General features: G+C 45.2%; 2 protein-coding genes across 4 annotated transcripts; one reads left to right on the top strand and one right to left on the bottom strand.

Annotated features, from left to right (window-relative positions):
- Window positions 1–12,723: 12,723 nt before the first annotated feature.
- DIPK2B (divergent protein kinase domain 2B) lies at window positions 12,724–40,498 on the bottom strand. Of its 3 annotated transcripts, none has more exons than XM_065578437.1 (5): window positions 40,107–40,476; window positions 30,670–30,934; window positions 22,113–22,286; window positions 15,047–15,335; window positions 12,724–13,665 (listed from the first exon to the last, which is right to left on the bottom strand). In XM_065578437.1, exons 1-5 carry the CDS (start codon window positions 40,331–40,333, stop codon window positions 13,325–13,327), a joined length of 1,296 nt encoding a protein of 431 aa, XP_065434509.1. In that variant the 5' UTR covers window positions 40,334–40,476; the 3' UTR covers window positions 12,724–13,324. The 3 variants fall into 3 exon arrangements, with proteins under 3 accessions (XP_065434509.1, XP_065434513.1, XP_065434510.1); XM_065578441.1 differs by lacking the exon at window positions 40,107–40,476 and adding an exon at window positions 39,888–40,036; XM_065578438.1 differs by lacking the exon at window positions 22,113–22,286 and having other exon boundaries at window positions 40,107–40,498.
- Window positions 40,499–43,625: 3,127 nt separating this feature from the next.
- LOC103307240 (histone H4-like) lies at window positions 43,626–52,442 on the top strand. The gene is made up of 2 exons (XM_065578376.1): window positions 43,626–43,677; window positions 52,108–52,442. Exons 1-2 carry the CDS (start codon window positions 43,626–43,628, stop codon window positions 52,440–52,442), a joined length of 387 nt encoding a protein of 128 aa, XP_065434448.1.
- Window positions 52,443–71,373: the final 18,931 nt, after the last annotated feature.

The raw sequence follows: 71,373 nt of genomic DNA, 5'->3' as shown, positions 1-71,373 counted from the left end.
TATTCTTCTGCTTCTGGAATTTACAATTACTGCTTTCTTATGAAGTTATATCTGTCCCCTGCTTTGCAGGGGCACCTGGGTGGAGTGGCTCTTATTAAAATTTTGTCGTTTTGCTGCTTATGAAACTGCCTCGATGGGAGTTTCTGTGAGACTGTGCCTCGGAGGAGGAGGAATGTATTCACAGGGCACCAGTAAGTGTAATTTGGCTTCTTGACCTTGTCTGCCTACTTGGAAGCTGGGTCTTATTAAATATTTGACACCCAATCCTATTTGTTGCTGGAATTTGTAGTAGATAGTATTGCAGACATATGCACATGTGGTTTTGGAAAGTATGAATGTAAAATTAAAATTAACCATTTATGTGGCTTTTCACTGGGACTAGATCTATGAATGTTCCTTTCTGTTGGGATTTTTTCCTTGATTCTTTTTTGTTTTGTTGTTGCTTTAAGTGAGATGTGTAATGTATTTGTGACAGGGATTTACCACCAGATACGCCCAACACAGTCTTGGTGTGTGCTACTCAGGCCCTTGAATCTGTCTAGATTTCCCAGAACTTTAAATGTTATATTTCTGGGTACCGAAAGGTTAATACAGTGGCATTTCTCTGAGTGAGAATTTGAACTAGTAAATAATTAGTCGTTTGGGGTTTGGGCAACTGTTCTAATTCCTTGCCCACCTGCTCAGGAATTTTCAATTTAACCCATTAGAAAGTATGCAGTTTGCTGCATTAAGTGGACATTTTGCTCTCTTTAAATCACTGCTTAAATACTGGTAATAGTTAACACATTATAACTAGGACAGTATGTTTGATACAACAGCTATACCTGATGGCACAGTTCTTCCAGTGGGCAATAGCTGCTTCCTCTCTTCTCCTGTCCCTAAGAAATCATCTCTTTGCTTTATTTTTTAGCAGATATAGTTCCATACATTCCATGTTATTTTCTTTTAAATGTATCCAGCTTGTAGAAACTTGAGGGAGGAGGAAGAATAATCCTTAAATCTGTGGAAGAATGTTTTATCCAGAGCAGAGTGAATGCCCACAGGTGAATTTGCCTCTTGTTCTTCATATATACAAGTGTACACAAATAATAGCAGTGTGGGAGGCTCCAATCCTGTAAGAGAAGCTCTGGTCATTCCTACTGATCTGATTATTTTTCATAGAATTTAAAAAGCAGGTAAAGTGCAATTTTAAGGTGTTGCTAGAGAAATTAAATTGACGTGCCTTTATCGGATTGAATGTTTAAGTCTGAAACTAAAAATAAAAAGGTTGGCATGACCTTTTAAAACACACATTGCACTGAGTTTTATATGACATGTCTGTGGGGGTTAGTCATAGAAGCTATCTTTATATGTAAGGTAACAAATGAACAATGTGAGGCAAAGGTTGTAGTTATGTACATTGTTGCTCAGTAGTATAGGATTGTAAAACCTGCCTCACGTGTTCCCCTAAAAGCTGTGTTGCCCCTGGGAATATAGTGATGTATTCATTTTCTCTTTTAAACAACTGCAAAAGTCTTTGCCCTTTCTAAAAATCACAGTTGCAGTTTATACTTTTAAGTCACAAAAAGAAGACGTTAATTCTTGTGACTCTGGTTAATCCTGAGGAGTTTTAACTTTAGAACTGACCAGTTTCTAAGGTTCAGTGAGGCCTGTGCAGGGCGTTATCAAGGAGGGTTTGTGACTGGAGGAGGTGGAGTCAGGTCAGTTCTCTTGAGCAAAGCTAAGCTTATGTCATCTCTCCATGATAAGGAAAACTTTTCTTTCCTAGTTCCCACGGTTACACTGGTCCTGCTGATTACTTCTGGGGCCAATGTGAACAATCAAAAAAACCCCAACCTTGCTGCTAGAGTGGTAATTAAAAAACAACCCACTGTATTTCAGCATTTCTCTGGTGGCAAGTGTGGCCCCCAGAAGTAAAGAGTATAATTGGTAGAGGTTAAATTCTCTGGGAATAAACATTTCCTCAGCACAAAGTAAAGCCCTGTGAAGAAAGAAAAAAACTTCCTCGAACTCTACTCCAGAAGTGGAGGAACAAAAAGACAGCAAGAAAAATCAAACTATAGGAACAGATATTCTTTTCTAGGCCAAAAATGTGCTTATTCACACTGTCCCTTTTCCTCTTACAGCTTTTCTGTGGGCATATATATTCAATATTTTCCCCTCATTCATCCACCAGAGAGCACTCTTCCATCCCCTTGCATTCTCTTTTAGGAGGCTGTCTCTTTTTTCATTATGAAAGGTGTGGTCTGGTTTGGTGGTTGGATTGAATGTCACCCACTCAAGCCATGGCTAAGAGCCAACCCTTCTGGGCAGTTCTGTAGTTGTCTTTTCCCATTTTCTAAAACATGATAGACTGGACATTGAGTTCTCAATGGAAGCAGTCATTGGGTGTGGTTGTTTTCGTCTAACTCTCCTGCTCCCTGAAATTCATTTTAGTTAGTTTTTTTACTTGCTACAGAAATCCCATCAGTTCTGAACTAGTCACTGAGGGGATAAAAATAGCAAAAATTACAAGTTAATCGAATTCATGCATCTAAGTGAACAAGTTCAAAATCATGCAGTGTTGCCAACTCTCCTGATTTTATCATAAATGTTATGTTAGTCTTAAGGCCATAGTTTCCAGATTCATATGATTAAGAGAATCTCAGCACTCTCTGTCTCTCTCTTTCTAGAACTCCTGGTTACGGGCAATAGCTTGCAAACATGATCCAAGTGCATCCAGAATGCAAATAAAAAGCATCTACAGTTGTTTATTCATAAAAATGTCATGATATTTTGGGTCTGACCTAGGATTTTATAACTCCTGGGGGTTGAGGATTCCAAGAATATCCCATTCTGCAGAGAACTAATTAAAGATGCAGATATTTTGAAAGAAGTGGTTTTGATGTATGTGTTAGGTTTTCCTTAAATTTAAATGGCTCTTTTTGTTTCCCATGATATTTGTGACCTTGAGGGGAAAGGCTTATAGCCTGTATGACTATTATTGCTTCCATTATGGGGGAAAAATAGAATTACTTTTGACAGATGTACTAGTTGCGCAAGTATGGAAGGTTAAACTGGTGACAAGAGCAGGATATGGTGAAAGGAAACTTTAGAAGGCTGTCAAACGTTTATTCTTGCTTGTCCAACTAGAGAAGGAAGAACAATTGATCATTTCTGAATTAGTCATTCAGTGGGAGATACAGAAATAGGGTGACCAGATGCCAAAGATGAAATATCGGGACACCGGGGGGGGAGGGGGCGGAGCAAAAAAAAAAAAAGCCGCCAGAGCTTGCCCCCGCCCCGCCGCAACCCTCTGCAGGCGCTGGCTGGGCCCCCGGCTCTGCAATCAGAGATGCAGTAAAGTTCATATGAGATGTCTTGCATCTGAAGAAGTGAGGTTCTTACCCACAAAAGCTTATGCTCCAATACATCTGTTAGTCTTAAAGGTGCCACAGGACCCTCTGTTGCTTTTTACAGATTCAGACTAACACGGCTACCCCTCTGATACTTAATTAAATTTAACATCCTTGTAGGGAGGATCTCTCTCTCTCTCTCTCTCTCTCTCTCTCTCTCTCTCACACACACACACACACACACACACACACACACACACACACACACACACACACAATTTAAAAAGGGGAACTTCCCAAAACTGAGGACACTTGTTAGATGCAAATTAAAAGGGGCTGTCACAAGGGTTAAATGCCTGCAAGCAATATGGAGACTATTTAAAAACAGCATAATGGAGGCTAAGACTAAGTATATACCCCTGTGATGCTCTGTACCTCGGGGGGGAGGGGGGACACCCTTCACCCCCATGTTCATCCTTATAATATAATTGTGTGGTATCCAATGCAAAGTTTATCATGTTGGATGTCTTCAGAAGGCTCATGATGCACTGAGCATTGTTGTTATAGTAATGTTACAGTAATTGGTGTTATAGTGATGTTATAGGTTGTAATTTCATGTATATAGTTATGAAGCTGAAAATGAGTCCTCATAGCTTAAAATAAGCCCAGGCAAAAACTCTGCAAGAGCAGAGGGGCAGTTCACATCTCATCAAGGCAGGTATGGGACAAACCCAGCCCAGCCTCACAGGAACAAAGGACGCTGGCCTAGGCAGCAACAAAGGATCCCTTGGACTCTTGAGTGAGTCACACCCCCTGGTCCCCATCCTTTGGTCAGTTTGGTACTGCAATGAGGTAATGCTCACCTGACTTTGAAGGGGGGAAGGGGAGTAAAGCCAAGAGAGAAGAAAGAACATGATAAAAGGGAGAGACATTTGCCATGCTCTCCCTCTCTTTCACCTCCATCTACAGAAACAGTGCATTTGGTTTGAAGCATGTCAGAGACTCCCCTTGGGATAACAAGCCTGGTACATATCAATTTCTTTGTTACATTGATGAACTCATATAAGCTTGCAGCGTTTAGCGGGCATAACTGGACACTTCTAGACAGAGGTTCCTAGGGTTGTGTCTGGGATCAGAGATATTGGCTAGTGTCATTCGGTTGCACAATCCAAGCAGTTTACAGGCCAGAGGCTGTGCATGGACAGCCCAGGAGTGGAGGTTCTCACAGCAGAGCAGGGTAAGCCTGGCTCCTAGAGTCGAGGATTGCAGTGACTAGCAGATCACTGGTCCAGATAACACCAGGGGAACGTCACACCCCCAAAGTAAGAGGACCAGAAGAATTTCACCATGACTAAACAGCAGAGTAATGGAGGCCATTGGGGGCAAAAAGGCATCTTTTCAAAATTTGGAAGTCAAATCCTCGTGAGAATAATAGGAAGGTATGCAGACCTTTTACACTTCACCTGTAAAAAAACAAAAAGCAGGCCAAGAAAGAATTTGAGAAGGCACTAGCTAAAGACAACAAAAAATATCAGTAAGAATTTTCTTAAAGTACATCAGAAGCAGCAAGCCTGCCAAACAGGTAGTGGGGCCGGCCGCTAGATGACTATGGTGTTAAAGAAACACTCAAGGAAGACAAGGCTATTGCAGAAAAGCTAAATGAATTCTTTGCATTGGTCTTTACTACAGAGGATGTGGGGGAGATCCCCTCATCTGAACCATACTTTTTAGGTGAAAAATCTGAGGAACTGTCCAAAATTGAGGTGTCAATAGAGGTGGTTTTGGAAAAAAAATGATAAATAGTGACCAGGACCAGCTGGTATTCACCCAAGAGTTGTGAAGGAACTCAAATATGAAACTGCAGAATTACTAACTGTGTGGTATGTAACCTATTACTGAAACAAGCCACTCTAGCAGATGACTGGAAGGGAGCTAATGTAACAACAATTTTTAAAAAGGGCACCAGATGAGATCACAGCAGTTACAGACTGGTGAGCCTACCTTCTGTACCTGGCAAATTGGTAGAAACTATAGCAAAGAGCAGAATTATCAGAGACACAGATAAACATGATTTGTTGGGAAGAGTCAACAAGGGTTTTGTAAAGGGAAGTCATGCCTTGTCAGTCTATTGGAATTCTCTGTGGATGTCAACAAGCATGTGGATAAGGGTGATTCAGTCAATATAGTGTACTTGGATTTTTGAAAAGCTTTTGACAAAGTCCTTCACCAAAGGCTCTTAAGGAAACTAAGTAGTAATGGGGTAACAGAGAAGGTTCTCTCCCGAATCAGTAACTGGTTAAAAGACAGGAAACAAAAGGTTGGAATAAATGGTCAGTTTTCACAATGGAGAAAAGAAAACAGGATATATACTGGGACCTGTAAACAGGATACATACTGGGACCTGTACCGTTCAATGATCTGGAAAACGACATAAGTAGTGAAGTGGCAAAGTTTGCAGATGATACAAAATTATTCAAGATAGTTAAGTCTAAATCTGACTGCGAAGAGTTAAGAGATCTCATAAAACTGGGTGACTGGACAACAAAATAGCAATTGGAATTGAACATTGATAAGTGCAAAGTAATGCACATTGGAAGAAATAATCACACACATTGATGGGTTCTAAATTAGCTGTTCCACTCAAGAAAGAGATCTTGGAATCACTGTGTATAGTTCTTTGAAAACTTCGGCTCAATGCTCAGCAGCAATGAAAAATGCTAACAGAATGTTATGAACTATTCGGAAAGGGATAGAAAATAAGACAAAATATTATAATGCCACTGTATAAATCTGGGGTGCAGCCACACCTTGAATATTATGTCCAGTTCTGATCACCCCATCTCAAAAAGAATATGGTGGGACTGGAAAAGTTTCAGAGAAGGGCAACAAAGATTATCAAGGGTATGGAACAGCTTTCATAAAGGAGAAACTAAAAAGATCAGAGCTGTTCAGTTTACAAAAAGAGACAACTAAGGGTGCATATGATAGAGGTCTATAAAATCATGAATAGTGTGGAAGAAATGCATACAGAAGTGTTTTTACCCTTTCCCACAATATGAAATTCAGGGGTCATCTGATGAAATTAAGAGGCAAACAGTTTAATACGAAAAATAAAAGGAAGTACTTTTTCACACAGTGCATGATTAACCTGTGGAACTCATTGTCATGGGATGTCCAAAAGTGCAACTGGGTTCAAAAAAGAACTACATATGGTCATGGAGGATAGATCCATCAATGGCTATTAGCCAAGATGATCAGGGATGCAACTCCATGCTCAGGGTGATCCTAAATGTCTGAGTGCCAGAAGTTGGGGGCGGGGGAGTTGTGTGGATCACTCTAACTGTATGCTCCCCCGAAAGCTCTGGTAGTGGCCACTGTCAGAGAAAGGCTAGTGGGCTTAGCTGGACCATTGGTCTGACCCAGTATGGCTGATCTTATGTAACCGATCGAGTGAAATTTGGAAGAACAAGAAGGATTTAGGAGACAAGTGAAGGAAAACAGTCAGCTAGGGTGGATGAAAAAAGGGGAATAACACTTGCTAAAGGCTCGTATATCCAAGTGCTGTCCCAGGGAGACACGAGCTTATTGGAATATGCCATTAAAGAAGCTATTCCAGGAAAGCTATATTTGTATAGGTAGGCTCTGTTGCCACAAAGCCCGCTTTTAAACAAAAAACTGGGACACAGGACAGTGAGGAAGTCTCCAACGAGAAACTGCTGAGCTGGAATTGATATGCAAATTAGATACAATCAACTTAGGTTTAAACTAGGGTGAGCAGACGTCCTGATTTTATCGGGACTGTCCCGATATTTACTTGTTTGTCCCGCATCCCGACCGATGTTTGGTCGGGACACTGGACAAAGAAGCAATTTTTGCCCTCCGCTCTGGCTTGCACCCCCCCCGCCGCCCCGACTCCGCCCCTTCCTTCCCCATTGGATAGCTCCCCAAATCCCCACCCTGGCTCTGCCCCTTCCCCACGCATGTCGCTTGTGCACTGATCAGCTGTATGGCGGCAGCGCAAGTGCTGGAGGGAGGCTGGACATCAGCGTGTGTGACGCGGCCGCCATGAAGATTAAGAAGGTGGTGCGGTGCAGCAGCTGCGCCTGGAGGCCAGCGGAGGAGGGATGTGCGGAGGGGGGATGGAGGGAGGAAGGTCGGGCAGTTGCTCCGAGTCCGCGCCTCTCTCTTAGCGGGGGGCTGTGGGGGGCCTGGGGTGCGGGCGCTGTAACCCAAAACCTCCCGCCCGTGAGTGGAGCGGAGGCGGCGGGGGAAGAAGGAAGCGGCTCGGCTCTGCAGTCCCACACACACCAAGGCGGGAGTGCTCTGGTTTGTTCACTGGAGCTTATGGCAGCTACAGGGTGGGGAAGGGGGTTCTGTGCCTCCTTTGCAGGGCTCTCCTGGCCCCGGGTGGGTTCTCGCTGTCCCCGGCTCCTGTGACCTTCCCGGCCCCATCCCCCGGGACTTTGCCTCCTGCACCAGGCTTTGTGTGCGGAGGCGGGACAAGCCCGTGCCGGGAGGGAGGCTGGCTTTTAGGGCAGAGGAGCAGCCGAGCACTGCATCTCTGATTGCAGAGCCGGGGGCCCAGCCAGTGCCTGCAGAGGGTTGCGGCGGGGCGGGGGCACGCTCTGGCAGCTTTTTTTTTTTTCTCCGCCCCCCACCGCCCGGCGTCCTGATATTTCATCTTTGGCATCTGGTCTCCCTAGTTTAAACAGAGACTGGGAATGGCTGAGCCATTACAAACATTGAATCTATCTCCCCTTGTAAGTATTCTCACACTTCTTATCAAACTGTCTGTACTGGGCTAGCTTGATTATCACTTCAAAAGTTTTTATTCTCTTACTTAATTGGCCTCTCAGAGTTGGTAAGACAACTCCCACCTGTTCATGCTCTCTGTATGTGTGTATATATATCTCCTTAATATTTGTTCCATTCTGTGCATCCGATGAAGTGGGCTGTAGCCTACGAAAGCTTATGCTCTAATAAATTTGTTAGTCTCTAAGGTGCTACAAGTACTCCTGTTCTTTTTCCAGTAGAGCTAAAACTCAGGATTTCTGCTTCGTGGGAAATCTCAATATTTCACAATTTGGCTCCATTCTGAGTCAGAACTAAATCCCATTTTTCAAAATTTCTCACAAACTGGAAATCCTGGAAAAAAAATAATAATTTCAGAGACACTGACACATGCTGCAGCTCCTGGAAGCTGTCCCAGGCCCTTCTGGCAGGGAGCCTGGAAGCCCTGAGAGCACTTCCCTTCTGCTGAGCCTGAGCTCCAACGGCTTTTGGACTCCCAGCTCTGCAGCAGACTTCTTCAGAGTCTCAGATCCTGGAAGTCCAGGGTCCTCTGCCTGGGGGCAGTCCACAGAGGATTGCAAAATGTAGGCGCCCGTGTATAAAGGAAGCATTCTGAAGGAATGCTAAGTTACCACAAAAGTTGTTGCATTTATTAGCCCGTTCTGGAGACAACAGCTGCTGCTTATAGGACAAAGCACATTTAAAGTAATGTCAGGAACAGTATGTAAGACTAGCACAAACTCACTGTCAGAAATAACTCCGCTTTGAGGAAAAAGTCACTTGAGAGAGAACTTTTAGGTGGGGTTAGGTTTTTAAATAATTGCCATTTATAAATGAATCTCACAACCTTTTGGAGCCTGGCTTACTAACACTTCAAGGCCCGATTGAATCGGTTTCTAAAGGGTGGGCAGTGATTCCCTGGTCTGACTGCCAAAAAAAATTGGCAGTGTCAAAAGAACAAAGACACACTCTTTAGAGATTCAATTTAGGACAGTGATTGCTCTGAAAACCATAAACTAATTTGGTGGCTGGCACATCACAACCCTACTCTTATGAGAGTCCAATCTTCCTAAGTCACCACACTTGAAGAAAAACTTATTGGGAACAAAGCTCGAATTCCTTTTTTTTTTTTTTTTTAGATCAACTGCTTTGTTACATTTCTCATTTATATTGAGGAGAATCAAAGGAAGCTTTTATGAGCCTGAACCAAAACCCACTGAAGTCAATGGAAAGACTCCTATTTACTTTAATGGACTTGGATCAGGCCCTGTAAGAACAGATGCTGTATGTCTAAAAGCTTCTCTTAGCTTAAAGTTTTTCTTGTGCATCTGGCAATGCAGGACTATTGCAGTTTTCATTTTTGTGTATCATATTTTAGGATACTGTGTTAGCTGGGCTGGTGTCTGGGGACCTGATCCTCCTCCCACTGAGGCAAATGGAAAAGCTCCCAACTGTGTCGGTGGATGCAGGATTTGGACCTGAAATAAGTAGATTCCTCTTTGCGACTTATTGTGCTATTAAATTTCAATATGACTTCTTTGATGTCTGTGAGGTATGCTCCTGATCACAAAACTTCTGAAAGAAACTCTCAGATCAACATAGAAAATTGAATGTCAAATATTTTTGAAAGGAAAATCTGTCGAGAAAAAAACAAGGGTACACGAGGGTGGGTGAAGCCAGTGTTTTGGCACTCCCAGCTGCTGCTCCTGGTTTGAAAGTAGGTCAAGGAATTGCCAAGGAAGAAAGAGGTTTTGCAAGTGTTATGGTGCTGCTGGCAACAGGCTAAGGCTGTGTTATACCATGGCACCAAGTGATTTCTCAAAGAACTTGCCACAGTTCTATGGCTTGGAAATTCTCTGGCTGAGCTCACATGACGTAGCCAAGATCTTTCGCCCACCTCTTCCTTGACATTTTGTAGCCTGACTTACGCTATTGAATTGCATTAAACTCTTACTTCCATTGCTAATTGGAAATCAGTTTACTACTGATCCTAGAGTTACCTTCACTGGTAACAATTAATTTTTTTCTGATAAAACTACATACAAGATTTTGTTCCTCTTTTTAAATGCATTGTTCCCTGAATACAGGATGGCAAGGCAGTTCTCCCTTCACTAGAGAAATTCTTGCTGCTGATGGTGGGGGGCAAACACATTTAATTTGTTGTCTAATTGTCAAGTAAAGTCACAGACTGAAATTTTTTAGATAGAAAGGAGTTAAAGAAAAATTGTTGGAAACAGATTGCTAATCAGCCTTATGGGTCTAGGCGAACAGTACTTTCTCCTTACTGGAACACAGCCATAGTGTAGAAATAGACTGAAGTCATAGAAGAGGGCTGCAATAATTGCTTTTACTTTATATTAAAACATTTTTGCTGTGATAACATCTGGGCCTACAGCTAAATTTGCCTTCAGATTATTTAAAAATGTTTCCACTTCTTAAGAGTGAAAGGTGCACTTACTATTTTGTGTCAGGAGTGATAATGGGAAAGAGAATTCAATGTCATGGGTCTGATTTTCACAAGATCAGGCATGTAACTGAACATGCAAAAATGGGAGTATATTTGCATGTCTAATTTATGCCTATATTACCCTATTTTAATCTACAGTCATAGTAATCTGCACACACAATTGATGCTTGGAGCAGTTTACAAACTGGGGCGTGGCAGCAATGCTTAGACAGCTTTGCAAATGCCAGCTGGTGAAAACGTAGGCACATACGGGCTTAGGTGGCAGCTGAGTTTTGAGACCAACAGTGGTGCCTAAATCAGGTGGATGTCGACACTTACTTATCTGTGGCCCTAACTCTATATGTGCTTCATTTCCCCTTCGGTAGAATTGAGATGATAATACTTCCTCACCGCGCAGGGGTGTTATAAGGGCAAGTTAATCATCTATCAACACAACTCTGAAGGTACAAATGCCTTGAGTTTGTAAGCAGAGTCAAGATGAGCTCTACCTGACATTTGGTGGTGAATTATGGTGAGTGTGGAAAAGAACTCCCGGGGCTGATCTTGTTTGCATAGGCACACCCACCTCGCCTAGCATGAAACAACAGCAACTGAAAGTGGTTACTTTGGCTGGTGTGGGATCCCCAGTTTCTCTGTTATTGGGGCAGGAAGAATAAAGTTTTGTTACCCTGATTCTGTGAATCAAGGCCAATGGAACTCTTGTATGACAGAAGGACTCACCATTACTTAAGTAGCACTTGCTTGACAAGGGGCATGGGTTACAAAACCCAGTGAATTAAGAGAGGATGGGGACAGGTATTTGTACCTGATGGTATGGGCCCCCTCTGAGGGCTTGAAACACCAATTGCACTACCTCCTCTCTCCACTGTTGAATGTCAGAGCTAACTTTGATTCCATTAGGAGTCTAGCTACAGGCTGCTGAGCTGAATTCACTTTGGGCCAATGGTGGAAGCTATATTGCTAAGCAGCTGGTGGAGCAATTTGCGGGGACAACTGGAAGAGCAGCAAGTGGCTGGAGTGGCTCACAGGTCGGTGAGCGGAGCAGCTCGTAGAGCAGAGCAGTTCGTGGGACGGCAGGAAGTGGACTGGCTCGTGGTGAAGGCTGCGGCGGAACCCCACAGAGAGATGGCCGGCCGGCCTCGGATCACGTAAGGTGCCCCTTAACACCCTGCGTGCCCCCCTTTTATTCTGGGGCTGCACTGACCAGGGACAGAGACTTTGGGGGTTGTTGGACTTTTGGGACTTTGGGTGGTTGCTGGACCCAAGAGACTTTGGGGGTGTTGGACTTTGGGGACTCTGGGTGATTTTTGGGCTGCTGGATTCAAGAACCAAAGGGAAAGGACACGGCCCAATTTGCTGGGGTGGGTCTTTAGCTCATGGTTTGTGTTATGAATCCTATTTGTGGTGTTTTTCCAATTTAATGCTGATGTCGTTTACCTCATGTTATTATATTAAACATTTTCTGCTACAGTCAGACTCCGTGCTTGCGAGAGAGGAAGTATTGCCTCTTAGAGGCGCCCAGGGGGTGGTATGTAATTGTCCCAGGTCACTGGGTGGGGGCTTGAGCTGGTTTTGTATTGCGTTATTGAAATGGAACCCCTAGATACAGAACCCGGCCCTTGTTGCTGCCAACTTAGATGGGCAGACGGGTTACAAGTTAAACCATAATTTCTAAGGAAAAGAGATTTTTCAATGCAAACATGAGGATTTAACTAAATGGAGATTTACTTGAAACCAGATGGTGTCTGTCTTCAACAGAGTTGCAAGTGAAATACAAGTATTTTGACTGTTTGGAAAATTGTACTGGGATTGTATTGGGGGGAAAAGTGAAAAATACACATTAGTTGAATCAGATCTGAGGGCTTTTCTGTCTTTAAAAAAAAGTATTTGTTAGAAAGAGGACTATGTTAATGCAAACATAGGTGCCTTTTAGTTTGCGCTAGCAGTGTACCCACAGGGCAGTTAGACGGCAAGTCTTCGGTGTGCTCTGCAATTCACACCTGTGTAGTCTGCACTATGGTGCAGTGTAGACACTGCTTTACATGCCAATTACCATCTCTCAAACCAGCAAAGATTAAAAATTGTGCTATGCAATTGGGAGTTAGAGAAATGAAGACATAAAAGAAATGGGAGCTTTCAGCTCTTTAATGCTATCTATTGCTTCTTTCCAACCCATATAACATCAAATTAATTGGCAATCATAATAGTAACATAATGGTAGCAAACTGATCAGATAATTCAATTCAGAGAAGATAAATTTTATGACACTAATATAGCCCCACAAGGACAGTCTTAAATGTTTCCATCCATCTCATATAATTTGTATAGTCTTTATCAGCAGGATCTGTGTTATCTGCCAGTATACGACTCCACCTAGTTGTGACCAAGGTGGCTTAGTATTTAATTTTTCTTTATGGCTGCCATGCAAAATTCCTCTAAGACCAAAATGCATTAATAAGATTTATTCATCTCTTAATTCAGGTCATTCATGAAATGTTATAACACTTAAGTGAAGACTTCACATCATACCAAACACACCAATGTGATAAGTGTGTCTGAGTCAGATGGAAGCCCTAGGTGTGTTATGCTGCTTCTCTCTGGTATCATGCTAGGAAGCCAGGGCTTCTATGAATCCTCCTTTCATCTCCATCCTGAAGCCTCTTCACTTTCTGTGAGAGCTGAGCTGTGTGCACACCACTCCACTCTTTCAAGAAGAGCTTTCTCTCAGCCGTTAGTATTTGTCACTGTATTTGCAGTCAGGGTAGCGGTAGGCAAAATGGGAATCGCAAGATTGCAAAGATTTCAAGAGCTCTGTCAACTTTCCAGCGGCATCACTGACTTCCTGGTCTGCTCTGAAGCTGTCTGCACAGAGCCTTAGGAACCTGTCTATTTTCTCCTGAACAGGTTGGAGGAATTTTCCCTTTAGGAGCTTAGGTAGAAGCTCTTGACACACCATGACGAGGCTCTGCTTCTCTTTGACTGAATTACAGGAGGGAAATGCAGACTGGCAGTCCGAAGCCAAACAGCTAAATATGTCTTTATACTCCTGTTGCTCATCAGTCATCTGGAGACCTAATAAAGGCAATAAAAACATTAGTTAGAAATGTATAAATCTTTTATAATCATACATGTTTGTAATTTTGGTAAGAAAATGTCATTTAAAATAGTGTATACCCATGTTAATAATAACCTAGGTTAATTTAGCACCTTTTGTCCCAAAGCACTTTGTAGGCTGTATGTATAGGGTCATTTTCCACACTTCTGAAATGTATAGATGTCTCTGAAAGGTTGATGTGAAAAGAACTCATTGCTACCCCGCAGTGTTTTATAGATGGGGGAGAAGAATAATGCATTCCATTAAAATAGCAGAGGAACTCGAGTACAACGTAAATACTGAGCTGAAACTTGACGTTCCTATAGAAATTGCCACAATACTTAAGGCCTCAATTTTCCATTTCATCCAAAACCAGTAAGACTCAACAAGAGGTGATCTGATTGGAGCTGGACCAATAATGCAAAAGATATATAACTGAATGTTTCACTAGAAGATTTTCACAAAATCAGTATAAATTTGTGACTACACCTCTACCTCGATATAACGCTGTCCTTGGGAGCCAAAAAATCTTACCGCGTTATAGGTGAAACCACGTTATATCGAACTTGCTTTGAGCCACCGGAGTGCGCAGCCCCGCCCCCCCAGAGCACTGCTTTACCGCGTTATATCCGAATTCGTGTTATATCGGGTCGTGTTTTATCGGGGTAGAGGTGTACTTGAGAATTATGCAGATGACTGCATAAGCTGAATGCATTTTTTTAAGTGTGGGGAAAAAAAGAAAAAAGTGAAATGTGTTAAGTTTATTAGACGAATGCTATTTGCTCAGCTCTAGTTTTGGTGGTGTATTATTTCACAGTTTGCCTGGTGAAAGGCAGAGCTTGAATTGAAGACAAACTGGCAAAAAGGGGTTGTCCTTTGTTAATAATTCTAAAGTCAATGGGATAAAATGGCCTGGAAGAATCTAAAGGATTTGGCCAAATATTTAAAACTGAGATAGGCCTGTAAAGTTTCTGTCTGCAAATTAATTTTTTGTGACACCAATTTTTAAAGAAAGAAGTGGAAGCTGTTGAATATTAGCATTCAAATATTGCCGTGTCGTCCACTGTCGCTAGTCACAGATATTACCAGTGTGTAGCTGTGTAGTGCTACAAACACTGTTCCAATGCTCTTTAATGTAGTGTTAGTCACAGCACCATTTACAGTACCACTGAAAGGTCTGTAACATTCTGAATACAGAGCTCAGCACTGCAGGAGCTGGTTCTGTTTTTATTGGCAGTAAATTTCTCCTCTTGAACTTTTAATTATCCAATTTACTGAGCAATTTTTGATGTTTTAAATAAAACTAGCATAGCTAAATCCTCCTATGACAGATGCTTATTTAGAGATCATACTGAGTACCTTCCTGCTTGTCAATGATTCCCAGTGTGCTGGCATCCCGGATGAACAGAAGCCCATTGTTAAAAATGCCAAATGTGCCAGCATCAACATGGACGAAATAAAAGAAATAGTTCATGTCATTGTTCCTCATGGAATTGACAAGAGAGAGGAGCTGGAGAGCCAGATCTGCCGCCACCTCAGGAGGAGAGCTGTAGAACTCCTTTAAAGGCCTGGTGCTGGCAGTGACAATCAGCCGGCCACAGGACCCCAAATACTTTGGAAATGGCCATCCCTCCGCTTCTGGGAAAATCTGTGGGAAGAGAAGGAAAATAATGGATCTAGTCACTGTAAATACTGAGGTGTGTATGTGGTGATGCACACATACAGAGTCTCCAGGAATATGCAGTAAAGTGTGTGTGTGTAGTGGGGTGGTCACCCTGCTCTGGTTAGGAATGGGTTAAAAGCAGCCAAGGGAGGCTGGTTGGGGAGTCAATCATAGGTGTGGTTGCACCAAATTAGGACACAGCTGGCCCTGATAAAAGGGCAGGCTGAGAGAATGGGAGAAGAGACTCTTGCTCCAGCTGGGGAGGAGGGAGGACCAGGCTGCCTGGGAGAGCAAGCAGAGTACCTGAGGCAGAGCAGAGCTGAGGAGCTCTGGCCTGGTGAGTCCCCAGGCTGAGGCCTTGCTAAAGGCCAGGGGAGGTACTAGAGCTGCAGCAGGGCTGGCCTTACCATGAGGCGAACTGAGGCGGCCACCTCAGATGCCAGACTGGGGGTGGGGGGCGCCACTAGGACCCAGAGTGTAGAAAATTGTGTCTGCTGCTGGTGCATATGTATTCTCTCTGCTCTAGCTGCACAGAGATGGTGGAGTGCTGTGCTGGAGGAAGGAGGGCACAAGAGACATAACAGGCAGGCAGGAGAAAAGGTGAGAGGGAATAACAGAAAGCAGCAGGAGCTGCAGGGAGAGAGAGGAGGAGGAGCCTCTTCTGTACCTGAAGAAAAGTGTAGATCAGAGAAGAGTGTGGTGGAGGCGCAAGAAACAGCTGCCGCTGAGTTTAGTTCCTTAAGTCTAGATGATCCAGGACTGGGGACCTACTTGAGCAGTAGCCTGATGGACTTCCTTGTAATACATGGGCCACAGCAAGTGAAAAACTTCATGTCCCCCAAAGACAATGAAAATAGAAGTTTCCATCCAACACATTACTGGCGTGAAATCCCCAGTGGTGATAAAGTGGAGAGGCCATGGGTTATGTACTCAAAAACCCAGAATGCTGCATACTGTTTTTGTTGCAAACTCTTCCTAATGTTCCAGCCACATTGGGTTCTACAGGAACAGAGGACAGGAAGAATCTTGCTAGAAATCTGACATGCCATGAGAAGGCAGCAAATCACCAGAGAGCATTCCATAGGTGGAAAGAGCTTGAGATGAGACTAAGGTTAAAGGCCACCATAGATGATCAGCATCAAGAGAAGATTGCATCAGAGTCTCTTTACTGACAAAATGTTCTGAAAAGGCTCATTGCCATTGTGAGAATGCTTGCTACCCAAAACCTAGCACTGCATGACACTTCAGATCAGCTATATGTGCCAAACAATGGAAAGTTCCTTAAAAGTTGAGCTGATGGCTGAGTTTGATGCTGTACTCCAGGAACATCTAAGAAGAGTCACCTCCCAAGAAATGTACACACACCACTACCTTGGAAAAACAATTCAAAATGAGATCATACAGTTACAGGCAACAAAAGTCAAACAGAAGATTGTGGCAGATCTGAAGTCAGCAAGTTATTCTGGACTGCACACCTGACATCAGCCATACGGAACAAATGACTTTAATGGTGTGTTTTGTAACAACAACAGAACCTAGTGAAAATGTCCCTGCAATGGTGACTGTCAGAGAGCATTTTCTAAAATTTATTGACATTGATGATACTACAGGAGCTGGTATGACAAATGTGCTTCTTAAAAAGCTGGAAGATACAGGAATTGCGATAGCTGACATGAGAGGTCAGGGCTACGATAATGGTGCCAACATGAGAGGAAAGAACAGAGGAGTGCAGACACGGATGCGAGAGTTAAACCCTCGAGCTTTTTTTGTCCCATGCAGTTCTCATTCATTGAACTTGGTGGTCACTGATGCAGCATCAGCTTCTAGTGAGGCTGCTGATTTTTTTAATGTAATTCAAAGCATCTCTGTATTTTTCTCTGCATCAACTCATCGATGGCAAATTTTGAAGCAACATCTGGGAACATCCTCTCTGACACTGAAACCACTGAGTGCCACATGATGGGAAAGTTGAATGGAGGCGATAAAGCCTATCAAACACCAAATTGGGAAGATAGATGATGCCATAGTTGCCATTATGGAGGATAATGCTATGACAGGAACTGTTCGTGGGAGGACAGTGGCAGAGGGAAATGGAATCACCAGAAACATACATAACTTCAAATTTCTGTGTGGCTTAGTGTTGTGGCATGACATAGTGCTTGAAATCAATGTTGAAAGCAAGAGACTCCAAGGTGTTGACCTTGATATATCTGGAGCAATGGAACAACTGGACAAAGAAAAGTCATACCTACAGTCTTACCGGTCAGATGAGGGATTTCAAAACAGTCTGAAGAGTGCACAGAAGTTGGCAGAGGAACTTCACACTGAAGCTATTCTTCTACCCATTCAAGAATACAAGAGTCACCAAAGAAGACGACATTTTGATTACGAGGCATGGGATAATCCCATAAGAGACCCCAAACAACAATTCAAAGTTGAATTCTTTAACCAGGTGCTAGATTTTGCAATACAGTCAGCTGAAGAACATTTCATGCAGCTCAAGGAACACAGCAGTATATTTGGGATGTTGTATGATATTCCAAAACTCCTCACTATATCTGAAGAAGATCTACACCAGCAATGCAGGGCACTAGAGACAGTGTTGACACATGATGACATGCGCAATATTGATGCAAGTGATTTAAGTGATGAACTGAAAGCCCTTTCAAGATATATTTCAGCAGGATCAACTCCAAAGGCTGTTCTGGAATATATGTGCACAAATAAGAGGACCACCCTCTTTCCAAATGCTTTTGTTGCTCTGCGCATACTTCTAACACTTCCTGTAACAGTTGCTAGAGGAGAATAACTTCTCCAAGCTGAAGTTAATAAAAACATATCTACACTCCACAATGACACAGGAGAGGCTGGTTGGCCTTGCAACCATCTCAACAGAGCATGAGCTGGCCCAGACTGTGGACCTTCAGGAAGCAGTTCAAATCTTTGCAACCAAGAAGGCACGGAAAGCACCACTTTGATTATTCAAACAGATAAAAATGCCAGTGTTTACTATGCAGACAAGAAAAGTTACATTTGCTGTTCAAGCATTTGAAAGTTAAGTGTTACTTAAAATTTGTGAACAAGGCATTTAAAGTTGTTAGTTCTCCTTTATTGGGGTAGGTAGCAGAGCAGTATCATGAGAGGTGTAGAACAGGAAGAAGGCAGAATTGAGACCTTTCAAAGTTTTGGCCCAAGTGAGGGGGCATGGGGGCGTCATTTCAGCTCCCCGCCTCAGGTGCCAAAAGGTTGTGGGCTGGCCCTGGGCTGCAGGGAGGCAGCTGGGGCTAGAAAGGCAGCAAGTCCAACCCCCCTTGCCGATGATGAGTGGCCACTTCAGACTGCAGTTTGCCCCTAAAGGAAGGGGCTAGATGAGGACTGGCAGTGGGTCACTGAGGCAAGGTGGGCTTAGGGGATTGGGGAGGGGAGACCCAGAGTGTGGGGGCATTGCTGTGGGGCAGCATCCCAAAGTAAGGGGCACCAGGGTCCGGGAGGGATGCGGGCCCTGAAGTGCTAAAAGTGGTGGAGATCAGGAGGAAGCAGGCACGGGTAGCAAGACACCGAGCAGGACGTGTTCTGAGGCTGGAACTGAGCTAATTCCCAGAGGACCAGCAAGAAGCGCTGTGGTAGTGAGTGCCCACCGTGCTACTGTGTGTGTGTGTGTGTGTGTGTGTGTGTTTGTGTGTGTGAGAGAGAGAGTTTGTATGGTTTCAGGTGGGTGGTGTGACATGGAGAGGCCAGCGAATGGAAAGTGAAAGTGTTTTTGGGTGGTGCACTGTCTTTTGCTACATTAACAGCCTCTGCTGTGAGGGCTCTGATTGCATTAGAGGATTATTGGATTCTTTAAGAAATTGTGTTCTAAACTCATGATTTTTATCAGGAATCTTGCAATTTTGGGGGCTTTCTTAAAGCCTCTAACTGGTGGAATTGTGTTATTACCTGAAAGTTGACTGACTTGTATTTTTTTAGAAAAGAAGTTTCTAGCCCTGATGGCAGCAATGAAACATCTCAAGACAACTAAAAATAACCCCACATTTATTATTTTTAAATATCTCATAAATGTGAAGCCAGTGTAATGATTTGGGGGTGTGTATGTCTGATTCCATATTTTTGAACATTTGTGATTGAGAATACTGTGGTCTCATCATAGTGTTGCCAAGTTTTGTTATAATTGGTGTTTCTTCTTAAAAGGCCAGCTCCTGGAGTCATGGGAATAGTTGAGGGCCTTGGCTGTCACTTTTTAAAAATAGTTCCTAGCGCTCATGGTTTAATAGAAAAGCATGAAAATATGACTCCAGTGCACTTTAAAGACTAAACACTGAGAAGCAAATAACAAGAACTCAAAATGTATTATTTTTTTAATCATGACTTTTGGGGCCTGCCTAATGATTTTTGAACATGTGGCATTTGGACAGCAATACCAGATATATGTCTGATGCTACAATATATAGTCAGCACGCGTGCGCATGTACACACATACAATGCTCCTGAGATAAATAGCAATTGCTGCACTATTTGATAAACAGCGGAAGCCTACAATATATTTATCATGCGCCTTTGGCCATATTACTTCACCTCTGCCTGCTAATCCATCTTCCACCCCCAAGACAACTTCCACCATTCCAAAGCCCGGAGCTGTTTCAAACAACTGCCCTTGTTCTTTTAAATCAATCTGCTGCAAAATCAATCTGCTGCTGTTTTCTGTTTTCCATCCCCCAGTGTGGAGTTACTCTCCTAAAATTACCTGGAACTGAGGCCCAGGGATGGGCATGGACCAGCTACAATTTTTGTGTGTCATGAATGTAAAGTCTGAGATCTCATGACCCAGAAGTTTTATACCATTAGGAAAGGGAAACTCCGAACTCTCTGGAAAGGCCAAAATAATGATATACTTTAAAGTCATGACATTTTTAGGCATAGAAAAGCTATTTTTAGGTTATTTTTGGATGGCTCCTGCTGAGCCCCATGCAGTTGACGCCATGGTAATTCAGGTACGGGGGGGGAGAGAAATAGTTCATATTTTTCAAAAATGTTCTAAACCATTTATAAAATACTTTTCTGTAGCATCCCCAGAATACATGGCTATGTGATATAGCATAAAGATTCTGTCTGCATTCATGAGGATGGACTCGCCTCTCGCAAGCAATGCAGTTATCATACCACATCGCATCAAGAGGGAATCTCTCTCTTTCTTAACCTCACAAACCCAAAGGTTTTGGTTAGATTATTACTTTTCAAAAGTAACTTTCTTGCAGGCTTCCTAATGCATTCTGAAACAGGCACTGCAGAGACCGAACTTCTACTTTTGATTAAGCAGAGGTCCTGGTATGCCAGTTCTGTGTTCCTGAACATTATTAAAGGCTGCTGTTCCATTTTCTGGAAAGACATTTTGTAAAGTGTTTTTTTTAGCTATTAAATTTTGAAGTGGACTAATGAGCATTGTTGAGATAAAAGTTTACTCTAAATGCTCCCTGACGTACACCATCATAGTGACCTTGCAGGCTGAGGTAAGCAGATCTCCATGATGACATAAGCGAAGTTTGCTGAGAATGTCAGAGATGATCTGAACATACACCACTGGCAGAGTGAAGAATAAGACAAGTGTCTTTGTGAGTGACCAGGAGCCAGATTTCAGAAGAATTTGGCACCCACTCAACAGCTCCCAGGTAGTGGCAGAATTTCAAAACTGCCCAATATCTGGCCCTTCCCACTGATAGCAATAGGAGCAGATGGGTACTGAGCATATTTGAAAATCTGGTCCTGGAGTTCAGCATCAAACCTGCAGTCTGCCCAGATTCTAGAGGTCACTTCTGGGCATGAGTGAGAGTGTGGGACAATGCTGGGAAGGGGTCTGGATCTGAGACAGCTGACAAGGATGGGGAGTCAAAAAATAGCCTGTCCCGGGAAGGGTGCCGTAGGAAAAGGGACAATATAGGGGTTGGTATGAGTTGGCCATGAGGAGTAGGAAAGAAGTGGACAGTGCTGTTGAGGGGGATCAGAGGTTCCCTCTGAAATGGCTCTTAGGAAGAGCATGATGCTAATCCAAATGTAGCACTGAATTTTGGTTCAGTCCTAGTGTGTCTGATGCATGTAAAAAATGAATATTAATGCAGCATTAAGGCTGAGGAATCACATAGCAGGAATCAACCCTTGCGCTAATCCATTAGTCTGGGTCTCTCTGTTTAGATGATAAATTATTTGGCATTTAATGTAATATATTAACAATACAAACGGAACATGACCCACTGGAATTTTGTTAAAAGCAACAGAGGGTCCTGTGGCACCTTTAATACTAACAGAAGTATTGGGAGCATAAGCTTTCGTGGGTAAGAACCTCACTTCTTCAGATGCAAGTGAAGAAGTGAGGTTCTTACCCATGAAAGCTTATGCTCCCAATACTTCTGTTAGTCTTAAAGGTGCCACAGGACCCTCTGTTGCTTTTTACAGATTCAGACTAACACGGCTACCCCTCTGATACTGGAATTTTGTTGTTTCCTTGAATTCCAATCCACACAGGTTCTATTGTTAGAGGTGTTGAGCCCCTGCAGGTTTCTCTGCCTTCAAAGGGAGTTTCAAGTGCTCCGCACCTATACACATCAGGCCCAGGTTCTTCAGAGTTGACTTAATTTTTTAGCCTCAATGAGGCACAAGGTCCATAAAGCTTAGCATGATAGTGAAAGAACCTGCTGGGAGTCCTGAGCAAGTGGAGAAGGTCATACTTGAGATTGGTTTCAGGATATTTCACCACAAGGAGAGGCACCATACCTGTAACAGGATGGGATGTGCATTCACTGACAGTGTGTAGAGGAGGCGTAGTTTGTCCCGGTCTGTAAGGTGATCCATGTAGATACTGCCAGCATCTGGCACCTCAGCATAGCGCCGCACTATTCTGTCTAAGAGCCGCTGTGAGGGACAGCGCAGCATTGGACTAGGTAGCCCCTGGGAGGAAAAAACAAAGGTACTTGGGATGACTATACTTGGCAGCTGTAAGAGTTCACAATATTTCAGCCTAGTAGGATCTGCTCTACATGCTATTTGAGAACTCTGCCAGTAGGTTTGTACCAGATCCCCCTTACAGCTACCTTTATAAGGGATTCCTCTCAATTACTTTACTTGTATCTGAAGAAGTGAGGTTCTTACCCACGAAAGCTTATGCTCCCAGTACTTCTGTTAGTCTCAAAGGTGCCACAGGACCCTCTGTTGCTCTCAATTACTGTTAGCAATGTGGAGCAGGTTAGGGATATTCTACAGTAGACTCTTCTTTAAACACTGAACTATGTTGGCTACAATCCCATGTTTCAGACTTTCCCTACGCTATGTATTCATGAAGGTATCTCAAAACGGCACACAGTTTCTGAACCATCCAATCCAACCTGGAGGTCTTGCTCCTGTCTGCCTCTGTGTCAGTACATTGAATTAATTTTGCTTCTAGGGTCTGTGTCCCTCTGTGCAAATCTCTGTAGTAAGTGTTGTTCATTCACTGGTGTTCTCCATCTTTCTGGAGCCCTCTCCCTTCAGTGAGTCACTTCCTTCTTTCAAAGAGCATCTTCCAAGCACATCCTTGTTCACCTTAGCCTATGGCTGATCTTTTTCTATGATATTATTCACTAGGGATGCTAGATAAAATTTAAAAACTCACATATACATATTGTATGTAGGTGTCTGTATAGGATGTATTCTCTTTCTGATAAGGTTTACATATAGGTTTAATATCTTGCTTATACTTGCAGATACCAGCAACAAATGATTCTCAGGTTTATGGATTCATCACATGGTAAGCTGCATTTTCTATATTTGAATATCTGAGTTATAAAAGTACATAAAAAATCTGCAGCTGGTATAAATGACAATGTTTATTTACACTGATGTACTTTGACATAGCTTAATTTTTAAAACACATGCACTTTACTTTGTCAGTTATGGAGAAATGACACGGAGAATTAACTCTGACAGTATCTAAATGTTACTAGTCCTCTTATATTTCTCTCTTCCAGAACAGCATTAGCAAGAAGATATTTATTCTTTGTCTAGCACAAAACTAAGCAGAAAAATGGCAATTCTGTCTTACAGTTCTCTCAGACATGTTATTGCTGACTTCGAGTCACTTTTCCTTTGGAAGAGAAGTGAGGGGGGAAAAAGAGCCAAGCAGAATTGTGTTAAATGGTTGATAAGTGGTGACGAAGTTCTCTTGTCGCTGAGAGTGTGTGCAAATATTTGCAGCCAAAGTTAGAAATCCCTGCTGCCTACAGGAGTTTGTAATGCAAACGCTGAGACCCATAACTACGTGCTGTCGGAGCAGAAATGGGGATACTTTAATGCAATAAAAAAATGTAATTTCCAACTTCATAGCTCATCCTATTATATGAACTTGGCAAGGTGATCAAAGCTGTTCACTTCCCATGGAATTATTTTTGGGATTTCCTAATTAAAACTGTGACTGGCGCTTTTTCCACTACAAAGATCAGAATCCTATAGCTGCCTCATTCACACTGCTCAGCAGGGAGCAGATAAGTGAATCTGAAATACAAGTCGGTGTGAACATGCAGGAGTATCCAATGTATGTTTGTCATTAATTTGGGAGCCAGAACACACCCACTTGAGTTAAATGGTCTTCAGACTGCTCATTCATACTTTCTGACTTGAGGCCAGTGCTATTTATGGCATGGAAACAGAATGAACAAGGGTGAGGCTGGAAGCTGAATAGGTGAAATCCTTGTTTCCCACATAGATATCAACAATTAATACAATTTCTTAATATTTTAATTACTTACCAAAGACCTCGGTCCAGCAAAGCACTATTCAGGTAAATAGGCTTCGTTAGCTTCAATAGGTGTACTAACATGCTTAAAGTTTAGCACATCTTAAGTGCTTCACTGGAGTGGGGTCAGCATTTTTAGGGGGAAAGAACAGTGCCATCTCTGCTGCTGAAAAGAAAGTCAATTAAAAAATGTAAATCTAAAATTGTAAAATTGTCAGACAAAATCCACTGACTGGACACACACCTGAAGATCTTGCAATTCAAAGCACTAGAAATAATTGGTTTATCTACAGAATGTCTTAAGTCCCTTGTAATGTCTTCTCACCCTATAAACTAAGGCTACACTACAGCCCATGTCGGCATAATTTATGGTGCTTGAGGTGTGAAAAACCACCTCCCTGAGCGACATAAGTTATGCTGACATAAGCACTCCTGTCTGTGCACAGCGGTATGCAGGCAGGAGAGCTTCTCCCACCAACATACTTCTGCTGCGCGTGGAGGTGGTTTTATTATGCCGATGGGAGAGCTCTCTCCTGTCGGCATAGAGCGTCTACACAAGATGCACTGCAGTGGCGCAGCTGTATCACTGTACATATAGACATAGCCTTAGACATGCCAACTCATTTGACAGCATGTTTGGCGCTGTGTCACGGTGCTTCTCATTTAGTTTGGTTTAAAAAAATCCCAAGTTTGTGTCTAATAAGGGACTGACCCAGCTATATCAACTTTCACTCAAATGGAATTTTTTCCTAGTCCATGACATGCAGCGAACAGGGCCGGCTCTAGGCACCAGCAAAACAAGCTGGTGCTTGGGAGGGCACATTTCTAGGGGCAGCGTTCTGGCGCTGGCCATGCCGCCCCTAAAAATGTGCACCGGCTGCCCTAGCTCACCTCCGCTGCTGCCGCTCGCGCGCCACGGTGTGCGAAACAGCTGATTCACACACCGCTGCTCGCCCTCCCTCCCAGGCTCTCAAACCTGGGAGGGAGGGGGAGATCCCGAGCAGCTGCGGCATGCGAAACAGCTGATTCGCGTGCCGCTGCTCCCCCTCCCTCCCAGGTTTGAGAGCCTGGGAGGGAGGGGGAGACCCCAAGCGGCCACGGCACGCGCGTTGCTTCTCCCTCTCCCTCCCTCCCTCCCAGGCTTGAGAGCCTGGGGGTAGGAGGCAGGGCTGGGGATTTGGGGAAGGGGTGGAGTTGAGGCGGGGCCGGGGGTGGGGTAAAAAAAAAAACGGGGGGTGGCCAAAATTGGTTTTGCTTAGGGCGGCAAAAATCCTAGTGCCGGCCCTGGCAGCGAATACAAGAATACAAATTGGTGTGTGTGTGTGCTTATTTGTGCAAACAGACTCAGAGCTCTTCCTGACACAGAAGAGACCTCTGCAGCACAACCATCCTGTCTTTATACTATCACAATCACAAAGTACTACCAAACAGTCAAGGAAGGGATAAACTCAATCCTGAATCACTGCCATCTGCAGTTCACACTAAGGAGTGACTGCTATGTATATTATGTGAATTAATACAATTAGAAATGAATCCAGGCTGCAAAAAATTTGAATCTGGATTTCAAACCACCCATAGGTTTTGCATGTTTGAATCTGAGACTTTGGTTCAGCCCATGACGGAGATAGAAGACTATTGCAAAAATCAGGATCTTGTTCCAGCTTCAGATTCCAGCATTATTCTCCACTTAAAGTTCAGGTCTGTTCAGACCTGGAGGTTTGGTTCAGGCACATCTCTAGTAACAAGGCAATAAGTCAAAAAGAGATTGGTCTGGGAGATGGCTGTGGATCAAAAATACTTTCCTACAAAGGACTAGACATTAGATGAATGAACCACTTGCTGACATTTAATGACCAAAGTGAGGTTTTAAAGGTTGCTCCTCAGGGGCCAGATACCTAAAGATGGTGGTTATGTGGTGGGAGCTGGACTATCATGCTGATTAACAGCTTCACATTATAACTTATATGTGCAAAATGGGCAAGTTGAAAAACTTGAGGGTTTTTTCTTGTACCTTGATATTGTTCACATCTTTGGTGCCTCAAGCCTTTTCTTTGCTGTTCTTTGTTGTTAGAATTAGAAATTTGCCCTGCAGGAGATCTCTGCTGAAACTAGCCGACTTTTTTATTGTTCACCTCACACCGAAAAAAACAAGCAGCACGTGATGTGAACTCTGATGCTGAAAGTGATGAATTCTGGAGCTTGAAACACAGACAAAACAGCATGTCGCTATTACTACTGTACAGGCTAATACGTGCAATCCAGTGCTGCACACAAACACAGAGTTAAATCAAGATTGTCTCTGGGGCAAGCATGATTTCAGTACTGAAGCATTTGTAGCTCGCAATAAAGATTTTCACTGTGGCAGATGAAATAATTATTGTGGCAGGCAGCCCAACTGATAGTTGGGTCAGGCAGGGCAGTCAGTGAAAAGTGAAAAACATTATTTCATGGTCTGTCATTTTGATTCAAGTATGTTAAGGTTTGTCATAATTTTCTGTTCTATAAAAGAAAATTACTTAAGCCCAGTAGTTTCTGTCAGATCTCTTATACATCCAAAGCTACAGGGAGGCTGGTGCAGCCACCAGCTTAGTGACCATAGTTTGATGGGGAATACTGCTACCTTGACTACATCAATAGAACCCCGAGCGTTACGAAAAATGCCAATCACTGAATAGTTCTTGTGTTAAGTGTTTGCAGTTGTTTATCATCTCACAAAACAAAGCATTCACCCCGACATTGATTTGCACTGCAAATACCATACCACTGAAATCACAGCTCAGAGGGGACACACCTCTGGAGCGCTTGCTGTTTAAATCTCAGGAGGGGTATCTGAGAGATCTCCAACCTCCTGCAGCTGAACAGGTCAGAGAAATGCACAGAAAACCCGTCATTCATTTTACAGTGGGACTAAACCAGAAAACCTGGCTCTGAATTTCAAACACCTCACATTTCAGGGATGTTTGGTTCCAGGTTTTTGGTTCAGCCCGTTATAAAGAGTGGCCATTTGCAAAATTTGGATCCACATTTGGATTTTAGGGGAGGTATTTGCAATCTGGGGTATTGGTTTAGGTCCACCTTTATTGAGAATTAAAAGTGAGGGGGAAAACAACTGCACTTCTAAATGAGACCAAGTTTATATTCCATTCAAACTAAGTGATATCAGTTTATGCTAGTCTGCTTCATTTTCAGATTCAAAGACCCATGCAGCTGTGAAAGCTGCAATCCTAGATCAGTGTGTAAGGTGTGTTCTGTTGATTGCAGAGCACCGTGTCCTGCTTTGACTTTCAGGACCAGAAAGGTTTGAAAACTTGCTGAAATTTGCTCAGTGAGTTTGTTCTTGAGTTTGAATGATGCCCTGGCCTTGGCACCGGCAATTTGGCTCTCGGGCATGAGGGAGCCTATGTAAGTTCAGCATTCTCAAATGTGCACAGAGGAAATTCTAGACTGTAGGAGAAAGTAGGCTGCAATGTCGGGGCATGCAAACAGAATTCACCGTGTGTTGGGATTTTGTTTCGTGTGACGTGTGTTTGTGACACTGTCCAGCCCAACTGAAATTGGGTTTCAGAGAAATGGAGGAAGTGTGGGAGGAGTGAGGGGGCTTTCTGTAGTGGCAAGAGCCTTTGATAAGACGGGGACCCCTGGGAGAGGAGTAGGAGTTGAATAATTAAACATCTCTATAGCAGATCTCAGGAAGAATTTCTCCATTTTGAAACATACAGGTTTCCTGAGTTCAGTAGATAGATATTTTAAGCACGTCAGTTTGTTTGGCTATTGATTTAAAGTAATTCTGCCCCACTCTCATGACAGCGCCCAATTTTATACACAACCTCCCATGAAACTTGCTCACCAGACGGGTTTCACCAGCTTGCCCTGCTATACTATATTGGGTTTCCCACCTCAGCACCAGTAAAACGCTCCACACTGCCATCTTGTGGAGAGAGACTGCCTTAATGCACATGGAAAACAATTCATTGCAGGATTTCAAAGGAGACATTCATATAATGCAGCTGATGAAAAAATGTGAATCTTAGATAAGGAGTCTTTTTTTGAACATTTGCTGTAACCCCCAGTTGCCTTTCCTTCTCCTCTTTTATACGACTATTAGATGAAGTACAATATATCTTCCAAAAAGTGGTGTGTAGCCTTTTCCCAAAGAGATGTTCTGTTCCGTCCCAGGTTTATTTTGTCTTCCAGCTCAAATGTGCTCATTTTTCTAGCTGCCAGCTCTGAGAGTCACACTGGGCTTCTTCCACCTTCTTGCCAGTAATAAAGGTTCTGCTCAACCAATTAGCCCCACAGTGACACCTGGATAACTCTTTTGCTGTCAGTGGTTTGCACAGGTGCCCCTGATCGCAATTTAGTCAACAACCCTGTTACTGATGATGCCTATGGATTTGCAGCTCACTCCGTCTCAACTGTACTTGCTCTGCAGGCTAGCAGGAGTAAAAAGCAGCAGAAACTCCTGATTGCTAGGAGTCAGCAGAGCTGAGTGAATGTGCCCAGGGAGCGGATCTGGTGGGTTACAGGCTGACATTTTTATGAGGTTCATTTTCAAAGCAGATCCCCCGCTTTAGAGAGTGACCCTTTCTAGCCCAAACACTCAGCTGAATGATCCTCCTTCCATCCCAGCCACCAACCCGCTCCTTTCCCTCCTTTTTTAGCAGTCACTACAACCCTTTGCTCAGGGGGTGGGCAGTGTCGGTCTCTTGTCTGAAAGCCATCCTCAGCAAAAGGCAGCACCCTGCCCCTTGGCTGGAGTGGGAACGGCGCCTTCCTCTCACACTCTGCAGCAGGTGCTCAGAGCTCAGTGCTTCTCCAGAGCTGGTTTGTTTAAAACCCGCTCTCGCCTTTTCTGCTGTGTGGTTATCAGCTTGCACCATATGCCTTTTATCTCTCTCGTCTTCTCCTCCCTCTCCCTAGTGGCAGTAACCACCCAGCGGCTTCCCTGAAGCTGTGACTGACACACCTGTCTCGCCTCGCTTACCCTGTGACATTTAAGGATTCCAATAAAAAGGCCAGCAAACTTCCTCTTGCATGACACATGTTGCTATAGATGGCCTAGAGATTAAGAAATAGGAATCCTAGTCCGGTGCCTCTGGGCTCCTTCCAGGCCTGTGGAGTGAGTCCTGCAGTGCCCTGGGGTTAGGATGCATGTGCTCTGCCTCCGAGGGAATCTTGGGTGCCCCCTCAATGTGGTGCTTTCTTCTCATGCACGCACAGTGGGATCAGCTGAGAAGGCAGGTGTTTCCTGACCCTCCGGGAGGGAGGGAGTTAGTAGTGACAGAGAATGGTGCTGTCCTCACCAAGGGCTGCTGGATGCTATAAATCCCCTCTCCAGGAGTGGGGGGAAGGCTGACCTTTCAGAGGAAAGAAACAACTGAAAAGCACAGTTTTTTAAAAAGCCTAGTCATTTATCCAGTGACAAGGGGAACAGATCAATAATCATTGTAGCAGGGTTCAGTGCTGGCAACTTTCTTAAAGTCCCAGCTCCTAGAGTCAGGTGATTACACGAGAATCTCTACTTTCTTTGGAGAAAACAAAGTTTCTAGCCCTCATGGTTGCACAGAAAAGCTTGAAAATGTGCCCTTTAAAGCTCAAACCTGGTGGGGTGTGTGTGTGTGTTAAAAAAACATTATTATTATTATTTATTATTTATTTTTAAATCTCAGGATTTTGGGGGGCTTGACTCATGGTTTTTTAATGTATGAGGTTTGCCATATTGGGGTGTTCAACAAGTAGATGGCTCAGACAGGATTCCAGTTTGGATCACAGATCAAAGCTTGATCCTATTTCTCTAAGGGGTCAAATCTGATCCCTGAATTAAAGCACCTCAGACAGTGGGAAGGTTCAGATTTTGAGCCCTTGCAATTAGGGATGTTTGTATCTGGACTTTAGATTCTGCTCCATTACGGGCCAAGTCACAGCCTGGAGAATAGAGACTCGTAAAATCAGCACGTTTCTTAAAAGTTTGCTGCACATCTGTGTTCCCTGCTCACTTTTCATAGTCCCGGTGGTGTCCCAACCCTCCTTCACTTTAAAAACAATCCTAGTTTTAAAGTCTTGGTTGGTTCATTCTACCTCTCCTCCCTGGGGCTTAATCTTGTTCTCTCCAGCCATTCTCCACCAGCACTTCCTGGCAATCATTTCCCGTGGGATGCTTCCTAAGGGGTTGACGGCCCAGTAGCGATCAGCAGAGAAGGCAGAATGGAACTGAAGGAGCTTTGTAAAAAGCTGCCAGTTCTAGTCTTGATCATTACAAAAGAAAATTAAAATGGACTGGTTCATTTTTATGTGGGAATCATCCATGTGGCACTGAAGACACTTTCCCCCTCTTCTTGTGTCCCCACTACAGTGCTCTGAGAGCCTCAAAATCCTATTTCTTGTGGAGCCCTGCAAGCTTAGAGCTTACGCAGCTCCAGTGAGTCACAGTCCTTGATTCTTTATGAAGTTTTAAAAATAAACAAACGAAGCAATCAGAGAGTCCCCCCAGACTCTGTTACAGGAGGTAACTGCAGTAGCTGCCAAATTGGTGTGCTCCTCATTAACAGGACCTTGCATACTCACCTGCACGAGGTCTGGTGTGAGGCGCTTTGCTTTCAGCCACTTTTGGAATCTCTCCGTCTTCCTCAAGACACGCTCGATGCTGCAGCTTTTTGCCTTGGAAAGGGAAGCACAGATTCTCTTGTCAGCTTGGTCATGCTGGTATTTGGTGGTTAGCCTGGAGATCTCAACCAGCCGCCAGCTCTTGGCATCATCTGTGTAGTTCCCGGAGTAACTGGGAAGGTAGTCAGGAGGCAGTTTTAAATGAGAAGCAAGCCAGTTGTCAAACCTGCCAAAGCAAAGCAAGTTCCCAGTGGAGACTGTTAATAAACCACATGATGTTGGACAATTCAAGCACAATTTCCAGTTTTCTTATTTAAACTCCAGGGGCTAGAAGAAGGATTTGATCATTTCTAAAATGTTTTAAATTGCAGAGGGGAATGGTGAAAAGGACACTTTTAGGAGGCCCCACACTTGTTCTAGTACTCCTCTCTCCCCAGTCCCCAGACCTGTTGGCAAACCTTGCGGAAATTCGTGTGTGTGTGCGTGTGTTGTGTTTTGTTGAACAACAAAAACTCAACCCAGTAACCTTGTATTACGAGCAGCCCTACAAAACTGTGCACATTCAATAGAGGAAAGACACTTCTGGTAACTAAGCAGATTCTCATTTCATGCTTACAGCTGGTACTTACAAACAGTGGAGGAAAATAAGAGTTGTTATAGTGCTAGGAATTGGGTAGTAGCCCTTTAAATAGTTTAGGAGCTCTCTAGTAGCCAACCTGTCCTCTAATGCAGAAGCCACCAGAGCCCTGCCAGAGTAGCAGTGTACATATGTAGCTAGGCCTGGTATGGTTTTATGTAGTTAGTAAACGCTGTTATTTGGAACCCAGCTGTGTCCTTGTAGTTTCATCCTCTCATAATGCTGTGCAGAGAATATAGATGCTACGGTTATAAATGATTAAGGTTTAAAGCACCCAAGGATTATGCTGTACCTCAGTGTATGGTGCTGCTGTGGAAAACAAAAGTAAAACTCTAGAGTCTCAAGGTACCTGTGGAAGAACACGTAGGTCTGTAAGTCTGTGTCACTGTCCAATGGTGTTGGTCCCAGAGATATGAGAGAGACAAGGTGGGTGAGGTAATACTGGACCAACTTCTGTTGGTGAGAGAGATAAGCTTTTGAGCTGACACAGAGCTCTTCTTCAGGGCTGGCCCAGATCTCTATTATCCCCTCCATTAAAACTGTGCTACAGGAGATTTAATTTGCGCTGCAAAGGCAGCATGGACCTTTCTTTAATATCTCACTGGAAGGATTCAGTGTATCAGCTCCTTGTCGTATTGCTCTTTGGGGCCAAATTTTCAAAGCTATGTACCCCAGTGCCATGGGTGCATGTGTAAGTCATCTGTTGCACACGGCCAGTTAGACCCCTTACTAGTGGTGTGTGTGTATATACACAAATATCTGATTTACATGTCTAATTGTGTTATGTGCATTATTAAGCCCCACATATCTTTGATGGCAGCCTTGGATATGAACCCAAATCTGAGTTCAGGTTGTGAACCCACAATCACTTGTCCAGGAATCAGAAGTGTTGCCAGTTGAATGCTTTTTTGTGGACTTCCTGCATTATCACTGCATCACCAGTGTCTCGCTGTTGTCTCATCACTTCAATTCCTACTGGGAGTAGTGGTTGTCACTGCTGGTAGCAGAATGGATATGCCCCAGTTGCATTCCAGATATTCCTACTGTTGTGATACCATATGATCGGCCATGCTGCATTGGGTGGTGATTTTGTAAAGTAAACAAATACCTGCTGAGGACTGAACTGGGTTTTTCCACCCAGAGGACAAGGGTATTAAACAGCACCGATTAGTTCCTATTTGAATGGCTAATTAACTGTCTTTGCGCCCCTGTTTTCTTTCCCCCCAAATCGCTGTGATGGTGCGTGTGAAAACGGATAGTGCAGAGGATTCCCCAGCAACCTTGATCCATGCTGTGTAGAGTGGAGGGAACAAAATCTGCAGCAGATGCCACAGCTGGGACCTCTAGATGGAGAAAAGCAGAGCTGGTCAAAACTCAGAGTTTCTGTTCTGTGGGAAATTCTGACATTTTGACCTTTCTTTTCATCCTGAAATGGGAAAAAAAGTCAAAATTTCCCACAAAAAACATTCTGAAATGTTGGGATGGAAATACAGAAATGTCCTTATTGAAATCACCCGATGAGGCATGCCTGACCACATGGCATCACTTTTCATTCAGGCATGGTTGAAGCACTTCATTTTTACTATTCTTCTGTGAGTTTTTTTTATTTTTCTGAATGAGTATTTTCTGACAGAAAACTGTTCCATTGAAAAATTCCAATCCGCTCTATTCTGCTCCCTGCTCTGGGTAGCTGTTTTTCTGCCCTGAGACTATGGGTCACCCAAGAAAAATGGACAGCCAGAAGAAGGCGGAGCCATGCTAAGTAGCTGGCTTCCCCACCCTCAAATGAGGAAAACCTCCTGAAAAGTTAATGTTGCTTGGGACAAAATTAACACACACTGTGCCCTGGGAGTCTCCTCCACAGCATTACAGGGCACAGCTGGAGTCTGGCAGCTGGTGACAGCCTGGCTACTGGTCCTGCTGTGCTCTCCTAGCCAGGGTGGGGTGTCTCCTGGGAGCGCAAAGGGGAATTCTTTCACAAAGTTGGACAGAAGTTGGAGGACTGGGAGCCTGACCTCCCCACTTCTTTGGGGGCAGGGAAGTGGGGGGGAAAGTTCTGGATACGCAGCTTCAGTGTAGCCATGGAGATTTTTCACTAACTTGTTCCCCTCCACACAGTATTGCACAGGAGGGGAGCATATGGGCCGTGTAATTAGATTCTGGAGATTTTTCTTCTATCAGCCCCCTCAGCCCTGCCCACACACACATTTCATATGTAATAATTTAGGGGCACAGCTGAGTATTTTGCAAGTAACACACTTGAATAATGTGGCTTGAACGCTAACTTTTTGCTAGCCTAATGTCAAACATGCGGTGCCAATAAAAATTTCCTAATTATAATCAGCCCTGAGAGCATTGGAAAGCATTTCCTAATTGCATCCCCACATAAATTAATGTTAATAATTTGAAGCTAAAATAGGATTGGCAAGCGACTCCATTGAGGGTTGGGTGAAATAGATGAAATGACGTTAACAAAATAAAGTAAGTTTGAAAGCTACAGAGGAAACCTTCTTGACTTTCAGTCAGGAAAACAGCACAGAGAAATAATGAAGGAATTAATTAGATTGTCTCTGCTCTAGGATCCTACTTCAAATGTTGGTATATTTAATCCATTTGTGGTTGGTGATTTCTAGAGCTAAGAGAATAATTTGCCGCATAAAGAATTACACCAGAATATTAGCCTTTTTCTCCAGTAAAATTCCCCCATTTTATTGTTTCAGGCAGTGTCATCTTCCCTCCCTGCCCCCACAAAGTAAAGTTTTGCTTTTGTACAAACTTTCATAAGAACTCATTTAAGTTGAGAACATAAGATGGGAAGGGACCTTCTGGGCCACTGAGTCCAGTCCCCAGCTGCTGCTGCAGGCATACAATCACAGCCATCAAGCTCCATTTTAAAACTACTTAAGTTGGAGTGTGTGAATGCTCACAAAGCAAAGTGCCACTCACCAGCAATGGTTCCATTCAAGATGTGCAATTCAGATTGAGGCACTGCTAGTGAGATTGGAGGCTTTTAACCCTTGGCTTCATACATGTTCACTTGGAGTGTATTGGTGCTGTATTCTAGAACCATAGGGTAGAAGGGAGCACAAGAGTCATCTGGTCTAACCCCCTGCCAAGATGCAGGATTTGTTGGGTCTAAACCATCCAAGACAGATGGCTATCCTATCCAGCCTCCTTTTGAAAACTTCCAGTGAAGGAGCTTCCACAACCTCCCTAGGCATCTGTTCCATTGGCCTACTGTTCTGACAGTTAGGAAGTTTTTCCTGAGATTCAATCTAAATCTGCTATGCTGTAGTTTGAACCCACTGCCTCTTGTCCTGCCCTCTGTGGCAAGAGAGAACAACTTTTCTCCATCTTTTTTATGGCAACCTTTCAAGTATTTGAAAACCGCTATCATGTCCCTTCCTTAATCCCCTCTTTTCCAAACTGAACATACCCAGTTCCTTCAGCCTTTGCTCACATGATTTGCATTCCATCCCTTTGATCATCTTTGTCATTCACCTCTGGATCCTTTCCAGTTTCTCTACATCCTTTCTATACATTGGTGACCAAAATTGGACACAGCACTCCAGCTGAGGCCTAACCAGTGCCGAGTAGAGTGGTACTATCACCTCTCATGACTTGCATGCTATGCCTCTGTTAATGCAACCTAAAACTGCATTTGCACTTTTTTTTTTTTTTTTTTGCAACAGCATCACATTACTGACTCATGTTGAAGTTGTGATCCACCCCAACTGCCAGATCCTTCTCCAAGTCAGTTATCCCCCATTCTGTACTTGTGCATTTGGTTTTTCTTCCCTAAGTGTAGCAGCTTACATTTGTCTTTGTTGAATTTCATTTTGTTTTCTACAGCCTAGTTCTCCAATTTATCAAGCTCCCTCTGAATTTTAGCTCTATCCTTCAAACTGTTGGCAACCTCCCCCTTGCCCCACGGCTTTGCGTCTTCTGCAAATTTGATCAGTGTGCTCTCTATTCCTACATCCAGGTCATTAATAAAGATGTTAAAGAACACTGGACCCAGAACACATCCCTGTGGGACCACACTTGAGACCTCCCTCCAATCTGACATCATTCCATTAATAGTTACTCTGTTTGTGGTTGTTTAACCAATTATGTATCCACTTAATGGTAGTTCCACTGAGCCTGCATTTCTCCAGCTCGCTTATAAGAATGTCATGTGGGACTGTGTCAAAAGCCTTGCTGAAGTTCAGGTATATTATGTCCATTGCATGCCCCCTATCCAACAAACCAGTTACCCTGTCAAAGAAGGAAATCAAGCTGGTTTGTTTTTAGTAAATCCATGCTAGCTGCAAGTGATTACCCCTTCATCCTCCAGGTACTTGCTCACTGAATATCTTGTACATTGCTCTTGTAGCTTCCTGGATAATAAAATCTGGTTAACTGATTTATAGTTTCTGGCTTCTCCTTTCCCCCCTTTTTAAAAATGGGCACTACGTTAGCCCTTCTCCAGTCTTCTGGGACCCCTCCTGTCATCCATGAGTTTGCAAATAATATTGACAATGGCTACGAGATTTCTTCAACTAGTTCCTTCAGTACCCTCAGGTGAATAGAATTAGGCCCCCCAGACTTGAATTCATTCAAATTGGTCAGAAGATCTCTGATGTGTTCTTTACTTATCCCAATCTGCATCCTTTCCCCTTTATTGTCTATGGTAACTAGATGAGTCATCTGGTCACATGTTTTTTGTGAGAAGACTGAAGTAAAGTAGGTATTGAGCAGCTCTGCCTTCCTATCATCTTCCGTTACCAGCTCACCTTCTCCACTGAGCAGCAGACCCACACCATCCCTGATCTTTCTTTCTGTCTGACGTATTTGAAGAACCCCTTCTTGTCTCTAACATTCCTTTCCAACTGTAACTCATTCTTTGCCTTGGTTTTCCTGATTTTGTTCCTACATGCTCACGCTATTCCCATGTATACTTCCTTGGTGACATGCCTCTCCTTCCATTCCCTGTATCCGGCCGGCCTTGTCAAATGTCATGGCTTAAACACTAGCCTTTTCCCCACAGTTGCTCAGCTGTGGTTAGTTAACACAAGATTCTAACCAGAGGCGTACTTAGAAAGATTAACATTAGAGGTGGAGTTTGGCTGGAACTTGAGTGTTCTAAACCCTTATGCTTGTAGGGCTTGAGGTTCAGGGAAATGTGGAATCTAAACTTGGTCTATGTTAGGGATTTTTGTCAAATATGAAATCAAATCTCCACCTGTACCTCAAATCCTCCATCAATACGCAGTCCCATTGTGCGAGGCGCTGCACAAACACAGAAGGACATAAGCCCTGCCTCAGACAGTACTCAATACATGCTAACACAGCCACAATTGGCAGTCATTTTTTTAAAATTTTGAGCACGGGTGTGCTTTGTGATTTGAATAATTCAAATATGCATGTGCATTGGACATGGTGCCCAAAGGATCATACAGATATAGTTAAATGACTGCCTCTTCAACTGAGCAATATACAGGCGCGTGAAGTCCAATACTGATCATTAGTTTGAGTACGAACGAATGAAAGGTTCCTTAGCAAATCTTAAGACACAGTAATACAATTCTGGGGAATCTGACTTTGTTTTAAGTACTCCTGTATTTGGCATCATGTATAGCCAGCACACCGATGGCATAATGTACTTTTCAGTTATAAAGTTTCATCAGTGTGTGGAACCACACTAATAAGTTGCTTGTCTAGAATGCCTTTCTGCTGAGGATCTGAAAGTGCTTTTCAAACTAATTAAGCCTTTCAACATACTTGGCAGGCAGGGATTAGTACGTTCATTACAGACAGATCTATTTAGGCAAAGCTAGGTTAAGTGACTAGCACAAGACCAAGCTGTGAGTCAGTAGCAGTGCTGGGAAGAAAACTCAGGCATCCTGTTTCCCATCCTCATGCACAGATCACATTTCCTTGATGGTTAATCCAGCGTGCAGGCAGGCAGTAGCTCCCCAGACTGATGGAAAAAATGACCTAAGCATGCTGTAACTGAAATACATACATTGCTTCGCTGATGGTGCTGTATAGCTTATATATATGGGGGGGAGATTTTCAAAAGCACCTAAAAGATTTAGGAGCACAAGTCCCATTGACAGTCTGCCCCCGTTACTCTTAAGAATAGCATTCCTGTGTTGGAAATTAGTTACAGGACTAGACTGCAGCTAGTTGTTCAAAAAACCTTGTGTCTAGGAAGCCAAGTGGAGTGGCAGTGTTAACCACTGCAGAAAAAAAAACTGTTTAAAGCTAATCAGAGTTTTACATTTAAATGTTTGTTCTTTTCAAAATGCTCCCAACACAAACATGTCTTGTTACCACTTTGCAGCACTGAATTGAACAAACTGTAACTACCACAGAGAATTTAGTAATTTTTGCTTCACTACTTTTAGCGAGACAAAACCCCCCTTGGCAAGCCAGCAATGAACTCCTCCTTTAAAGAATAGACACCGCGCCACTTATAGATTTACAGCAGGCTCATAGGAGAAGAGCTTTGACATTATGGAGCCTCCATATAGTTCTCAAAGGCAAAGTGGAGAGTGAAAATGCCAGTTACAACTCTGCTTAGGCACCTCTATGGTAGACTGTTCAGGAGAAGAGGGTGTGAGTGCATTGCCAACCCTCTATTCCTATTACTACTAATAACCCAGAGGAGTAAAGCAAATGTGTAGAACTCCTTTGGCAGGCTACACAGCTGAGCAATCTTGTACTAAGGTACCAACTGGGCTGTGACACAAATATCTAGAGCTTACACATGCTTAACCTGCTACAGGCAGTGCTGATCTTAAAAGGGGTACATGGGAAACCGGTCTGGCCCCTCATACCAACATTCTCTATCCCCCGGGGTTGTGGAGGGGCAATTACTAATACTCCCACCCCAATGGCTGCAGAGTGCCAATGCTATTATTAACACATAGGTTTAGAGTGTGGGTGCTGGTGGTTGCCTGTGAGCTACAGGCGGTCAGATTGGAATCTGGTGGTCCCTTCCGGCCTTAAACGCTGTATGTCTGTGTGTGTGGAAGAGGCAGTCTCCATGTGATTGTCCAGCCTTAGTACTGGATTAATTATCTGTGTATCTGCAGGTTGGAGTGCTCCTCGTACATTCTAAGACCTGCTGGTGTTATCCTAGAGGCCAGACCCTCAGCTGATGCAAATCAACTTTACTTCATTGAAATCAGTGTGGCTATGCTGATTTAGGCCAGCTGTGGATCTAGCCATATGTATTGTACATTCTCTCTCTGCTTTTTGGAGCAGGGACCCTACTTCATTTGTTAACTGCCTATCACAATGGGGCCTGGTCCTTGTGGGGCCTGCTCTGCCCTACTTTAGTACAAATAATTGGACAGTACGGCTCCTTTCTGCTACTCTTACATCGAGTAGTACCTTATTCTGCTTGTGGTCCCATTAAATTAATGGAGATATCCTATCTCCTAGAACTGGAAGGGACCTTGAAGGTCATCGCGTCCAGTCCAGTCCCCTGCCTTCACTAGCAGGACCAAGTATTGATTTTGCCCCAGATTTCTAAGTGGCCCCCTCAAGGATTGAACTCGCAATCCTGGGTTTAGCAGGCCAATGCTCAAACCACTGAGCTATTCCTCCCCCATTGACTTGCTGTGTTAGGGGTTAGTCAATGCAGGAATGCCAGACTGATTAGGATTGTAAGCTCTTCAGGGCAGGGACCATCTGTTTGTTGTGTTCGAACAGCACCTTTCGCAGTGGGGCCTTTCACCATTACCACAGGGCAAATAAGCATCATCGATGATCCTATAGCATTGCTAAACCTGTCTGAGAAAAATCCTTATGGTTTTACTATAGCGCATTATCTATAATAGCTTAAAGATAAAAACAGTAATTTGTCTAGCATTACTACACTTATATTACTGTATTAAAACTACAATTTTACTACAATAATTCCTCCACACCTGGGGCTCTTAGATCTATAAAAGAGAGAGTGCTTATAAATCATAATAAAAACAATAAACCTTTCCCCTGTAAATCTCCTTTTTTTCTCCTCCTCTATCATAGTTACATTTTTTCCTAGTGTCATATGGTGTGTTATGCTTTTGAGCCTGAAAATTGTAAGATCAATCTGATAACTGCTTGGGTGCATGTTTAATTCATCTAAACATATGTGCAATATCTGCAGTTGTCCTCAAGTTCTTAATGAAAACTCCAGCTGCAATTGGCCCTGATGTGCAGAAGTACCTGTTGTCTTTGTGCTTGCAGATTTATATCTTGGTTGAACTTAACTAACAGGTGCATGAAAATCTATATATTTCATGTGATACATATGGTGCTAACATTTCAAAAATGTAGCTCTTAATGTTTATGCCATGTTTACAGTGACTCAGTGCAGTCTATCAATAGCTTAAATTTGTAAAGACAAATCCTCTTTGGTCAGCTGCTTAGCAGAAAATAATTCCATAGATAGCTAAGTAAACTGGCATACTATTTCTCCCCCCTCCCCCACCCCCACTATCCTCTTGAATTGGTTCAATGCCAACTTATCAGCAGAAAGTTAAAGTTTAGAAATTTTACTTACTTTACTTCAAAAATCATATTCAGGGCTCAAATCTGGTGGTGATTGTGTCGTCTTAAATATACTAATATACATTATTTATAATAACTTGACACTGTAATGGAAACCTGGGGATAAGTTACATTTTGAGGAGTTTTTCACTAAAGTACTTGGAAATGTTAACAGTCAATTTTCATGTTACTATGCAGAATGTTTTCAAAATTATTGTGCTGAGTTTCTGACCTTATTTCTTCTTTAAAGAATTTCTTGCAAATCGATGTTCCGATGCAGGCATTACATTTATCGAGTCCCAGGAAAGTCCGGCCAAAACTGTAGCTGGGTTTGACATGGGGCACAGAAGAAGGAAAAACTGTTGCTTCTAAGAAAGGAGTCCAGCTCACGGTCAAAAACTGAAGCAGTATCAATAAACCTAGAACATTACAGCAAAGGTAATACATCCAGCGCCCCATCTATGGTACCTGCAAGCTCTGCCTTTTTTGATGCTATCCCACCCTTCACTCTTTGTGCTTTAGATGATCTCAGTTTGCCATTGTGAGTCCCTAAACACCGAGAGAGGGTCTTGGTCCATGAGATCCAGAAACTGTCCCATCCTGCCAGCTGGTTGGTGGTTCTATAAGTTTGTGTTCTGGGCGGGAAAGAATATAGGGTGGGGGGTGAGGAAATGCATGGAGGATGCAGATAACTTGGGTTGCCATAGTTACCTTTCCTCTGCTTGGTGCAGCTGTTTCAGGCCCTGACGCCCCACCCATCACCGCATTAGAAAATAACAAGAAGAAGTTCTCATCTGTACATTATGCAGACAAATGAAGGATATCCGTAGCACAGGCATAGGGTATACAAAGGACACTTACATCGGAACTGCCTCAGCTGGAACAACAGTGCACCAGAGGCATGAATTTTAACATGAGCAAAAAGTTTAAACATTATGTTTTGTTAGTTGAGTGTGCGTGTGTGGGAAAGGCACACGTCAAAGGCCATTGCCGAGCTCTCGATTGTGTCGTTTCTTACAAATCCGCTCTGCTCACCTCTCCCCTTCTAACAGTGGAACTTGAATGGTGGTTGAACAGAAGAATTGCTCTTTTATTGTTGCTCAGTAATTGAAAATCTGCAACCTGGTAATCTTTTAAACGACACAAACTGTCCTAGAAGTGACTATTTTGTGGTAAGTAGGATAGGTGCTTTTGAAAATGTTACCCTTTAAAAAAAAAAAAAATGACCCAGATCCTCAAAGGGATCTAGGCCCCTAACTCCCATTTGAAAAAGGGCCTAAGTGCCTAAATCCCATAGGGTATGTCTACACTTCAATTAAACATGGGTGGATGGCCCGTGTCAGCTGATTCAGGCTTGTGGGGCTCAGGCTGTGGGGCTATAAAATTGCAGTGTAGACATTTGGGATTGGTCTGGAGCCCAAGCACTGGGACCCTGCAAGGGGGAGGTTCCCAGAGCCCAGGTTCCAGCCCAAGACCAAACATCTACATTGCAATTTTATGGCCCCTCAGTCCAAGCCCCATGAGCCTGAACTAGCTGACAAGGGCCAGCCGCCGGTGTTTGTTTATAGTGTAGATAGACCCCTAGATTGTCAATGAGACTTAGGCTCCTAAGTGCCTAATTCAGTTAGATGTTGTTGGAAATTTTACCCAGAGCCTCACCCAAAATGGAGAAAGACCAGGGGAAAATTTGGGAGCAGGCAATGGTTTTAAAATGCAATTATACTGACTACTCCCGTTTTATCCAAAACCCTATTATCCAAACCGCCGCATTGTCCGAATCCCTGGCTTGTCCGCCAGCATGAGATAGGTACAAGCTGCAGCATATATCTCATGCTGGGGGACAAGCCAGGGATTCGGATAATGCAGAGGTTTGGAAAATAGAGCAGAGACCTCTGGCCAGAATTGCAAGGAAGGAACCCCGGCTACGGGGGAGGCCACCCAACTGCTATTGAAGTTTACTCCACTGCTCAGCTTTTCCCACTGCTAGAACATTACTTCTTTTCCACTTACAGAAAACAGTCCCTTTCACTCCTTCCAGGCAATACCTCTTCAGTGGTACATTGGTCCCGTGATAGCATCACCCCTTAACCAGCTTTTCCCCATGCTATATACGTTAAATCCCATCTGTCTGTCTGTCTCTCATTCTCTAGTTCCTTTTATCATTAGAAAGGTTTCAGAGTAGCAGCCGTGTTAGTCTGTATCCGCAAAAAGAAGAACAGGAGGACTTGTGGCACCTTAGAGACTAACAAATTTATTAGAGCATAAGCTTTCGTGGACTACAGCCCACTTCATCCGAAGAAGTGGGCTGTAGTCCACGAAAGCTTATGCTCTAATAAATTTGTTAGTCTCTAAGGTGCCACAAGTCCTCCTGTTCTTCTTTTATCATTAGAGTTGCTTGTCTTTGAACCCTAAGTTGTCACTGTCCTTTTGAAAGTAGAGACTCAGCATTCTTGACTCCCTGGCATATGCTTTAATCCTGAAACCATTTAGTCTGTGGGAAAAGAGAGGACTTCATTCCCCAGGGCTGTCAGTTTGGCCTTTTCTGCAAGCACTATATTCATTTACATTTATTAAGTTAAAATATCTATACACTAATAACATTTCTCTTCTTCTGTGGCAGACTACATTGACATTTGTATTGCTTTTGCACTATTGCCTAGGTTAGGAATACAGAGAGCAAAGATTATTTTTGCAAAGTAATATTACATGTGTGTGTTCTTTATTACTGCATACTACAGTTTGTTGTTAGCGGTGTGCCCAGTCTGGCAGTTCTTTGTGTATTTCAATCAGCAGGGAATGCAGTGTGATGACAGCCCTGGAGAGAACGTGAATGGTGACTGCGCTTTGTGAACATCGTCCCTCTTTCTTTCCTGTGCGATTTCATCTCAGAGCTGAGTTTTGCATTTGTTCCTTTACTGAATGCTGGGACAGGTACAATCCACTAGTGTCATCCTTTCCTCAGCTGTTATCAGTACATATTGCAGCAGCCCAGGGCATGGTCTGACCTGCCATCACCAAGTTACATTTTATACAGGAATTCACATCTTCCAAGTACTACAAGCACTAATTTATCATCTCAGCACCCGTGGCAAACAAGTAACTATTCCTCCAGACCCCACCCTTCCCAAATACCAAAAAATATCAGAGGAGCCCTACAGGCTGTCTTGAAGATCAATAGATTCAGGCTGTTTTGAACTGAGATGTGGCCCATATAGGGTGACCAGATAGCAAGTGTGAAAAATCAGGATGGTGGTGGGGGAGGGTAATAGGAGCCTATATAAGAAAAAGCCCCAAATATCGGGACTGTCCCTATAAAATCGGGACATCTGGTCACCCTACGCCCTTAGTGGAGGGGCCCTCATGGTGTCAGGAATCCCAGGTCCGTTCTATCAAAGTGACCCTGGCTTGAGCGTCATTCGACCCTGCTGCTTTCCATAGCTCAAGACCTGTGGCAGATAAATGTTCTTCATTTCATCTGTGAATTGGAAATGAAGGTGCATAGCAGGAAATAGACACATCCCCACCTGCTCTTCATAAACCACTTGTAAGTAAGGATGGATGATACAAGTTCAGAGTAATGAAGAAGGTTTCCTTCCCATACCACAATCCCTCTCCTTCCAAACAGGAGCAAACACCCCATCCTTTGATTAGATCAATCAACTATATTTCTAGGGAGCCCACTAGCCTACTATCTCAGTGCCAAGTGACCTGTTTATGAGGCTAGCTCCTGTAGTTCTCTTCCAAGGCCAAAATGTATGACAGCAGTACTGCGATATCAGCAGAGGACAGGCTTGTTGGGCAACGTAAGGTTCACCTGGTGGGCTACAACATTGCTGCATTTCCTGCAACATACATGTACCAAAAAACCCCAATAAATATAAAGCTGGAGCGTTGCTGTTAGATAGTGAGGTGCTGCTCTAGGCCCACTGCCCCTGCCTGTGTCCACACCTCCCTCCCACACCTTACTACCTGGGCCTTGCTCCCTGAATGACCACTACAAGGCCTTGGGAGATGAAAGGGCAAATCCATTGCACAGTATGTAGGTCAGGGCTAGGGATGCCACCAGTCCCTTATTATAGGGGACATTTTTTCAACAAGATCGGGAGTTGGTGAGTGCTGCAAAAAGTAGCAAGAAATACCCCTGGGGAATGTAGGTGAGTATTGCTTATTAATGATAATATTCAGAGGAGGGGTGTGGTGGGGGTGTTAAGAAAACAGTCCCTTATTTTTCGAATGCTGTACAATGTTGGCAGTGCTCAGGGCAGAGTCTGGCATGACGCGATGATTCTAAAAGTGCTTTCAGTAGTAATCAGTGCCAAGTTAGTGAAGTGCTACCAAGTGACCAGTACAGACTCTATATTAGACTGCTTCACGCTTCCATTGTGATTCAGGCATGATGTATGGGTTAATAATTAGAGCTGCTTGACAATTTTTTTGAGTTTGTCAGTGAAAAATGGCTTTTTGAGTGCTATGAAAATGAGAACATTTTGAATGCTATAAACATTTTTAATGACATTTTTTTCAAATTTTTTGACTAAGTGACTCTAAATGAATTGATTTGAAGCAAATACATTTGTTCTAATTTGCACTGAAATAAAAAAAAGTTTTACATTTTGTTGTCCTCCCCTTCCCCTGGTATTTCTTTTCACTTTTTTCCCCATAAAAGGGAGGGGAAAAGACGAAAGGGAGAGTGAGGAGAGGAAAACAAACCAAAAAGGAAAAGAGAAAGGGGAGTGGAGGGGAAATCCGAAAATGAAAAACGTGAAATTCAGAACAGTTTGTTTCATTTTGAATCACTGAGTTGGAAAATCAGACAAATCCACAAAACATTTCCAACAGAGCAACAATTCTTCATTTTTGTTTAACAAATTTTGCAGGAAATAGTTCTTGTTGTTTGGCCATCTTTATATGCAATTCCTCAATGGTATTAATAACCTGAGAGAAACAAAATGACAATAGTTGTTGTTCGGTGTCTCCAGGGGAATTGACACACCATAACCTGTCATTCCTCCTTCAGCTCATCTTGACATCCAGCTGCTTCTGCTGCTGAAGGGGAAACCTGCTGTTTTGAACTCCTCTGCCCCTCTGCTGGAAGGCAGCTAAAGGAAGAAGTCAGATGCTGGGGACATTGGGTGGCCAATGAAGGCCAATTTTAGTCTGCAGGAGACTGAAAGACTGGTACAAAAGACCACCAAAGACTCTCAGCTACTGTTTTGGCTGCAGCTTCCAAAGGAGAGCCTGCCAAGAAGCTTAAAGTGTGGAACAGGATCCTGCATTTGCCTACGTCAGTGCCCTTAGAGACTGAAAGTGGGATATAGGGATCTCAAGCCCAGGGGACAGTGGAAAAGGATAGTGAACAGAAAGTTGGCAGAACATCCAACAGCTGTTCAAGCAACTGTTTGGGAGTCAATGCAACCACTTCTTATGCACTCAGGCTTACTGTTAACTACCAGTCCTTGAACAAGCCATACAAGGTAAGAGGCAAAGAGGTGATATATTGAAAGAAAAACTCAGTTTAGCATCAAGGGAAATTTGCAATACCAGTGGGCAATAGGCTGTTCACAAACAACAACTGCACGTATTCTAGTGAACCAAACGTTTAACAGTGGAGTTATTTGTTTATAATTATAGTTATAGACATCTTGTAAGTATACATGATCGCAGTTGAAACAACTGCATACACATGGATTAATTCATTGAACAGTGTTATGACAAGGCAGCTAACAAATAACTGGATCCCTTCCCAAGCAAAAAAATATTAAAAAAAAAAACCCTCCTTCAAGATAAAACAAGAAGCATGTTCCCTGCATAATATTCCAGGGGAAAAGATGTTCCCACAATATTTTTCTTGGAGCTATAGGATCAGCTCTGTGTCCTAACAGTTCAAAGGATTAAAAGAAAAATTGGAGGCTTGGTTTTTTGGCATCAGAACGTCAGATTTTATTTCAAATTCATCCTTAAGGCAGAAGCAGGGCAAAACAAATGGGTCCCCCTAACGTGAAAATAATACAGTGGGGAGGCCCCATGACAATCAGGCCAGTTAATGAAATAGAACTGTTACAAGAATGCATTTCTTGTTGGAAACCAGGCTACATATAGGCTACTGCATGCAGAACTAAAAGGAAGCCTTCTAAAGCAATGACCTGTGAAAGGAACAAACTATAATAAAAATGCGATAAAATAAGACCCTTAACCTTGTGACAGGAACACTGAACTTTGTTGAGTCATTTAGGCTCCAGATGTGAGCTATCTAATAATAATAATTTGGTAGGCAACATCTGCCAGATTGTAAATCTCTGTTTAGTTTTTTTGTGGGGGAAGGTTAACCCACAATTATCATTGATTTCACTGCCGTCTATCTGTGAATGCAAGGGGACGCCTGGTGGTGTCTGAGATGAGAGAGAAGAATTAGCGAGAAGAAAGCTACTCTGACTTATCCCAGAAGACTGGCCGGGTGCCTAGCTGAGGGCTGGAGGAGTTCAAAAGTGAGCTTTCACCCCAGATTTGCACTGCAGATAGCACTGAGTGTTCCTGCACTGTACCAAAGGATCAGGCTCTATGTTGCTGCATACTTTTAGCATTGTCAGCTGATGTTTACCCGTAACTCTGAGGAGGCCCTTTTTCCAGATGCAATCACTAGTCTTGATGATCATTCATGAGTTCCCATCGGTGCAGAACCAGAGTCGATGTACACTTGTATCTAGTGTAAACAAAAATATCCTGAAATTTGGCTTATTTGAAAAGTGTAATAATTGGATGTGGAAATCTATGTGGATACTAAATACATCTATTTTCTTTTATATCTTTCACATCTCTCCCAAAACCTGAGATCTATTCTCTCAGAATATATTCCTTACACTCACTGAGATCATTGCACAAATGCTAAGGCAAAGCATTTAAACATGTGCTTAAAGTTAAGCAAGTGCCATTGACTTCAATGGGGGACTTATACACATGCTTACATGCTTTGCTAAAGCAGGGTCTAAATGTCTAGACCAAGATTTTCAAAAATAGGTGATTAAAGTTAGGCTCCTGCATCCGACAACTGAAATTAGATCAAAGTATTACAGCCCACGGGAGACCAGACTCTTACGTGCCACAGGCAGATAATAGGAAGCACTGAGTTGCACCAGTGCCCAAGACCCCACAATGGCGGGGAAATAATTGAGATATGCCCAGATAATTCTGGCAAGTGACCCACATGGTGGAGAGAAAGGTGGAACCGCTCCCCCCACCCCACCCAAGGTCACTGCCAATCTGACATGAGGGAAAATTGCTATTGTGACCCCACATACAGATAAACTGTACTGTGAAGTTTTTTGGATCTACTAGTATTCCCACTAGGAGTTTATCCATGGAGGATGAAATCCTGGCCCCACTGAAGTCGGTGACAAAACACTGAAATCAATGGCACCAGGATTTCACCCAGATGATTTTAGGTCTCCACAAGGAAGACTCTTTCTTACAGCTTTGCTGCTCGCTGTAGCCTGCTCTGATTGCCCTAAAGTGACAAGTAGTCACCTGACTTCTCAATGGAAGACAGTCAAGTCGTTTTGGGGACAACACAATGGGTGTTTTAAAGACTACTACTACTGACAGAAGGCATTTGGCAGGTATGGTGGATGATGTTTTAGGTGGCAGTTAGGGATCCGCTAGTAGTTCCTCAGCTCAAATTTCAGGAGAGCTATTTAATTCTTTTGTAAATTAGAACATTAAATATTTTTATTGCCATTTACTTTTCTTCCACCAGTTGGGTTGCCTTACTGTTTCTCATCACGCCTATAGTAACAACAGTATCTAGTTAACCTCCTGACTCAGGGTAAGTAAAGCAGCCTGATTTTTTGCCACCAAGAGACATGAAAAACAGTATAAATAAAATAAAAAAAATGTCTTTTTTTTTTTCTAAAATAGCCTTTCTGTGAAACGTAGCATAAGTGAAATATGTGGTGGCGTATTGTGGTAAAATGTTTCTATTGGCTGTTCTTTGGCATAGTCTGCATAACTCTCCCCAGGTTCCACCATCCCATGAGTAATGTTGTCTTCTGCCAGTAAAAACTTTATATCATGCCTTAACATGTCCTGCATATATTAAATAGTGTATGTTATGAAGCACTGACACCCCGTGACAGGTGTGCTGTAAATCAATAAATAAATTAGAAAAACTTCACATGTCCCCACATCTGACTTTGAATAGGTTTTCAGCCAAAATTTCACTGATGTTTGACCCAGGATGAATAATTTTCCAAATACCCACGAGAAGCCAAGTAGGAGGAGGTACCATTTCCTCCAGTTGAGCTACTTTGCAGCATGGCCAGCTTGCTTACTATATCTGTCTTAATCCTCACGGTTAATTCATCCCAAGAAAATAAACAAATCTACCCCTTCCTTGTGCCGCACTTTCATTCCTGCTTCCTTCCACCTCTGCTCTCTTCTGTTGCTATCTCCATTCTCCCTCTTCCCACCGGGAAATGCAATCACAACACAACAGCCTGAACCTTGGGCTGGCATCAGTGGGACTAATTGCAGAAGTAAGGGCCTCACCTGCTTGGATCCCATTGTAGGACTTGGTTTTGGAGACATATGACTGACCAACTTGAGAACATTGTGGCCTCTCCTGTCCTGGATCCCAGTGGTGATCAAGTGATAGAACACAGAGGTTGGTCCTTGTTTTCACTCTCAGCAGTTGGGTTTTGGCTGTTGCTGACATCAGCAAGAACCAGAAAGTGAAACTAAAGTCAGGGTTAATGTCCTTAAAATATCACATTTTAAAACCTTTGCCTTGTTTTCACCAATCTTACATCCGTTTCCATGGAAATGGGAGCAGAACAAGCCAAACAGCCGTAGAGCCAATTTCAGTTGCTGGCTTCCAGTTCTTGCTTCTGGTTCCAGGGATGCCAAATCAGCAAAAATAAGGCAACTGTTTTAAAATGCTCCTGTTTTAGATGATTGTCCTTATTTAACCTTCATCAGAAAGTCTTCTGGTAGGAACGGCCAGCCAGCAAACATCAGTGACAACTCTCACTGGCTGTGTTCAGCCTATGGAAATCTGCCAAGACTGGATTTACAAGCCAGCTGTAGATTTTAGGAGCCTTTTGTAACATTCCCCAGTGATGCCAAACTCATGAGATTGCTCCTCCCTTCCAAAATCTTGAGATTTAAAAAAAAAAAAAGTTTATATTGTTGTTGTTTTTCAGGCTTTTGATTTTTGAGCTCCCCTGCCCCTCCCCAGTGCGTTTGTGTGATAATTGGAGTCACCCACACTCCCAAATGTATCGGGTAAGGGGATTTTGGCCCCTGCTGCAGGAGTTCTCACTCCCACATCTGCCTGCCCCCTGCCCAGCCATTAATCCTTCCCCCCCATCAGTTGTCCCCATACAGCGCCCACCATCAGTTTGGCTCCCCCAGTCTCCCCATCAGTCCCCACTTCAGTTTAGCCCCCAACCAGCCTCACTCCTGCTCCTCCTGGGCTTCTTCACCCTCCTCCCCCAGGCCTGAGGGGGGGACTCTAGTGCTGTTCCCTCTCCCCATTGTAGCCTCAGAGGGGAGCTCCAGGGACTCTCCACCTCCCCTTTACCCCTTCCCAGGCTGGGTGCTGCAGTGGGCAGGAGCAAAGGTAATATCCTGTCCGTGTTTCTCACAGGAGGAGGAGGGAGCAGAGCTGTGTTGAGCTGCTGGGCTCCTTGCTCCCTCCTTGGCCTCTCCTGCTGTGAGAATGGCAAACGGAGGGGAGAATTTCTGCCAGCTTCCTTCCGGTGGGGCTGAACTTTGCAAGAGGGCTGGAGCTACTCGCAGCAAGCTCCCAAACCCTCTGAGTGACATCCAGGCATTCGTGGGGGGGGGGGGGGGGGGGGGGGGGGGAGGGGAAATCCCTGCATTCCTCTTGTGGGGAAGGAAGGGCATGTAGGTTTTTATTTGCTTGGATGGGCACAATGAGTTTTTTGAGGGAAAACTAACTAACAAATTCTGCTCTGTAGGGTCACGCCAGTTACTCACCCCTTTAGAATCTGGATCCCATCAGCCAGTTCAGAGGCCCTCATTCTGAAAGCCCCAACATCTGTACTAGAGCTGGTTGAAAAACTTGCAGTGGTGGCAAATTAAGGATGATTTTTCAAAATTTTCCCTTTCTCTCCCCCTCCCCCCCCCCCACTTTTGCAATTCAGAACGTCACTGGTTTTTGTTTACAATGGACTAATAGCTCTGCTATTGGTAGGAAAATGTGGAAAAACATTAGCGAAAATGTTATAAACAATTTTTTTGTTAATTTCAAAATTGGAAATTATGTCAAAATCTGATGATTTCTGAGCAATTCCAGTAGAAACCTATTTTAAAGAAAGGAACCAGCTTTCCCTTAACCATGGGGACACGGATGTGGGAGAGAATCATGGGAGCAGAAAGGAGCTTTACTTTGTGGGAATGTGTATGCGGGGGAAGCGATGCAACTCCCTTCCTCAGTGCTAACTATCTTTTTGAGCTGCTCATAGGTTGAACCATGTCCAGAGTCCCACCAGTTACCTGCATGCTCTCCAAGCATGTCTTTAACTGTCTGCAAACCTCCCTATCTCCACCACCACCCCACCTCGCCCCCTGATGGAGGGATCACATCACAGGTCCCCAACAGGCCCTTTTCTAGCATTGTAGCACTGGATACCAGAAGCACCAGATATTTAAAAAAAAAAAAAACCAAACCCAAAACTGCTGGCATGTGTCGTAAAAAATAAAGGTTATAACAAATGAGGCTTAAAACGTCACTCGTGTGATTCTACTATTAATATTATTCTTTTTTTAAAATAACACAAGCTCTGATTCGGCAAAGTTTTACACACACATGCTTAACTTGATGCCCTGAGAGTAGTCTCCTTGACTTTAATGGCATTACTCACAGGGCATCAAGTTAAGCATGTATGCAAAACTCTGCAGGATCAGGGCTGCAGTGTTCAGCTATTCAGTCATAAGAAACATCCCCATTTTCAGATGGCTTCCTGTTGACATTCTTTGACAGAGGTCCCAAAATCATGAGAACCTTTATGAAAATGTCCCAAAGACTTCTTTTAAAAAAAAATACATTTTTGTGACATACATGTGACAATGTTTTAAAATTCAAGGACCTCAATCTTTTTGCATTAATGGACTTTTGCTGCTGTTGACTGATTAGTTTTTAGTTATACAGTAGAACCTCAGAGTTACGAACTGACCAGTCAACCACTCACCTCATTTGGAACCGGAAGCATTCAATCAGGCAGCAGCAGAGGGGGAAAAAAAAAGCAAAAGCAAATGCAACACAGTACTGTGTTAAACTGCTAACCAAAAACAAACAAACAAAAAAGGGAAAGTAGCATTTTTCTTCTGCATAGTAAAGTTTCAAAGCTGTATTAAGTCAATGTTCAGTTGTAAACATTTCAGAGTTAAGAACAACCTCCATTCCCAAGGTGTTCGTAACTCTGAGGTTCTATGGTATTGGAAGGATTCCATTCCTGCTTTAAGTCGGAATGCCAATGCAGCCTTAACTGTGGTGCCTCCATCATATTTTCCAGTGCAGAGACTTAATCTCTGTTTGAACTAAGGTAAAATAATGTTTCAAGAAAGTAACAGCATGAATTTTAAAGAGGGTTGAGGGATCCACCATTCCCCCAAGTATGTTTGTAATTAAAAACCCTGTGTCGTTTCTGCCCCTCCATTGTAGACTCGACCAAATAATTTAGGCTTGTAACTGTGTCTCAGGCCATCTCTGTTCCTAACTCTTGGAAAAACCAAAACTTTTGGACAAGTTTTAAATATGGTTTTGACATTCAGTGGTTAACTATAGAGGGAGTTTAAAAGGAGCATCTGCCCAACTTTTCTGTAAACAGCTCCTAGCACCATAGCATGACTCAAGGGAGCATGAGAAAGTTTCACAAAATTTGCAAAGCAGCCTAAAAGCTTTTGCTTCATCAGGGCATTCACTGGCGTGCTGACAATATGGACCTTTGCTTTCTACTATGTTACCTTAGGGTACCTCAACTCTACTGTACATACAGTCCTGTAGTGAGGTGGTGTGGCTCCCCGCTGCTCTGGAGGGGGAAGAGCCCATCCGGAGGCTGGAGTGGGTGGAGCTAGGGAGCTCTGAGCCCACCCCTCAGAGGATCAGGTGGCGACCCAGAAGTATAAAAGCTCACCCTCACAGCTTAGTCAGGCCCCAGCCGCTGGAGAGACCAGACGGCTCCAGTCTAGCCTGTTTATTCTGATTATCTAAGCAGAGCATTTCAAAGGTCGTAGTATCATATCTGGTCGTGGCAAAGGTGGTAAGGGGTTGGGAAAGGGGGGCGCTAAGCGCCATCGGAAGGTGCTTCGTGATAACATTCAAGGTATTACGAAGCCGGCTATTCGTCGTTTGGCGCGCCGTAGTGGTGTAAAGCATATTTCTGGATTGATTTATGAAGAAACCCGAGGAGTACTGAAAGTGTTTCTAGAGAACGCTATCCATGATGCTATCACTTACACTGAACATGCCAAGCGAAAGACTGTGACTGCCATGGACATGGTGTATGCTCTAAAATGCCAAGGTCGCGCACTCTACGGATTCGGGGACTAAGTTTTCATCCCGCTTTAAAGTTGAAACATCTCCAGTCTAGCTCGTGACTGGGAAGACCCCACGTAGGGTGACCAGACGTCCCGATTTTATCGGGACTGTCCCAATATTTCCTTGTTTGTCCCGCGTCCCGACCGACGTGCGGTCGGGACACTGGACAAACAAGGAAATGCCCCGGAGCCTAGAGCCCGGAAGTGCTCGCACCCCCCCCCGCCCCGACTCCGCCCCCTCCTCCCCCGATTGGCTCCCTCCCCGAATCCCCGCCTCTTCCCCGGGCTCACCATTCCCCCTCCCTCCACAAGCGCTGGAGGGAGGCCCGGGAGACGCAGGGGAAGCGCGGGGCCGGGGTGAGTAACAGTCCGGCCTGGCCCCGAGCAGGCAGGGCTCAGTTGGGTGGTTGGGAGAGGAGGGGGGCGACCCGCGGGGCCAGGCGGCGGCTGTTGTTGTTCCCCCGGGCAGCGGGACTCGGGAGCAGCCGGTGCTGCAGCTCCCACTGCCACGGGGGAGGAAGCGGCCATGGCGCTCCGCGGCTGCGGTGCCTCCGAACCCCCCGAGCCGGGGCCTGCTGCGGGGACCCAGCAGCGCGTATGCTGGGCCCAGCCCCTGGCCAGGCGCGTCTGGGCTGCTGCCCAGCTGGTGCTATCCCGCGGCGGCCCCGGGGCGGAGGCATCGGCAGCCCAGCCCCGTTCGTTCCCCTGCGGGACGGGGGGGCTGGGGCCTGCTGCCCCCACTCTGGGGCCGCCGCGGGATAGCACCAGCTGGGCAGCAGCCCAGACGCGACTGGCCAGGGGCTGGGCGCAGCGTACGCGCTGCTGGGTCCCTGCAGCAGGCCCCGGCTCGGGAGGTTCGGGGGCGCCAGAGCTGCAGCCGCGGAGCGCCATGGCCGCTTCCTGCCCCCGCGGCAGTGGGAGCTGCAGCAGCGGCTGCTCCCGAGTCCCGCTGGCCGGGGGTGAGAACAGCCGCCGCCTGGCCCCGCGGGCCGCACCCCTCCTCGCCCTACCACCCAACTGAGTCCTGCCTGCAAGGGACCAGGCCGGACTGTTACTCACCCCAGCCCCGCGCTTCCCCTGAGTCTCCCAGGCCTCCCTCCAGCGCTTGCGGAGGAAGGTTTTTTTTTTTTTTTGCCCCCCCCCCCCCCCCCCGCGTCACCCCCCCCCACGTCCCGATATTTGTCTTGGGTGATCTGGTCACCCTAACCCTACGGCCCAAGCCGGCCGCCAGGACTGGCCGGGCCTGTCCTGCGCCCGCTATCTGGAGGAGCCACCGGGCCTGCCGATCAATCCCTGCCCTGACGAACCCATGGTCCTGGATCCCCCAGAGGCCAACACCAGGACCCAGGTAGGCCCCGAGGGGGAGTGTGGAAGTAGCCCGGGGGCAGCCGACCCCAGTCTGGCTGCAGCACTGCCAGAGCCTATGCCAGTGTGTTGCAGCCAGGATCCCCACTGACAGCAGCGGGTCTTCTGCCGCTGCTAGGGCCCCGGGCTGGGATGCAGTGGAGTGGGAGGGCCTGCGTCCCCCCTGCCACCCAACCCGTGGGTGGCAGTCTCCCCCTGTCCCAGGCCTTTTGAGGCTTGGGGCCTACTATTGTTGTTCAGCCCTGACTGAGGGCCTGAGCTCCTGACTCAGCGTTTGTTGCCCCACCCTGACCTAGGGCCCGGGCTTAATACTTTGTACTCGTTTGTTGCTCAGTCCTGACTGAGGGCCTGAGCTCCTGACGTAGCAGTATTGCCCGCCCTGAGCAGGGCCGGGTTTACCGTGTTCTTCCGGTTACAGCAAGAGCTGCCGAGGAAGACCCCACGGCCGGACAAATTTCCCAAGCTCACCGGTGTGTAGTGAGCCGGTGTGGCTCCCCACCGCCCCGGAGGGGGTCGAGTCCTGGCAAACTCTTGTACACGTCCCATTGACATCAATGATATTTATGCACAGGGATGCAGGGCATAGTCTGACAGCAAGACAGCCATTACTAAAAGTGTGAGGGTGCCAAACCTCAGCCTTTCCTTCAAATCAAACTCAGCACTTCCTGTAGGTCACATCAGAACCAAATTTCTCTCTTCTAACCGCCAGCCACATGCAGCCCTATACCTGCGTTGATCTTCTTGTGAGGTCTGATTCTTTCTGTTGTGACTGATATGCTGCTCTAGTCAAATTTAGCCCGCTCCAAGGCTTCCCGGGGACCACAGTGGAGCTGGGAGGGGTGTGCTCTATTATACGGGCCATGGGACAGGAAGTTTGGAGACCTGGGGTCTATTCCTGGCTCTGCAATGGATCCACTGTGTGACCTTGGGCCAGTCATTTAATATTGCCAGCCTCTCTTATCTCCTGCTCTTGATCTTTTTTTATTTAGACAGTAAGCTCTGTGGGGCAAACATTTTCTCTCACACGTGCTTGTACAGCACCTAGACCAATGGGGCCTCAATCCCAACTGAGACTGCTTAGTACGAGTGTAATGCAAATGAATAATAATAATGCACAATAACACAAATGTGTCTGAGGAATCTGCGTGGACTCTGTGTCCAAATCAACCTTGACTGAAATTTGAGCTTCATCCAGGACCTCTTCAGTAGAACTTTCTCTGAGAACTGCCTGTAGAAAGAAAGTTTTTGTGATTTTTTTTTTCTCTTTTCTGTCTGGATACCTGCAGATTTTTCAGACTACTGCTGAGGTGTATTTTGTGCATTAGCCTGGTTCGCTGGCCTAGTCACAGGATAAAAGGACCACATGGTTTTTCTCCTGTGTCCCTGACTGGATGAGGCTAGCCCACCTGTGGCTATGTGGCAGGGAGGACTGCTCTGCAGCACCTCCTGCAGGGCCAAATGTGACACTGCAGCCTTAGTCTTGTTGGTAACCTGGTCCGAGTGAGTTTTCCTGAGTAGGGGATGTCAGGGTATCGATGCCATAAGCCGTAGACTCCATCACAGGCTGGTATTATCAACTTGCCCAGGATTAAATTTTTCATTATATGTACTAATGATTTGTATTCTACATTTTTTCCTGCTTCAAAAATTAGACTGTACTTTTCAAAGCACAGATGGAGTTGAAAATACCATAATCACAGAACAGGATACATTGTCCATGTGTGGGTAAATTAGACTTTTCCCAGGAAGCTGTTAAATGCATTATTTAGCATTTACAAAGAAAGTGATAATTAGAAAATACGCAAAGGAGGTTTTATTCCTGTAATTATTTTCAAAGTTGGAAGTTCCCACATGGTCAATGCTGGGTTAAAGAATTGTGGGGCTCTTCCTTAAACTACATAGTGCATGTGATACAGTCTGTAAATATAAGAACTCTATTATTATTATTGGAGTTAGATCTTTCTCAGTAGAAAACACTGACGCGCCACTGACAGGGAAAAGATTCTGTGTTCTTATGCCAGAAGCTGGGAATGAGCGACAAGGGATGGATCACTTGATGATTACCTGTTTTGTTCATTCCCTCTGGGGCATCTGGCATAGGTGCCAACTTTCTCCCATGCGCCCCGCACCCCTGGCCCAGCCCTAACTACAACCCATCTCCACCCCTGGCCCCGCCCCCATTCCAACCCCATCCCCAAACTCCCCGCCCTAACCCTGCCTCCTCCCTGCCCCTATTGGATCCCTTCCCCAAATCCCCGGCCCTGCCTCTTCCCCCAGCACGCCACGTTCCCCCTCCTTCCCCGTCCTCCCTGCCCCGCGAATCAGCTGTTTCGTGGCGCAAGCGCCAGGGGTGGGGAGAGAATCTGGATGCGGCAGCGCACTCGCGGAGGAGGCAGAGGCGGTGGTGAGCTGGAACAGAGGGGCCGGGCGGGGCCATGGGGAGCTGCCGGTGGGTGCTGAGCACCCACCAATTTTTTTCCATGGGTGCTCCAGCCCCGGAGCACCCACGGAGTCGGCACCTATGGCACCTGGCATTGGCCACTGTCAGAAGACAGGATACTGGGCTAGATGGACTTTTGGTCTGACCCAGTATGGCCATTTTTATGTTCTTACTGTATTTTGAGTATGGGAGAGTACAAGCAGAGACTGAATATAAGAATAAAAATTGTATAAGCCCCAGTGAGTGAGAGAAAGCATTACAGTATTCTGAAATGGAAGAAAACGTGTGTTTGTGTTTGGGGGTTTTTTGGTTAACATTACAACCACAGTTCTCAATTTTTTCCTATTTTTTAGTTCACTTTGTTACATTTTTTTCTGCAAACATGATTATTTTTTATAGAATTCTTCAGAACATAACATGTACCTGGTGTACTTAATTAAATTGGGTTATTCAATTTTCGAATAAATCATTAAATCCAAACAATTAAAACTGACATATTAATATACAATAAAGAATGGCCTTAATTACAGTTCTACAGAGGCATCTTCCAAGATTGGAGGCTAGTAGAATACTCTTTGATTACGTCACTAAGTCCAGGTTTTGTGTTAAGGCACTCTCCTGTGAGGCAAGGCACTACGTTCTGGACTGCCCCACATTGAGCTTTTAATTCTGCTTATCTGCGAGAATGACTGTTCTGCCTCAGCATTTGTGACTGTCAATTTAGGCAAATCTGAAGAGGGATGTCCACATTTGCAAAAGTGGATTCCAGGTGGTGACTTTTCAACTACTTTAATTGGTTAACTGATGATTTGCGCTCTTCATTTTGTTTGTTTGTTTTGCAAATGAACAAAACTTTTCAAACTCCTCTTCAAAAGTTGCTTCAAGATCAGATAGATATCAAGAGCAGAGGTGAGCTTACATACATGTTCCTGAGAGCTATCTCTTTTATGCCGCTCCTTTCAAAGATAATCTGTTTTATATTTATTAACTTGGGATAGGTCCTATTCTGAATTTTATTAGCTTTCATAGAGACCTTTCATACATGACTTTAATAAAGGGCTATTTGTGATGATTCCCAATGCACTATGGCCTTTTACTGGTGGCACTGGGACCTTTTGAGTACTGTATGTATTTCTTAATACATTCATTTAGTTTTTCTGTGCAGGAGCGTCCCTTTTCTCTTTCTATTATTTACTGCCCTCTAGATCACAATTTCTTTGCATGTGCTTTTCTAATATGCTCTTAGGGCAATTGGTGCTGCATAAAGCCTTCTGGGATCAGCTTTTAGTAATGAGGGAATTAAAACCAAATAATTTGTCTTGAAGACGCATCTTGTACAAGTGATCATGACATTCTTCGCTTTCCCTCATAATGTGTAGCATTAAAGCATCATTTTTCAAGTTCTGATTTGCATTTTGCTGCCTTTTCCAGGTTTCTCTATGGCTGTCATTACAAGATGTAATTGGTGCAAATAAAAAGAATGCAAATTTTGTCCCTCTTTTGGTTGTTGAAATTTTAAAGTTTCAACAAAAGTTGTTAAATCTTTGCATTTCAAAGTTTTTTGATCAGCTGGTCAGAACATGGGATGACATTTTTTTGCACAAATTTTCATTAAAAATTTCAGTTAGCTTTTCTACCCAAATTGAAAACTGGCAACATATTTAATCAAAATTGCAAATTTTGAAAGTTTTTGCCCATCTCTAGCATTAAGAAGTAAATTGCTAAATCAGTGGTTCTCAAACTTTTTGCACTGGCGATCCCCTTCATGTAGCAAGCCTCTGAATGCGACACCCCCCCCCCCATTAAAAACACATTTTTTATATTTAACACTATTTGAAAGTGATATTTGTATGTTTGTTAATATCACTTTTCACAGCAGACTTACTAGCTAGCTGGGAGGCATGTACTCGCAACCCTCAAGGAATAACCTTGTGTGATCCCCAGTTTGAGAACCTCTGCGCTAAATCCTCTTTAGTTACTGCGCGGTGCCTGCTCTCTGTTCTCAGGGAAAACAGGGCAATTCTTAGCATGTCCAAGGAAGGCAGCCTGCTTTCCTCTGTGCATCACCCTCTGTGCAATGTTCCAAAATAGAAGTCTGGCTGGTACCTAAGCAGCAGTTTTTCCCAATGAACCAACTCACTGTTCAATTGTAGCGAAATCTCTTACTCATTAAGAGCCTGATTCTGCCCTCATGTTGAAGAGCACCTTACCTCCTGCTTAGTCACATTGACTACTTCCAGAGTAAAATATGGTTCCTTGTGAGTAAAGCATATCAGAATCTGGCTCTAAGCTACTTTTCCTTTGGTTTGGTTGCCTTTCTGTAGTGAGAGAAACGTATTTTTCTTCTTCGAGTGATTGCCCATGTGTATTTCACAGTAGATGAGTGCACTCGCCATGTGCACCGGTGCTGGGAGTTTTTCCCCTAGCAGTACCCGTAGGGGGGGAACGCCCCCCGAAGTGGCACCTGCCTGGCACGGTATAAGGGGAGCTGCGCGCTCTCCCCACCCTCAGTTCCCTGTTGCTGCCAGTGAAGGTGCGTCGGAACTGCTCAGTTCCAGCCTTGCTGCAGCTTGTCCCCAGAACTGTTCGTTCAGTAGTACCTGTAGTCAGTTTAGTTTCCAGTTAAGTTTAGTTAGTTAGTGAGCCTGGGCCGGGGCATTCCCCGTGCCCCGGGATTTAAGTTGTGCGGCTCCTGTAGGTTCTTTGCCAAGGAGTGACCTGCACACAGACTGCCTGCGCTGTTTGGGAGAAACCCATATCAGCGAAAGGTGTAAGATTTGCAAGTCGTTCAAGTCCCGGACTAAAAAAGAAGGGGACATTAGACTCCGGGCCATCCTGATGGAGTCAGCGCTGGCCCCGACCCCGGCACACCACTCTGATCCAGTACCCAGCACCGCGGCATCGGTACGCAGAGACCCTCTGGGACCTTTGACTAGTCGGCATCGCTTCCCTTCCATGGGGCAGGCCAAGAGGACCAGAAAGACTCCCTCTTTGCAACGGCACCAAGGGAAGTCTGGGACAGAGACTAGACCTATGTTGGGCAGTCCTCGGTCCCCATCGGGGCCCTAGGCCTCTGACTCACATGGAGTGGAGTAGCTCGGCCCCTTCGGAGCAGGCCTCTCCGTATGTCGGGATGCCATCTATGCCCGAAGCCCTCCAGGCGGCTAAGGACGTCATGTCCATGCCGGTGCCGGAAGCGCCGCCGATGTTGGCCCCACACTCCAGAGGCAAGCCGCTGGGATCACCGCAGTTACCGCCGGCCCGGTACCGGTCTTGGGAACATTCCCGACACCACTCACTGCCCAGTGACAGTTCAGGGCTCAGTCTATGTGGATTGCCCTCGACGCCGGCCAGACTGTCTGGATGGGTGCCATCCGATCAGGACTCCCAGCACCGCTCATCTTCACGGAGCAAACACAGACAGGACCGTGGCGGATGTCGCCAATAGTCTTTGTCTCGAAGGCGGTACCACAGTCGGTCACGGCATGACGGTCGACGCCATTCCCACTCGGAATCCTGCTCGAAGTCTCCACCAAGGCACTGTCGCTCCAGCCGTCGATCGCTGGCTCCTCTCTGTTGCGGGTCCGCCCGTCGAGATCACTCGTGGAGCAGCCACTACCATTGTTGCCGTTCTCCTACCCTGAGGTCGTGGTCCTGTGGTCAACGTAGATTCCAGCACCACCGGAGGCAGCAGCGTGTCGTATGCCAGCCCGTCCTCCACTCACAGTCGCCCGTCTACAGGCCAGGCTAGTCAGCCCAATCGGCTGTCCCTGCTGGTGCCTCAGCAAGTGCAATGGTACCATGCGTCGTGGTCGGCCCAGTGGTACCAGTGGGCACTGTGGCCTCCGGCGCAGCCCCCGATGGGGGCTCGCTCAGTGGCCGGGGCGTCGGAAGCACCATCAACCTCGATCCCTAGGCCGCCAAGAAAAGGGTCGACAGGCCCCACTTCCTCTGTGCTGTGCCCGGAGTCTGACCAGGTCGTGGATGCTTTGGTGCCAGCCGACACCCAAAGCACCGCACTGGCCTCTTCGCCCTGTCCTGAGGAGCTGATTGCGGCCCTGGCCCCCTCTGTCCCACAGGAGGACTACCGAGCCCATCAGGACTTACTAAAAAGGATGGCCGCGAGCCTCCATCTCCAGGCTGAGGAAATGGAAGAGCCCTCAGACTCCCTGTTCAATGTGCTGTCCCTCTCGGCACCGGGCAGGGTGGCCTTGCCGCTCCATGAATAGGTGGCAAAAATTTCAAATGCCCTGTGGCAAACACCGGCCTCGTTGGCTCCCATCTCTAAAAAGGCGGAGCGCAAGTACTTCATACCCACTAAGGGGCACGAGTATCTGTATACCCACGCGGCGCCCAACTCCTTGGTGGTCAAGTCAGTCAACCACAGGGAACGACAGGGGGCAGCCAGCACTGACCCCAAAGAACAAAGCCTCTCGGAGGCTGGATGCTTTCAGGAGAAAAATTTATTAGTCGTCAAGCTTCCAGCTGAGAGTAGCAAACCATCAGGCTCTTCTGGGTTGCTACGAGTTTAATCTCTGGGGATCCCTCCCCAAGTTCAAGGACTCTCTCCGGGAGTGCGATAGAAAGGAGTTTAAGATGCTTGTGGAGGAAGGGGCAGCCGCCGTGAGGGCATCTCTGCAGGCCGCTTCGGATGCAGCTGACACAGCCGCATGGTCCATGGCCTAGGTGGTGTCCATGAGACGGGCGTCCTGGCTTCTACTCTCTGGGCTGTCCAGCGAAGCAAAGCACAGTCGTCGATGCAGGATCTGCCTTTTGACGGGAAGGCGCTGTTTGTAGAGGAAACAGACACATGGCTGCACGGCATGAAAGACTCACGTACGACCCTCCAGACCCTGGGCCTCTATGTCCCTGCTCCGGCAAAACCCAAGTTTAAGCCACAGCAGGCTCCCACCCAGGCCGTCCTCCTGAAATACGAGGCTGCCCACAAGAAGCAAGGGGACTATAAGAAGTGCCCGCAAAGACAATATCGGCGTGCCCCCCAGCCTGGGTCCTCTAAGGGCAAGCAGGCGGGTAAAAGGCGGTTTTGACGGGACGCTTGGGGATACCCTGCCAGTTTTCAGCAGGGATCCACCCCCAATAAAGCTCCCTTTTTCCAATCGATTGTGTGCGTTCCTCCAGGAATGGTTGCGGTTCACCTCGGACCGATGGGTCCTCAACACCATCTCCTGAGGTTACACCCTCCAGTTTACCTCCTACCCGCCCAACCACCCCCCGCCCCCGTCCCTCTTGGGGGACCCATCGCACGAGGCTGTGCTTGAGCAGGAGGTCGGGAGGCTCCTGGAACTAGAAGCAATAGAGGCGGTGCCCAAGGAGTTCCTGGGCAAGAGATACTACTCCTGTTACTTCCTTATCCCGAAGGCCAAAGTGGGGCTCAGATCCATCCTGGACCTGCGAGGTCTGAACCAGTACTTGGTAAAACTCAAGTTTCACATTGTTTCCCTGGCCTCCATCATGCCCTCCCTGGATCCAGGGGATTGGTACGCAGCCCTCGATCTACAGGACGCGTACTTCCACATCCACATATTCGAGGAGCACAGGCACTTCCTCCGTTTTGTGGTGGAACAGAATCACTACAAATTCATGGTTCTCCCGTTTGGTCTGTGCACTGCCCCCAGGGTCTTTACAAAGTGCATGTTCTTAGTAGCGGCCTACCTCAGGCACCAGGGGATCCAGATATTCCCCTATCTGGATGACTGGCTGGTCAAGGGCACCTCCTGGTTGCAGGTGAGGGATCATGTGGCACTCCTCCTGTCCACATGCAATGCGCTGGGCCTGTTGGTAAACAACGCCGAGTCCACGTTAGTCCCGGTCCAATGCATAGAGTTTATGGGGTGCTCCTGGATGCAACGTCGGCCAGGGCCTCTCTCCCTCCAGACAGGTTCGAGACCCAACTCGGTGGCCGCCTCCCTACGGTGGTGGTCCACATTGAGCAACATGCTCAGAGGGGTCCCGTTCAGGGACAGGGCCCCGTCCATGGAGCTGGTGTCCGATGCATTGGACCTGGGCTAGGGAGCCCATGTGGGAATTTTCAGACCCAAGGCCTGTGGTCTCCACAAGACCTGACCCTTCACATAAACGTCAAGGAACTCAGGGCAGTACGGCTGGCGTGTACGGCCTTCTTGCTCACACCTAAAGAGCAAGGTAGTCAGGGTTCTCACAGACAACACAGCCTCGATGTTCTATATCAACAGGCAAGGCGGGGCCTGATCCTCCGCCCTCTGCCATGAAGCCCTCAGCCTGTGGGACTTCTGTATAGCTCACAATATCCACCTAAAAGCCTTTCACCTACCAGGCACCCGGAACGTGAGGGCGGATCGCTTGAGCAGGGACTTTTCCTCTCAGCACGAGTGGTCCCTACACCCGGAAGTGGCCCTTCAGCTTTTCCGGAGGAGGGGAACTCCCCAGGTGGACCTATTCGCGACCCGTCAGAACCATCGATGCCCCCGGTTCTGCTCCAGAGGGGGCCTGGGGAGGGGCGCTATCTCAGATGCCTTTATCTTGCCCTGGTCAGGCCACCTCCTATACGCTTGGGTCCTAGAGAAAATAAAGACGGACAAGGCCAAGGTCCTCCTCATTGCCCCGGTGTGGCCCAGGCAGCACTGGTACGGGACCCTCTTGGGCCTGGCGGTGGCCATTGCTGCTCCGCCAGGATCTGCTCTCTCAGGACCGGCGCCCTCTCCTCCACCCCAACCTGGCAGCTCTCCACCTCATGGCGTGGCTGCTCAGTGGCTAGGTGGCGAGGAGAGGACATGTTCAGCTCTGGTTCAGCGTGTCCTCCTTGAGAGTAGACGGCCATCCACTCGCCGTGCTAGGTGTGCGATGGACCAAGGTGTATCCCTAATGGCCGCCCCGATCCAGCTTATTCTCGATTACCTCCTCTGCCTGAGGGCCAAGGGCCTGGCACCCTCTTCGGTCAGGGTGCATCTGGCAGCCGTATCGGCTTTCCATCTCCCAGTGCAAGGACACACGGTGTTCTCCCATGCTGTGACTGGCCAGTTTCTTAAGGGTTTGGACTGGCTTTACCCGCATTCTAAGCCCCTGGTCCCACAGTGGGACCTGAATCTGGTGCTGGCTCGACTTACGGGGCCCTCGTTTGAGCCGCTGGCCACGTGCTCCTGGTCTCACCTCTCATGGAAGGTGGCCTTCCTGGTTGCTATCACGTCATCCAGGTGGGTCTCGGAGCTCAGGGCCCTGACCTCCGAGCCACCGTATACCATGTTTCATAAGGACAAGGTCCAGCTCTGCCCACACCCCGCGTTCCTCCCGAAGGTGGTCTCCGCCTACCACATGAGTCAGGACATTTTTCTACCAGTCCTTTGCCCCAATCCTCACATGACTAATGAGGAACGCCACCTCCACAAGCTCGATGTGAGGTGGGCTCTGGCTTTCTCAAGCGAACCAAGCCATTCAGAAAGTCCTCACAGCTGTGTGTCGCCATGGCTGAGCGTGCAAGAGGCCAGCCGATTTCCACTCAACGGCTGTCCAACTGGATCGCTTTGTGCATCCATTTCTGTTATGAGCTAGACGGTGTTCCCCTGCCGCCTGTTGTTAGGGCACACTCGACGTGGGCACAGGCCTCGTTGGCTGCCTTTGTGGCCCATGTCCCCATTCAGGACATCTGTAGGTCCGCCACATCGTCTTCGGATCACATGTTCACCTTGCATTATACGATAGTCTCCCAAACGAGGAATGACACCAGGTTCGGCAGGGTGGTATTCCGTCCCGAGAACTTGTGAACTCATACCCACCTCCAGCAGATACAGCTTGGAATCACCTACTGTGGAATACAAATGAGCAATCACTCGAAGAAGAAAAGACAGTTACCTTTTCCATAACTGGTGTTCTTCGAGATGTGTTGCTCATGTCTATTCCACATCCCGCCCTCCTTCCCTGCTGCTGGAGTTGTCTGGCAAGAAGGAACTGAGGGTGGGGGGAGCGCACAGCTCTCCTTATACTGCGCCAGGCAGGTGCCACTCCAGGAGTTGCAGGGGGCGCTCCCCCCCCATGGGTACTGCTAGGGGACAAAACTTCCGGCATGAGGTGAGCACGCACACCTATTGTGGAATAGACATGAGCAACACATCTCGAAGAACACCAGTTATGGAAAAGGTAACTGTCTTATCTTTCTCCAAGTCCCTTGAGTATGGTTATCACTCAACACTAAACCTATTACTTAAATCATTGTGAATATTCTTCAATTAGTATTAACAAATTACCTTGTTACTGTGCTGTTTTGTGTTGAGCATAGAGGTGTTCAGAAAGATGAGCTTGCCCAAGCATTGGAGGCTTGTTCCAACCCCTTTGAAAAAATATGCAGTTTAGAAGCAACGTATTGACTTTCAAGAGACTTCAGTCTCTGAGAGACAAGGTGGGCGAGGGTAATACTAATATTTTTATTGGACCAACTTCTGTTGGTGAGAGAGACAAGCATTCAAGCCCGAAGAAGAGCTGTGTGACTCAAAAGCTTGTGTGTCTCATCAAGAGAAGTTGGTCCAATAAAAGATATTACCTCACCCACCTTGTCTCTCCCATATCCTGGGGCTGACACGGCTACAACTACACATCAGTCTGTGATACCCACTCAGTCCTGGTCACAGTACAGAGACTTTTAAAGATGTGTGTTCTTTAACATCGCCCGTGTCATTGCTCCCTGAACTAGAAATGGCCAATAAAGTATCTTCTCTTACAGCCAGCTATTGTATTAAAAAACAAATATGCCTTTTTCCTTTAGAATTGTTATCACCTGGCTCGGAGCAGATTACTTTTTTTCCTAGATCTTAATTTAACTGTAATGTTTCTGGGATTTCCCATGTAGTTAACTAAAAAGTTCGTAAGTCTTCCTTACGCTTTCTGGGGGTGGGGAATAACTCATGTATAAAGATTTCAGAATCTTGATTACTTCTCAGTTGCTCTGCAGTGTAGGAGACATTCTAATTCAATGTTAGTTTCTTGTTTGTGGTGCTGCCAGTATACATTTGATGAGGGCCCCTGGTTTCCTGTGGCCCCTCATCCCTTTTGTGCATTTTATTTCTGCCACAGCTTGGTACACACCCTATCCCAAACCAACTGCCAGCTGGCAGTTGTAACAGGAAGAACAAAGAGTGGTCTAACTGCAGTGTAGTCACACATCTTAAGTATTTTATTTATAATACCACACTGTTCATCCAGTGTCCTGAAATAGTCAATAACTAATGTCTCGACAATGCTGCCGAAGGAAAATTCTTTTCTACCTACCTGCATCAGTTTATACCCTGAAAGCTCTTCCTTTACTTTAACAAACACAGATCATGTAATGCAATATATTTCACTTTAATGTTTTAAATATTTATTTTTCAAAAGGTGTGTGTGACTTTGGTTTGGCATCTTTTGTTATTGCTAGTGTTATCTTTGAAGTCAAAGACAGAAAAAAGACACATCCTCTTCTTAAAGGCAAGGGCTAAGATTTTCAGAAGTGAGGAGTGATTTTGGATGCTTAACTTGAAGGGGTCAGATTGGATTTTCAGAGAGTAGGGACTAGAACTTGTTGAAAATCAGGCAGCTTTAAGGCATCTCAAGTAGAATACCCCAAAACGGAGCACTCAGTATTGCTCCTCACTTTTGGCCAAGAATGATATTTTTAAGTAGATAATTTGTCATTATACACGACTGAGCAGAGCCAGACAATCTGTATTTTGGTTCTATTTCATGCTGTTTTTTAAATGCCACCATATTTAAGGGTTTGAGAACTTTGTGTTTTTCTCTCTAACAGTTTCAAAAGCATTACAAAGGTTCATTCAATTAATAGAATTGCTCAGAAACATAGTATACCTCAAGATGGCACTCTTGAACTACAAAGCTTTTAAGGGAAGCTGAATAAGAATTTCTTACAGGACTTTCAAAGACTGAATTCAGTGGAGAGGTGGAACCTAGGCAGGAATACCAAAGCAAAGATCAAATAGCGCAACCGCTCCAGACCTGGCCAGTAAGACCTACTGAAATGTATAGGGTTATATTGCTTCCAAAATTCACTTGAAAGCATTCGTTACAATGCACGTATGATTACGGATAAAAGCTACATTTAGCTAACATATCACTCTACAAATGAGATCTTTCATCTTATTTCTGTGCTTCATCATCCCTAGTATTTTATCACCGAATTCCTGATATGACATGAAGGAAGCCTTAAGCTTCCTCATTGTTTGTCCCAAGTCTGTTAAGCATTTTCAGGATGAGTTTAGGATTGGGATGAAACCTGAATGACTACTATGGGCACTCTTACAGTTATAGGTAAATTTTTAACCCGTATATGTAAGAGCTGGAGCTGTTTTTCTCTCCCCCATTTATCCTTCTCGGGGTGGCTCTCCATCTGCCTGTAAGATTCTGGGAGTGCTGTGCCCCCAGTACAATTCCCCCCTCTCTTCCTGGGACCCTGTGGTAGCCCCTCTGCTGGGGCTGCATGGAATGGGGGCTACAGAGGAGACTAGCTGCTTTTTCTTTGCTGCACCTTCCCTAGGTCCCTGCCACAACTGCTACTGAGCAGCTACATAGCGATCAGCCAACAGCAGCTGGGAGTGACAGGCATGCATGGGGGTAGCTCCTCCCTTCCCCAATGGTTCTTGGTGGTGGGAGGCCTTATACTCTGCAAACTTCATGGCTGTCAAATCCTTCCTCCCGGAGAGAAGGCATTACAGGAGATTAGGAAGGTAACCTTCCTGTCTCTCTGCCCCCTTTCTGAGGGCTTCTTGAGGACAAGAGATGACCTAGCCCTGAGTTTTGTGGATCCCCAATCTCTCACCTTCCTAGGTGCTGTCTGATCAAAAACCAATCCAAATAATTTTTTACCACTCAAACCATGGGATAACCAATTATACTCATTTACAGTCAGTCACAGATAAGTGTGACAGTAAATACAGGAAGAGAAAAGATGGTCAACTAAAATGGTTGTCATTTATAAGAGTGGTTGCCAGCCACTGATGTGTGTGTTTCACTATGGCTTTTGTGGGTGGTGCTAGTTTAAGTGCCTCCTCTCTGTGGACAAGATGGCCGCTCACCTTACGCTCCCACTGTGGGGAGTAAAGGCTGAAAAACATTCCCTTTTTCCCATGTGCAAGCTACCCGCCTCATGGGTCACATATTTCCCTGTGAGTGGGGGAGGGCATTCTCACAGGGCCTTTACTTCTCTTTCCATGCAGGTGGGTTGTCACTACAGTGACCAGATAGCAAGTGTGAAAAATTGGGACTTGTGGGTGGGGAAAATAGGGTCCTATTGGGGGGAGGGAATGATAGGGCGCTATATAAGACAAAGCCCCTAATATTGGGATGGTCCCGATAATATTGGGATGTCTGGTCACCCTAGTTGTGACTCTGCTCCCCAATGTGCTGGCCAGAGTACCTGAGCCAGCCTGGTAAAGAAACTATATTGCTACTGGTATATAGCAGTAGCAGATTGTTCCCTTTGCAGTATGTGGGGGAGCCAGGGAGAGAACTGTGGTTTTCAGACCCACAGTTAATTCCCCAGCAGGCTCCTGGGGCAGTGCAGTATGGTGCTACCCCTGCTCTGGGCTGTGAGTACTTTAGCAATCTAGTCCTATATTTGTGCTGTGCTCCAGTGTGTCACTGCTGCCTTCAGTACTTTCCTTGCAGATGTTCATGCTCTAAGCCACAGTGGCACTTGGGCAGTATGCGATTGCGGTCTGGTGCAGGCCAAGTTCTGTTGTGGATTAGCAAATGCACAGTTGAAGGGGAAGCAGCAGAGGCCAGCTGGTATAGATATAGTCTTATTCTGGTTGGTACAGTTCCTCAAAGCAGATGAAACACTGTTTGCCCACTTGCATACTGCACACTTCTAGGGCAGTTCCTAATGAAAATTCTACACTGTTAGGAGGTTATAATTTATTCAAACTATTAAGCATTGGTGGTCAAATTTATGAGATAGAATCTATCTCCCTAAACTCCAGATGTGTTGGCCTGTCCCTTACTCCCTTGCAAACAATGGGAAAACAATATGGATTGTTCAGTTCAGGAGCGCTCCTAGCAATGAGTTAAAATGAACAGATGCTGTTCATACAGACAGCACATCACCTGATCTGAAATGTTGCTATTTCTTACATTGTAATAATTATAAAAAATAGTAATGACAGCACACTTAGAAAAGTGAAAAATCACATCCTAAAAATCATATCACATCTCATCTCTTTTAAGCTGTATGGAGAAGAACCATTGAAAAAGGCCAATAATTTAAAATATCAAGCAGTGCTCATCTAAGGGCAGTGAGAGAAACTTTCAAACACAACAGCAGAGAGGACATTTTCAAGTCCCTATGGCTTGCACTTTACCCCTGTAGAATTTCTGTGTAACTTTGAGGTATCCAGTCTTTGAGGAGTTAAAGGCCAACTCCAGACATGAGTTTGGGTCTCCTACTTTACTCTCTGATTTCTGTATCACTTGAATAGTTTCATGTACTTGCTACTCTGGCAACGGTGTATCTCTGAAATGCTTTGCACATATACTTACCATTGCAAAAATGTTAAAAAGCAGCCCATCGTGAGTGAAATGAGAAAGTTAATCACTTGCACAAAATGTTTTGTGAAAATCGCAGCACAATCCAGATGCTTTCTGTTGTACCTCTCAAAGCTTAGAAACAAAAGGACACCATCATTTGAGTGTAAAGTGCAAAGCGACATTTTCCCCGAGTCCTGTAATCCCCGTTATTAAAGTACCGTGCAAGTTCATGTAAATTTGGATACATTCTATCCATTTTGTCCATGCAAAACCTTGCAAAATATCCTCATACGTTTTCCTGGAATTTCCTAATGTCCCTAGTAACAGGATCATCTTTAATGAAGGAAGGGAAAATGCTTCCCCTTTGCTTTGGCATGTGAATGATTTGAAGAATTGCTTATTCACTAAGTCTTAGGTATTTTAAAAGCATGCTTTTCTTTTTAAATTGGAGTCAATGAGAGTCTGAATAAAGTCAGGATAAGGCTCTCAATCATGGTTTAGTCAAAATATGGATCTACTTAGTTCTTTTAGTCTTCTCGTAGATCAGTCTCCTTAATCATGTTTATTACTCATCTTTGAATTCCTTCCAGTTTACATTATTAATTAGGGTATAGTGAAAATAATTTTTGTGCCCAATTTATTTAATGCAATTTGACAGTCTTCACAACATTGCTTTTCACAAAACTTTGTGGTCTCTAAAATTGTATGACGCAGGCCAGCACGTAAATTCCCCAAACTAATGTCAAGGACGGATGTTCTCTGAGTTTCTCCTATCATGACTCCCATTGAGTACTACCTCACTCTTGAGTACCCCGTGTATATCACTGGAATGGCAGGGCCCCTCAGGTTGGGGAGCACCCTGTCTATTTTCTGTCTCCCCTGGCTGACTTCTCCCATCTATTGAGGGGTCCCTCTGGCATCAGGCAATGCTCAGGGGCAGGAGTTAAAGCTGTCTCAGCTGCCAGATAGTTCTCCAGCAATTGAACGGCATTGGTAAGTGACTCAGGTCAATGTCTGAGCACCCAGTCCCTACCCTCTTTTGGGAGGATTTGGGCAAACTGCTCCACCAGGTTGAGTGCAGCCACCTCTTGTTTGAGTCACCTGCAGCATAGGTTTCACAGTTTCTGGGTAATGACATGGGGTTGGGCCCCAGGAGTGCACCTCTTTCCCCAGAACCTCTGGAGGAAGGTCTCCTCGGTGATGTTGGGGTAGTCCAAGATGGCCACTCTGACCTGGGGGTAGTCCTGGGTGGACTCCTCCTCCTGTCCCCGATATGCAGCCTGTGCCGACCCTGTCAGGTAGGATGCCAGCAGGATGGCTTACCGGTCAAGGGACCATTGGGCAGCTGTCGTCACCCACTCACATGTCAGGAAAGCCTTGGGGTCATCCTCAGAGCCCATCTTTGTGAGCTTCCTTCTGCTCTATGCTGCTGGAACAGTGAGCTGCAGATCTGCTCTCTTCCAGCTCTGTTACCCAAATGAACTGTTTCCCTGTCTTCTAATTCCTCCACCAGATGGAGCATTTGCTATAGGTGTGGCGGGGTGGGGCTGGCTGGGCCCAAAACAATCCCTTAAATGCTTGTTGTCCAGTGTGGGGGTTGTACACACCATCACAGAATCCCATTGCTATCACTGGGATGGTCACAGAGTATGGCATTGTTCAATGTGAGTAAGGGCCACATTCTCCCATCCTATCTGCACAAAAGTGCCATGAAATCATTTTGGACCAATTGTGATACCCTGACTCATGATGAGCAGTGTGACAAATACAGCAATTTCCTGCAGTATCTTTGCAAGATCTTACTGAATGAAGTTTAAGTAGCTGTGAAGTCCATTGTATTATAAATGCAAAGTGTATATATTAGTGTGGAAATATATATAACGTCTCTGAGGGGGAGACAGGACCAATGTAAACCCTGGGAAGTGTTAGGAGCTTCAAAGTTCTATTTTAAACAACATGCCAAACCAGAAGATGAACAAAGTTAGGTGGGTTTCCTAGGAAATACCCGCGGGGAGGGAAATGCAAATTCCCATCTCCGGACCCAACTTTTTGAAGCTGCACCTGGGGGGAAGAACCCTTGTCTGGCTGATTACCTACTCTGCAGGTCAAAGGCCCAAGAAGGGACGCTCAGATTCATGGGAATGCTTGTTCTGAGCTAACAACTGTTATGAACTAGTGATCTCAGAAACCCCTTGGGTAGTTTGAAGGACTGAACGCTTGTCAGAGCCGTTGTTGGAACTGGGGGGGATCTCTGGTAAGCTGATTAGCATTTGTGTAGGTTCTTTTATTGTTTTTAATGTGTTTTCTCTGTAAGGCTTTCACCTTAAGAATAAATGTGCTTGCTTAGAAAGGGCTGTGTGGCAACTTTATAACTATGGGCAATTACGCTGGTTATAGCCTCTGAGGAGAAGGCAGAGCAGGCTTGCTGGGCAGTCTGACCTGCTGGGGAACTCAGTCTAGTCAGGGAACTGTGCAGCCTGGAAAAATCTCAGTTAGGAGGGAGCAGGGCTGTCCTTAGGCATACGCAGCTGTGTAGGGCACCTGAAAATTTGGGCACCCCTGGATCTTAGTGTCCACCCACCCGCCTTTTCCTATTCCTGTTCTGACCCTTCCTGCAGGCTCCCACCACAGCTGGCTG

This window comes from Chrysemys picta, chromosome 1 (assembly GCF_011386835.1).
Source record: "Chrysemys picta bellii isolate R12L10 chromosome 1, ASM1138683v2, whole genome shotgun sequence".
Lineage (NCBI taxonomy): Eukaryota > Metazoa > Chordata > Testudines > Emydidae > Chrysemys > Chrysemys picta.
This window is presented reverse-complemented; position numbering and strand designations above follow the sequence as displayed.

Coding starts and splice junctions, on each gene's coding strand:
- DIPK2B (XM_065578437.1), bottom strand. CDS start 40,333: ATGGGGCGCTGGATGTATTACCTTTGCTGTAATGTTCTAGGTTTATTG. Junction 15,336..22,112: donor CACATCCCATCCTGTTACAG/GTATGGTGCCTC, acceptor CTCTTCCCACAG/ATTTTCCCAGAAGCGGAGGG. Junction 13,666..15,046: donor AATCATTGACAAGCAGGAAG/GTACTCAGTATG, acceptor TGCCTTTATTAG/GTCTCCAGATGACTGATGAG.
- LOC103307240 (XM_065578376.1), top strand. CDS start 43,626: ATGTATGACAGCAGTACTGCGATATCAGCAGAGGACAGGCTTGTTGGG. Junction 43,678..52,107: donor GGACAGGCTTGTTGGGCAAC/GTAAGGTTCACC, acceptor TTATCTAAGCAG/AGCATTTCAAAGGTCGTAGT.